Source organism: Gastrolobium bilobum, unplaced genomic scaffold (assembly GCF_033153095.1).
Source record: "Gastrolobium bilobum isolate Gb01-03AN ecotype WA unplaced genomic scaffold, APGP_CSIRO_Gbil_v1 utg17219, whole genome shotgun sequence".
Taxonomy (NCBI): domain Eukaryota; kingdom Viridiplantae; phylum Streptophyta; class Magnoliopsida; order Fabales; family Fabaceae; genus Gastrolobium; species Gastrolobium bilobum.
Window position 1 is genome coordinate 161883 of NW_026897120.1, and position 72089 is coordinate 233971.

The 72089-nt window shown below is 33.9% G+C and overlaps 4 protein-coding genes across 4 annotated transcripts in view; 1 reads left to right on the plus strand and 3 right to left on the minus strand.

The window, feature by feature from the left end:
- Positions 1 to 1461: 1461 nt before the first annotated feature.
- Positions 1462 to 8727, minus strand: LOC133304326 (putative axial regulator YABBY 2). The gene is made up of 6 exons (XM_061504341.1): positions 8495 to 8727; positions 6371 to 6490; positions 5826 to 5934; positions 5204 to 5252; positions 4333 to 4408; positions 1462 to 1842 (listed from the first exon to the last, which is right to left on the minus strand). Exons 1-6 carry the CDS (start codon positions 8564 to 8566, stop codon positions 1738 to 1740), a joined length of 531 nt encoding a protein of 176 aa, XP_061360325.1. The 5' UTR covers positions 8567 to 8727; the 3' UTR covers positions 1462 to 1737.
- Positions 8728 to 37925: 29198 nt separating this feature from the next.
- Positions 37926 to 40848, plus strand: LOC133304335 (protein STRICTOSIDINE SYNTHASE-LIKE 3-like). Its single transcript, XM_061504351.1, has 4 exons — positions 37926 to 38254; positions 38898 to 39179; positions 39933 to 40100; positions 40446 to 40848. The coding sequence occupies exons 1-4, from the start codon at positions 37926 to 37928 to the stop codon at positions 40846 to 40848; spliced, it is 1182 nt and encodes a 393-aa protein (XP_061360335.1).
- Positions 40849 to 41183: 335 nt separating this feature from the next.
- On the minus strand, positions 41184 to 44766 carry LOC133304323 (fasciclin-like arabinogalactan protein 15). The gene is made up of 3 exons (XM_061504334.1): positions 43375 to 44766; positions 41763 to 41883; positions 41184 to 41533 (listed from the first exon to the last, which is right to left on the minus strand). Exons 1-2 carry the CDS (start codon positions 44660 to 44662, stop codon positions 41810 to 41812), a joined length of 1362 nt encoding a protein of 453 aa, XP_061360318.1. The 5' UTR covers positions 44663 to 44766; the 3' UTR covers positions 41184 to 41533; positions 41763 to 41809.
- A 22688-nt stretch (positions 44767 to 67454) lies between these two features.
- Positions 67455 to 72089, minus strand: part of LOC133304320 (E3 ubiquitin-protein ligase RHF2A-like) — a 5246-nt gene continuing 611 nt past the window's right edge. The window contains exons 2-9 of the mRNA XM_061504331.1: positions 72059 to 72089; positions 71917 to 71963; positions 69499 to 69561; positions 69301 to 69409; positions 68832 to 69220; positions 68605 to 68712; positions 68148 to 68508; positions 67455 to 67722 (exon numbers count right to left, since the gene is read on the minus strand). The exon at positions 72059 to 72089 is cut by the window's right edge and continues 125 nt beyond it. Coding sequence (XP_061360315.1) covers positions 68196 to 68508; positions 68605 to 68712; positions 68832 to 69220; positions 69301 to 69409; positions 69499 to 69561; positions 71917 to 71963; positions 72059 to 72089 — 1060 coding nt within the window. The 3' untranslated portion in view covers positions 67455 to 67722; positions 68148 to 68195. The remainder of the gene's footprint in view (positions 67723 to 68147; positions 68509 to 68604; positions 68713 to 68831; positions 69221 to 69300; positions 69410 to 69498; positions 69562 to 71916; positions 71964 to 72058) is intronic.

The window sequence follows — 72089 nt, forward strand, 5'->3', positions numbered from 1 at the left end:
CTACTCAGGTACGCAATAAACAATTATTGTTTTAATTTGTTAATGTCTAAGTTACTTTTTGTGTTATTACCTCCGCCTTCAAACTCGAAAGCAAGTACAAACTTGGAGACGACTACAAGCAACGAGCAACAAGACAAAGCAACCTGGAACCCGAAGCAATCACAATCTGGATTTTTTCGGCATTCATATCTTTTGCACAACACTAAACACTATTTGATAGGTATAAGGGCTTTACTTTCATCCCGACATTCTGACTTTGCGCAATGCTAGGCTGGGGCTTATGTTATGGACCAGTTAAATGGTCCCCACTTCCTATCCCCATTGCATGAAGCACCCCGCTCCCCTACTCTCTCAACTTCCTTCCACTATATATAACCACCCACTATGCATTGCATAACACTACTATGTCACCTGCATAACCATGCATTATGTGCACAACCTCCCCAACCGCTAGTGCACTTCATCTATATATGGTCTCCGTTAGCAAAATAGGTCACAAGTTCTTCATTTATCTCAGTACTCACAAGGCTTGGCACCATAACTATAGCTTTCACACTTGTGCCTAGAGCACACCCTATCCACTAAGCAGGTGACTCACACACACACACCCTTATTTATATTATTGGACTTTGGCTTGGGATACTAGACTCTTCATTGCCAGCTATCACTTCCATTAACTTCGTAGATACAATTACTAGCTTTTTAGTTAGACATTAATTAGGTTCAATTCCGAGACAAAATGTTCTCCTTAAAAAATATGGTGTCTTTTTTCAGTTAATGTTTCTTGTGAATTTGATATTGCTTTAACGAAACTTGTGATTTGCTATGAACTAAGGAATTGATTAAAGGGAAATTAAGGTTTTTCTTCAATATTCACTCCCTTCTATACAATTACTTTTTCTTAAAAGGTTAAAAAACAAACTAAGTTCTGCAAACGTGACAGGCGAAGACATGCATGCAACACCTGCACTGTATGCTGTCCTTTTAAGAAGGCTGCATTGCATTAACTAAACAAGACGGTCTAGGAAGAAGAACAAAAGAATCAATCAAAGAAAGGAAGAAAAAAAAAAACAATTACAGCTATTTGATTTTATTTATTTATGGGGTTGTGGAATCGCAAAGTTCAAATAAACCCAGAGCGCAAAACTCCAAGGAAGAACACCCCCCAAAAAAAGAGGGAAAAAAAGAAGAAGAAGAGGAAAACACATACGAAACATAACGGATAAAAGATTGTCCCTCTTTGTGAAGCACCACATACCCAAAAAGAGCCAAACGGTAAACATCTCAAAGAAGAAAAACATTGTTCAAGTAGTGGTCCTCTAGGGTGTGACATTGTGTGCTTCATTGCTTATCATCAAAAGAATAAATAAGTTGCAATATTCGTCCTTTGATATGTTAACTCGCAATTAATTAATCATCCAAAAGAGAAATATATATATTACTACTAATAAAAAAAGGACGACACATTATTATAATATAGAAGGAACTTATAATGTATACTTAAGTGCCTAAGTTCAACATAATAATGCAATCACTAGAATAGCAATCATTTCTTAACAACCAGAAAAGGGAAACACAAATACTATTAAACATGGGGTGAGAGGGTGAGGTTAATTTTCAGGAGTGTCTCCCATGCAGTTGTTTGACTGGGAAATTTGATCAACCTCATCTTTCATTGATTTAGGTCAAGCACATAAAAAACCAAGATGATAATGGATGTATAAACTTGTATTTATATCAGTAGATTCCGTTAGACTTTTGAGTAGTGTCACCCTGGTCCAACTTTGCTTGTTTGTTTCCATCCAGCTTTAACCCAAAGTGAATGTGAGGGAAATGTGCCCACTGCATACTCATTTAAAAAGAGACAATCAGAAAGGAAAAACAATTGTACCAATGGATATATACTAGTACAACATAACAGTGTATACCATATATAGTCAAGAGGAATATATATAGGATATAACAAGCAGCAAATTGGCTCACAAAAGTTGTGATAGATAATACTCTTCTGGGGCCACTAGGATCGATCTAGTGGTGAGGGATTTAGATAGGTTGTATTAAATTATATGTTCAATTCTCAGTTGTATAAAAAAAGAAGATAATACTCTTCTCGTACAAATTAAGATGTATAAAAAATGAAATTTCGGGCTAAACCATCATGAACAAGGGAAGAATACATATGTATATAAAAACAAGAATATCAAACAATGTATAGTGTTATTTTTTACAAGTTTTGGTTCAAGAAAAGTGATTCGTAAAATTCTGCTAGGACCTATATCTAACTTAAAGAAATATAACAGCCTGCTTTCAACTTTATTAAGATTAGTATTTGAACAATGTTAGGATACTCAATAGTTGTCATTAAAGTGGGTTGGAATTAGGGTAATCCGCTTACAATGGTTTTTAAAAGAAATCATAATAGTAAGTCTAACGTTCTGTTTTAACTGAAAACTTTAAGTTGACAACTTCAAGGGTTTTTTCACTTCATTTATTATTAATGAGACTTCTTTTATGCACATATATGTTTGAACTCACATTTAAATTATCTCTCTCAAGTATGAGTCCACACAAAGAGCCCAAAAATCTAGCTGATTTGCTTATAATAGACTAAGAGAAATCATAACTATAGACATGAATCAAATTATTGACTCTAATTAAGACCATTGTTGGAATTAGAATAACTCAATTACCGAGGTGATTCACTTACATCGAACTTGAAAAGAAATACTATTGACAAATGACAATACATTTGAACTCAACATAAAGTAGTAGACTCATGAGTCCTTCCATTTACGATGTTCACACTCTATCCATTCCTTTTCGATGTAAAACTTCTTTTATACACATATATACTTAAAATTCACACTTAATTTTTATTTCTTTTTTTGATATAAAACACACTTAAATTTTTAACATCTAGTAAAGCGAAAGATCAACCCTAAAAGAATGTCATCATATTCTTCGTACTGCCTTGGCTAAGCCATTATGATCATATTATTTAGGAAGGATAATTTTGTCCAAATCCATTACATAAATCTTACTTGTATTTGTCTTTGTCCTACAGTAATTAGCACTATTTCTAATCTAAATGGTAAACACATATATATACACCTACCTTATACACTTATTACCTTTTAATTTTTTTTTAAAGCAACCTCACTCCTCCTCTCTCTCTCTCTCTCTCTCTCTTTCTCTCTCTCTCTCTCTCTCTCTCTCTCTCTCTCTATATATATATATATATATATATATATATATATATATATATCAAAAGTGACCGGACTAAAGAAAGTGTGTGAATTTAGGTATAAAAGTACTATCATTGTTTTCCTATTGATGATTTCTTAAAATGGTTTTCACAGATCATTTTTTTCACCCATTACTTAAACCTTACTTTGTTTGGGAAAAAAAATTAAGAGAAAGTGTATTGCAAAATGTTTTTTTTTTAATTATTTAAAAAATAATTAGTGGAAGAAAGTTGTGATAAATAAAGTTTTGTTATAATCACATGTTATGCAAGCCCACTTATCTATGCTGGATCACCTCATTCTGTGACCAACATTGTGCGGTTATTGAACACTGATACGTTTAAATGTGTAAGAAAAAGGGGATGCGTAAAGACCACCACCCTATATAATATTAACATGATTGTATATTATTTATGTAATATGTTAGTCAAATTAATATCATTTAGGGAAGGAAAATATTGAATCTTATATGTTAATCATATCGACAGTACTCCTTGTCTCGGTTAAACAAGCTACTAGCTTATACAATGTTGAAATAACAAATAAAGTGGTTTATGGCATACGATTATGCGTCATTTCGCTATAGAATATTATATATGACAATCTTAAATCTTAATACATTAATTCTAATGCTTCTTCCGGATAACTACAAAGCTTAATTTATTTAATAGATATTTTTATTTGTCATTTCGTTTATCACATGGAAACCATGGCTTGATTAATATTTCTCAACTCCACTACACATGCATGTCAGTTTGTATTTATCACCACCGTATTACTTAAATAAGAGCAAACCCCATTATGAGTGGCAGTTGAAGGATATGATTAGTTGCCCTTTATACACCAAAGTTCGATATTAACCTGCAGCCTCGAAGAAGGCGCTAGTTGGTTTAATTGGTAAAGTTTCTACAATAATTGTAGGGATATTGGATTGCCACCTTCACCGAGTTCAGATAAACGACAAAATTATCTCTTATTGTGTAATCCATACATGTGAGGGAAAAAATTAGATATGGAACTTTCATGCATTCATATGCCAGAATGCATATGCAAAAAACGGAAAAATAGTAATAAAGCTTAGACTCACGTTTTTGGCTGCTGTGCTGAATGCTTCCCTGTGGCTGATATCTGGATTACTTGCCTTAATTCTTTGGATTTCCTCCCTGCAACCACAAAACAAAAAGGCTTGTTATCTTTTTCTGTTGAATGAAACCACATGTACATATATAATATACTAGTATCTTACCAATGATTTTTATGAGTAAATTATTAAAAAAAATTAACTGATTGTTGACCACAAATCTTTCATGTAATTAAAATACACCATAAACAACATTTTAAAAAACCATTTATCATGTATATATATATATAAAAAAAAACCATTTATCAACCTGTTGTTCCAGCTTGACTAGTTTCGAATTTCAATTTTAGGTACGCAACTATATTAAAAACTTGATAGGAAAAACTTTAATTTACTACTGTTGTGATCCTGTCCAGCTCGACCAGATTAGTCTAGTAATCAATCAGCTAGGGAAGAAATCTCAAAAAGAAAAAAACCATTTACTATTTCCCAACGATATTCAGGTGGTTTTCAGGTTATATGGTCCAAAATTGTCTAAAATTGTTTTATTTTTAAAAATTCAAGAATTCTTTCTTTTATAATGATGCTTTAAATTTTTTATACCCATTCTCTTTGCTTCTATCGTTTCAAACTTTTAACTTGCTAATGATTTATATACAATTGTATATATAACCGATTATATTAATTGAACTATGAATCAACATTTTCATTATTAGTACTTCTCATATTCAACTAGTTTTTAAAAACATCATGGGACCACAAACTCTACTCATCCACATATATCAATTATAATAGGTAGATATACACCATGTAAGAGTAGAATGGGACATGCCTGGAGGTTGATTCAAAATTGTAAATTCGAAATTGTGATACTTACTTAATGAACCGATTATAAGCAGAAGGAACACGTTGTCTCTTCTCAGGAGCTGTGTTAATCACACGAGATTATTTAGTTCAAAATATTGAACAGATTGCATAGAATATAAATATAAACGCCATAAATCAACAATTTCAAATCACATGATTTTCTAACATCAACCAAAATTAAGTTTAACTGAATAGTACTGTTATAAGCTTATATATTCTAGGGCACAGCATCACTGCAATCAATTAAAGATGGGTCAATTTTGTTACGTAAGGTCACAATCTGGTTGGGGACAATAAAATTGATGAAGAAAAAAAATAGGCCAATATGGGTACCTTTGTACCCCAAAAAAAAATTGGATACTCTGAGAGATGGACGCCCACTCTTATGAAAAACTGAGTATTATGACAAGTGTTTCAATGATGACTTTGTTGTGCTTGCTTTCATTAATTAGCTTCTACAAGTTGTGGAGTAAGTAGTGTGAGTCTTTTTGTCCTTAAGACGAAAAAGTTCAGGCTGGCCTAGCTAGGTAGTATATTGTACCTACCGGGTTGTAACTCATTCAAACTTAGATTCATCATGAAATTATGCCATAAACTAAATACAGAGAACAAAAGTAGAGTGTGTGACTCACGACGAATTGGAGGAACCCTAGGTTGCTCATGGTCTACCGGTAATGCTTTGCATTTTGAAGATGATCCCAGTTCCTTGATACTTGGCTCTTGAACACTTAGGTGCTGTTTCTGTAATTTAATTAGCAACAATAGAAAATTAATTAATAAGATAAACACATATATACATACACGGGAGGAGATCCCTTCGCATGTGTGATTTCACATGATCAAGTCGTGCGAAGGATTCTGAACTACCGAGAGATAAATGAATAGTGATAAGAGATGAAAGAGAAGAAATATTAGAATATAAGGTTGGGAAAAATAACCGTTGATTTGTTTATCAACGGTTAAGAACCCTTCATATGATCAGATAATATGAAATCACACATGAGAGAATCCATTCCCGTACGTATGCACAAACACACACACACAACCAAGCAAAAGGAGAGTAAATTTAAAAAAAAAGAAAAAAAAATAAGTATAATAATTCATTCAGTAATCCATAAGGTCATATATATACAAAAATGTCCAAAAAAAGAAAAGGAACCAAAAGAGACTGAAATACCTGAGGGTCTTGAGGGGGATGTGTTTGAAGTGAAGCTCCCATGTTAACTGATAGCAAATTGGCACAATGCCCACATCTAACCGTCACTATGGTGAGGAAACTGCTGCATGGAACACTAACCTGCCAATACCCATTTGGGATTAATACAAAACAAAACATATAGTACTACTTCAAATTTCACTACCTAGTAGCTACAAATTAATTAGGTAATCTAAATAATAATCCTTCTCTCTCTTGCACAAACACAAGGAAATCAAAGACTCAAACTTCGATCTAATCCTGCAAAACCTCAAACATTCAATCATAATTACATAAATAACAGAAAAGCTGATATATATCTCATTGTTGAATAATTGTTTATTCAACAAATTAATATTATATTACTTATGTATCAATATTGTTTGAGATCAACTGAAGCTATCACATTCCTTATGGAGCGGAGAAAACAAATGGTTGGTGAAGCAGAAGAAAAAGGTTGAAGAAGACAAATAAGGTTGAGAGAGGGAGGTAAGTGCAGTAATCTTTTGTTTCATTATGAGGGAGCTAGGAGTACTTTTTGTATACACTGTTATGAGGTGTGTATACACTGTCCAACTTAGGAAGAGTGAGTGCATCACATTCAATAGGTCTTATAGCAGCAAGGTCTCAGTAACCTGACATAGCTAATTTAAAAGTTAGCACTCTCACAATATATGTTTCCTTGTTGTGGGTGCGCAACACTTTTTGTGCTGACATGCACTACAAGGCAAGATGATAAAAGATAGAAATTGTAGCTCATAGCGAGGAAGAAAGAGAGAGAGAAAGAGAGTGAAAATGACATGACTGGAACGGAAACCATAAAGGCCATGAAGCACCGTTAACCATTACTGCTACCAAACAGATACAGGCTATGAATAAAGAAAAGTGATCATCATGAATATCATCAGATTAAATTTACTGCTCCACCTTTGTACAGTGTTTAAGATCTATCTCCATTTGAGGACGAGAGAAAGAAAGATATATATATATATATATATATATATATATATAATGCTTTCTCAAAAGGAGTAATTTCAACAGAGATATTATTATGAAAGGTGAGAAAGGTAAAGGAAAAAAATAAAAAATAAAGAGAGAGAGAGAGAAGAGAAAGAGCATAGGATTTTCTGGTGCTTCAATGGATTTGTCTATAGAAGTCATAATCTCCACACAAGTTCTTGTAGAAAGAAAGAGAGGACACTGTATCGGTACTTAAAGGAAGCAACAAGTCTGAAATTGTGAAAAATACTTGCTCATCAAAAAAATTGACGCTTCACTGGCAAATCATGATGAACAGAATACCCACCTTCGCCCCTCATCACTCATCAGAGAGAAACTACACTGTGTGCCATCACATGGATTTTTATTTATGAAGATTTAAGTACATAAAGTAAAGAACAAAAACCTGATAAAATAAACTCAAACAGCTAGCTTTAGACTTTATATATATATATAAATATATCATATAGAATATGAGATCATAGGATGCTATATATTCTTTGAAAAAAACTTGATAAATAAATAATAAGATGGGAAAGGACTCCATATATATTAGGAGAACCCTAATACCTTGGAATAGCCCTACATATTCATAACCCTTCAATTTCTTATGTGTATGCATTTTTGTTTATAAACATCATGAAATTGCTTATTCTGGTTCACAAATTTCTTTTCTCACATCTCAAATTAGGATATGCCTTAGTTTCTCAAAGAAAGATTGACAATTGCTGATAGGTGCTGGGTTTCGAGAATTTCCTTTTCTTCTGCTATTACCTCTTACCAAATTAGCTCCAAAGCTGAACTTGTTAGCATAATAAAGGTTATAGAGCAAAACCCAGTTACACTTTCTCATAAAATATAAGATAGGGGTCGAATTCTTGATCTAAGGTAAATTCCAGTCAAGAAATTCACTTCAATAATGGATTCCAACTCCTTGGGGAAGTGACCCTTCTTTAATATTCTTTGCTTTCGTGATCTCGATAAATATAGAAAACCCGTATTTTGACAAATTAGCTGATGAAAAACAAGGTACAATAACAAGCTTTGAAAAATATAAAACAAAGGAGGAAAAAAAAGAAGAAGAAGAAGGAGAATTCAGAACTGTACCGCTAGAGTGGTGTTGCAGAAGTTGCAGTGAACATAACAAACACGTTCGGTTGCCATCATGTCCATTGACATATATATTTTTTTTTTTAACTTGTGTGTGTGTGTGTGTGCTTAGTAGATTTATACGCAGATCACAAGAGAGAATTCCTTGACTGAAACAAAGTGAACAAGCTATAGGTCAAGGATTTACACAGAAGTATATAAGAAAGAGAATCATAAAGGTGAAATATAAAAACAAAGAAAGAAAGAAAAAAACTTTGTTAACTTTTTTTTTTTTTTTTTTGTTAAATGAAGAGAGAGAGAGAGGATGTGTACAAAAATCTCAATGGTTAGGATGGGACTAGTCTGGTCGGGGAAAGGCAGTGAAGTAGAGTGGGGTTAATGGCTACAGAATTACGAAGAAAAGATGGATTATCTATAGAGCGACGGTATTCTAACTATCAACAATTCTCAATATTAATTTATTACTCATCACATTAGAATGTTAAAAAAAATTTAAAGATAGAGAAAAGGTTAATCTAATGGTGATTAGATAGGTAGTAAGTTGGTAGTGAAAGATTTTGATAGTGAGAATATCTCTTCTCTTATATATATATATATATATATATATATATATATATATATATATATATATATATATGGGAAAAACATTTCTCATATATATATATATATATACGGCCACCCCAAAACTTTTGAGATAAATTTATCTCCGGCCACCCCAAAACTACGTCATTTTGATTATTTATTTTCTTATATGTATTGATTCACTTTTGAATGGTTATGATTTTCTTTTTCTCTCTCTTCTTTTATCACCATTGATTCATCTTTGTACGGTTATGATTTAGTAGTCGGAGATAACTGTATCTCCGGCAGCTTGAGAAATTTATATATATAGGAAATTGTTAAGAAATTCTTGAAATGTTTGTGCGCGTGTTTGTGAAACACACAGTAACAGTGAGTGGGGAAAGGAAGGTAAAGGGTCTGGATGTGTTATGATTGAGAAAATGAGTGGGTGGGAATGACCCATCTCTCTAACCTTACTGGCTTCTTTCTGTAGCGGACGAGGGGGGCGAGATATTAATGCTTCGAATGTTTTTAAGAGATCATAAGAGAGAAAAAACCTTATTATATATTATATTATAGGGTTTAGTGTGTGTCATCTAAAAAGATAAAGTTGTGTCTTTTTAGTGATTTACACAGAGTACGACCGGTCATACTCTGTGTAATTCTGAAAAGTTACTTTTTTTCACTTTACACATCAGCGATGTGGCTGGGAAGAGAAAAAAAAAAAGCAATTTTTCCGTTATACATAAAATATGACCGGTCATACTTTGTGTAAAACACCTAAAATGACACAAGCTTATGCCATCCAAAATAATACTTCTTTTCCCTGTATTATAACAAATAAAGGCTCTGATTGATTTCTGTTTTGTAAAACGTAAAACAGTTTTTTAGTTTTCAGAACAAAAAAATTAAAAAACTCGTTTGGTAAAACCTGTTTTGTAAAAAATGTTTTGAAAACTATAACTATTTTTTTGTTTTTAAAATCAAATTTAGAGAACATGTCTAAGTTGTTTTTGTTTTCTGTTTTGATTTTTAACTTTTAAAAAGAAAAAAATATAAAAAATAACTATTTTCATAATTATTTTACAAAAACAGTTTTAAAAAAAAAAAATTAAAACACAGTCAAACAGTCGCAAAGTTTATGGCGATCAGAAAGAAGAGACATGCTTAAAATTTGTGCCATTCAAATGTTATTATAGAGGGTGACAAATGGTTCACTTGTTTTAACCACTTTTTCTTCTTTTTCCAAAAGAATTTAATTAATACTACTTTTTCCAAGTCTATTCTGATTTCTGACCTTCAAATCTGTGTTCAAGAACAAAAACCTAAGATGGAGTACTAAATCTAGCTGTCTAAATCACGTTATTCTAAAGCTCTGAATGTTAATTAAATTATAAGTCAACAAAGTGTGTGTGGAAGCGTTTACTAATACGGTACGGACGTCGAAAGATATAGCAAAGATTGGAAATTAGCTTTTGTCCATTTATGTCGCTCTGGTTGATTATATACTGCGGTGTACTATTTGCAAAGTGATTAGACATCTCACTGTACACATTCATGTATTTCGAACATCTAACACGTGGGATTTATAATTACTTAGTAGTTTAGATTTTTCTTTTTCGGTTTTTTCATAGGAAAATATTATTGTTATGTCAACATAATTTTTTTTTCATGTATACTTATGGATAAATGTGTCTTTTTCTTTTTTTAATGTTGGACCCATCTAAATCCGTATATACAGGAAATGAATATTATCGGCATTAACCTAAGAAAAGTTAACCCCTTTTCATATATATTATAAGAGAGATATTTTAATTTTAGTGTAAGATTAAAAAATTTTACTTTTCATCATTTTTATTCATTTAACAATTATAATTTATTGAGTTATATTAATTAATAATTATTAATTGTAAATAAATTATGATTGTTGAATAAATGCAAAATTAAAATAGAGAATAAAACTTTTTAAATATTATACTGAAGTCAATATATATATTAAAAAAGTATTTCTGCAGTTAATGCGGATAAGTTATCTGGATTTACTATCAAAATGACGTCATTTTGAGATTGAAATATTAAAAAATTATAATTATAAAGACTATAATAATCCTGAAATAAATTAAAATTACAAAATATATACCATGATTTCCATCCCAAAACGACGTCGTATTGAGCTTACTGCAGAAAAAGCGAACCTATATATATATATATATATATATATATATATATATATATATATATATATATATATTAACAAAATTTATGTGAGTCTCGTTAAATTATTTTATTTTATTTTTAACATTGAAATTTATAAATTTTATTCAATAATAAATAAGTACTAAGAGTTTACCAAAAAAAAAAATTGAGTACTAAGAAATTAAAAAATATAATATTTTTTGTTAACCTAGTCAATAGAGAACCTTTGAAACTCTGCATCAGCATTTCAGAAACGAGGGGACGTATAATCCAAGAATAACATATGCTTGTCAATTATGCTATAATTGTGTTATTTTTTTTCTTCCGTAAGAATACGATCGAGGTGTTCCTATGCATTTTGAGTAAGCACTAATCTCCATTTTGCCTTAGCCACAAATAAGTTATAAGGATTGGGTTTTCTGTATACTGCAATAACTTTATTTTTTTTATTCTTTTGAAATTAAAATGAAGCTATAACTTGATGAAACTAAAAACTTGACATATGCCTTGTTCACATTGGCACAAAAAACACTGCATTTCCATCAATACCCGGGTCATGTTTGTACAGTTTCTTTCTTTTAGAAACATCTTTAATTTGAAGCATTTATTGGTGATAAAAAGAAAGTTATGGAGTTAGCATAAAAGTTGAATTTTACAATAAATTTGCTATATTTTTTAGGGGAAGGATATTGTGACAACTAAGTTGTGTTACTACCAAGTGACTACCAATCAATCTCACCGTTAGATCGATTATGTTGATCCAACGATTATATTTATTTTCATCTTTGTATGGTCATGATTCCCCATATTTAAAGTGAAAGCATTAAATATGGGAAATCATAACCATACAAAGGTAAAAATAAATATAAAGTATTAAATTTGGGGAATCATGACCATACAAAGATGGAAATAAATATAATCGTTGGATCAATATAATCGATCTAACGGTAAAATTGATTGGTAGTCACTTGGTAGAAATACAACTTGGTTGTCACAATATCCTTCACCTATTTTTTAAGGCAGATAAATTTAATATGAAAAAGTTTAGTATTCTAGTGACAATATTTAGAAGTAGTTCTTGTTTGTATAGAAAGTGAGTATGGATCGAAGGGATGTAGCAGAACTAATGGAAATATTACCCAAAAGGGACAGGACCAGGACGAGTACTGTATAGCTAATTAGCTAATTATTTTAGGTCCACAATTGTGCTTTGCAATAGATATCACTAATTACAGATGAGAAAAAAATGTATAATTGTGTACCAACATATCCAACTATCATTGTTCCATGTATGTATTCTCATGTTTAAACAATTATGCCATTATTGGTGGGCGTTAGTTGTAATGTGGGTATCCCTGCCTGGTTCAACTTCTATCTCGTATTAACAGCAGTATTAAAAAAAAAATTGCATATGAAAGAAATATTACACATAGAATACTTATAATTAAATTTCTCATGTAATCAGAATTAAGAGGTAGGATCCTTTAACACCGGTGTCAAATTTAAAGTTTGACACCTCATCTGAAAGCCGTTAGATCAAAAAAGATCAACGACTCTGATTTGTAAGTCTGTGACACCATTGATCTTTTTTGATCTAACGGCTTTCAGATGAGGTGTCAAACTTTAAATTTGACACCGGTGTTAAATGATCCTACCTCCAGAATTAATTATTTATCAAATGTGTAATCCTACTGCAAGAGGATTTGTTGTTAATGGATGAACCGATTTACCCATAGTGTCAGTTAATATTGTTTCATTTTAATGAGTTTGACAAAAAAAAAAAAATATTTATACCTTGCTCCATATTCTACACTCTAGGAGTGTAAATGGGTTAGGCCGGCCTACAGGGGCCTACGACCTAGCCTATATTAGGCTAAATTTGGCCTATCGCAAATAATAAAATAGAACAGACCTAGACTTTAAAAAAAATCTATTTAGAAAACAGAACATAGGCTTTTTTGTACATGTCAGACCTATAAGCCTACATGTCGGCCTATATCATATTATTTATGTTAAATAAAATAAATAAAATTATTATTTTAATAATTTTGAATAATAAAGTAATATTATTTTATTTATTTTTTAATTATTGAATGTTTAATAGGCTTAGACAGGCTAACAAGCCTAGGCCAAGGCTTTTATTTTTTAAATACAGGTCAGGCTAGACTTGTAATCTGGGCCTACACAGGCTAAAAAAACAGGTCAGTCCTAAGATTTTTTACACAGACTTGACCTATTTAAGTCAAAGTTTAGCTTAGCCTATTTACATCCCTACTACGCTCCCCAAGTTGTATTCTCCCAAAAATAGTTACTTCCTTCAAAATCTTTCCCTCCCCTAAATTGTACCCTAAGGGGTGTTTAGTACGTGGAAAAATTTAAAATTATTAGGAAATTGACATTAAAGGGGTGTATTGGATTATGATTTTAAAATATTTTTGAGATAAAAAATCTTATAGATTTTAAAAGACATTTTAGAATTGGAGGGACTTTAAATTTAAAAGACTTTTTTAAAAGACTTTTTTTTACAATTAAGATTTCATAAGATTGAATTTTAAAAGATTTTAATAGAATTTATAAGATTTAAAAGGACAATATGGATTTATAAGATTTTAAAAAACTATATGAATTTTTAACAAATATTCAAAATTGCAAGAGTCAATAAAAAAACAAAGAAATGCAATGATATTAATAAATAAAAAAGTGAACTTAATATAATTTTCTCAATCAATAAAATCTAATGTAATTTTTAACAAACATTCAAAGTTACTAAGCAATAACTTTCCACATATCTAAAGCTATATAGTCCTCCACGCATTAGCATATTCTCGTTCCAGCTCTTGGGTTTCACCATCGAGTTAAAAATTATCTTCTTGATTAACTGGTGATACTGAAGATGAAGATGCATCTATTGATTCAATTGGAAATTCATCTGAACAACATTCTTTGCGAAGAAAGTTGTGTAGTGCTACAGATGCTAACACAAGCTCTGCTTGTGTTTCAAATAGAAATGGAGGTGCAGATTTAAAAATTGTGAACCGTGATTTAAAAATGCCAAATATGCTTCCAATTACATTTCTCAATGATGCATGACGAAGATTGAACAATTCATTTGCATTTTGAGGGTCATTGCCATGACTGTAAAATCTTGCAGATGATATTGCACACCTAGAAATGGAGCTAAAAATTGAACTCGATTAGGAAATTCACAATCCACTAAGAAATATTTACCTAATTATATATACAATACATATAAAATTAGTATGAAAACTAAAAAATATATATATTATTATTTAGAAAATAAATACTTACCTTGGAATCATGAGCTGAACCCTCCCATCCACTAAGAACAAACATGAATTCCAAATCAAAGTTACAAGCTACTGATACATTTTGTGAAATTTTTTGTGACGATTATGATAACTGCTTACATCTCGTCCCCTCACCATTGTAGGAATATGTGTACCATCAATTGCTCCAATGCAATCCTAAAATTATTCATATATAACAATAATTATATTAATGAAAAATACATATTATAATAATGATAATTAAAATGTAATAGTTAAGATTAGATAATTATCACATACCTTAAAAAAGGGTAAAACCTTGTGCCATCCCTTAATTTATTGGGCATAGTAGATCCCGGTTTAGCCATCAAATCAGATGCTATTAAATTCAACGCCTTCAAAATCTTGTGAAAATTTTCACTTGCAGCAAATTGTGAGCGGCCAAATGTATTACGAATTACACAATATCAAGTGTTTTGGCCGATAATTTGTAGGAATGATGCAAGCATTTTTTCAACGAAAATAAATCTTGTATCCTTCAAAGGTGTTTTTGTTGGACAAGTGGCTTCAATACTCAAGAGGGAGGGTGAATTGAGTTTTACAAAATCTTTTCGCAAAGTGTCTCCTTTGATATTTTAAAGACTATTTCTTCAATAGAGTGATTTAATAAGGAAAAATCTAAGTGTGAGAGCAAGTGTAGAGATTAACAAAGTAAGCAAGTGAATGGATAAAGACAATCTAAAAATGCAATTTCAATACTTAAGTAAAGAGTTAAAGGTTAGAGAGATTGCAAACTAGATGTATCCTGGTTCGGTCACCACCACCGTGACCTACGTCTAGACTGAAGCCGCTCGATCAATTCTTTTCACTAACTATCAAGCTTGAGGGTGCTTGACAAATCTCTACAACCTTTCAAGACTTCGGGCTCTTGATGCCTCACAATTTTTCACTCCAGATTTTCTTAGGAATTTGGTGACCTCTCTAGTATAGGGTTCACTCCCCTCTCAAATCAAGAAGTAAGATTGAGGTGATTAAAAGTGGCTAAGTACTCTCAAAGTACAGATTGCACAAATTGAAGAACTAATAGATGTATAGCTTCAAAGGAAAGATGAGCTCAAGTGTATGCAATGAGTAAAGTAAGTAAACAATGAGCAATAATAGGCTAGAATGAGTAATAAAGGTTCAATAAATGATCTATGGTCGTGTACAGTTCATTACTGTTGATGTGGGTATTTATAATGACACCTCAATTGAAAACCAGTCGTTTCTAGCCGTTGTAATCCGTACATATCCGGATATTTTTCGGGCTCATATCCGGATATGGATATCCAGATATGGATATCCGGATATTCTCAGTGCAATACCCGGATATTTCATGGCAGCACCCTTTTTGCACGAATTCTGAGTTTCTTGTCTTTCAAAAAGGTTTCTATGACTTGTAATTGGTTAAGGAAACTGTCTTGAAGCGTTTAAATCATGTAGGTACCTTTTTCAAATCAATTTTGGACAAATCAAACCTTTTGTTTTTACATTTCTTTAAAGATGCATTCTTTTGAAACATATGAGTGATGAATGAACTTGAGCTCATGCAATGCTAGAATCTATACACCTTTACATATTTTTCCTAAGTCCTAAATGAATATACCCTTTGAGGTTTTTGGACTTGGATTGATGCTTGCATGCTTTCACATTTGTTTGAGTTTCTTTTGGATGTTGCTTCATCCTTGAGCATTCCTCTTTGTTATCATCAAAACTATGTTGACGTGGAATCATCAAGTGTATGTACGTTGCATCCACATCATCACTTTGATTCATCAGTTTTTTCTTTAAGAATTATGCATAACTTACGTAACACATCTGGATACATTCTATATAATTGTCGAAAGATAGCAAGATCCTCATTCAATGCCTGATGTATATAGTCATATTCTATACTAGTAATTCGTCTTCGAGTCAATGGACGTTCAATATGTTCACCACCCATCATAATAAAAAATTGATTTAACACATGCATCAATGTATAGATTTCCATCATCAACATGTACATGGCTTCATAAAATTCTTCATCTATTTCTGAATCAACTATTTCTTCGTCAACTCTTTCTTCTTCCTCTATGTCATTATTTTCATACATGCTCGATTGTGACATTATATGTATATAAAAAAAATACACGAGACTGCAAACAATTAAAAAAGAAGAAAATAAAATCCCATGTGAATAACTCAAATAATTCAGTAAAAATACAACCAATAAATAGTTCAACCAAATTATAACCCAACTACTACAACCAAAATAGTTCAACCAAGTTATAACCCAAATACTTCAACCAAATTACAACCAAAATAACATAAAAAATGTAGTTCATGAAAGGACAATCTGATCAAAATATTAATCACCCTAGCTTGAAATTTATCCAAGAAAAGCGCTCTTCTAATGACATGCACAAGAACAAGACCTTTTTTGCTTTAGTATTAAGCAAATCAGCTGCCAAGAATCGAGTCTTATCCTCCAAATTTGGAATCTCTTTTATAGCATCCCAAATATTACTTTCTCTTTTTCTATCTCTTTCTCTTTCCTCCATTAGGTTAGATATTTTTTCAAAATTGCTAGCAATAGTCTCAATGCCAATTGAAAGATTTTCTAGAACTTTAGCTTGATTTTTTGACCCAACTGAGGTAGAATTCCCTTCATATTCAAATCTAATTCCCTTCATTTTCTCTGAATCTAAAGAGGAATGTGATGGTGGACTACATTGGTGGGATGATGGAGAATGGTCGAGTGGTTCATAGTGATTTGGTGTTATGAAGGCATCGTTGATAGGAATATACACAAAGTCTTCCATCCTGGAATCCTTAATTTCTTCTCCAAGAATTGTAGCATCGGTATCATTAGTGCCTAATGCAATGAAATCATTCCCAGTAGCAGTTGCACCACTAAAGACAATCTTCGATTCTTCATAATCAACTGCACTCTTTTCACGAAGCTTACCGTGACTTGGATGAGACTGGAAAATAACATATTTTTCTATGTTAATATATTACAAAGAATGTAATGTACTAATTTAGTAAGCTATTAATATACCTTTAAGTAATCTTCCCATACTTCATCACTAGTAGTGAACGTCTTTGTAATTGTGTCCCACCCAAAGCCATAGTTGTTTATGCATAAGAGTCGACATTTTGTTATATTGGTTCTTCACCCACTTTAGCCGACTCAAGTAATGATTATAAGTTTTAGGAAACCTAGTCTTTGCATTAAGATGATGAAGTATCACTCTTTCTACATTCTGTTTGCTAAGTGATCCATTAGCATCACGCAATCCATTGTTGATAGCATCCACCAAGAGGTGCAACAACTCATTTGTGTCATCTATGGTCCAAGATTCATAATTCTCTTTCTCTTTTCCCTTTGCTTTCTTATTTCCTTGTTGTGAATCCCCTATTTACTATAATAAGATTAAAACTAGACAATAATTAAAACAATTTTAAATGAGATTAATATCAACACACTTTAAAAACATGTTTATTCAAATGAGTAAACCAAACTAACGTTAAATAGTTCAATGAACAAACAATAAAAAAAGGATTGAAAAAGCTAATTCCTATCAACATGCTTGTCTTTATTAGATATTCTGGTGTTGTGTCTTCCTTTTTATTGCTCCCGACAACATTTTTAATATTATTTTTCTGGCTTATATGTAAATAATCTTTCCTTCTACACTTGTCTACAAATGTTGTACTGATTTTATGAATATATTAGTTGAAGATTGGAGTAAATTAATTGAGACTAACAAACTATGAATTATTCATACTCATTTTGTTTTGTTTCTTTCTATATTACAAGAATTGAACCTCATGTATTGCCTAACCAGCAATCATAGAAAAGGCGCAGAAAAGATATATTGAAGAATCCTGGTCAAAATATTGATGATCATAGATCAAATAAGCATATAAAAGTGGGCAAGTCAGTATCTGAAAAAACAGGGATCACATCAACAAACAATAAAAAAAAGGATTGAATAAGCTAATTCTTATCAACATGCTTGTCTTTATTAGAGAGTCAAAAAAAGATATATTAAAAAAAATCCTGAAGCACATCATTAAAAAAAAGAATACCAAAAGAATATATATTATCGTATTTTATAAGAATCCTGAAGCACACTATACAAATACGATATTATAAATTTAAGACACCACTAAAAAAACTAAAAAAAATCCTGAAGCATATCATTAAAAAAAGAATACCAAAAGAATATATATTATCGTATTTTATAAAAATCCTGAAGCACACTATTCAAATACGATATATTAAAAATCAGTACAACATTTATTAAAAAAACCTGAATAATAATCATTACTTGGTGGATGCTATATAAAAAACTACAGACGACAAACATGAAAGTTTACTTGAGACTATAGTGATGAAGCATAAAAAACTCTCATTACTTGGTGGATGCTATATAAATTCTTTTGGTACACTATATAAAAAACTATAGACGACAAACATGAAAGTCAAAAAACCTGATACATATATTAGAAGAAATACACAGACGACAAATATATTAAAAAAATAATGAAGCACATCATTAATCATAAAGGAGGAATACAAAAACCTAGTAAATACAAATGACAAACACAATAAAAAAAACCTGATACATATATTAAAAAAATACAGACGATAAATATATTAAAAAAATAATGAAGCACATCCTTAATCATGAAGGGGGAATACAAAAACCTGATAAATACAGATGACAAACACAACAATTAATCAGGAAGGAGGAATACCAAAACCTGAAAAAATATTAGAGTAAAAAAAGAACATACCTTGAATTTGAGAAAAAGGCTAGAGTATACTGTGAGGCACTGCAATAGAGGAATCTCAAAAAATTCTAGTGGTTAGGGTGATATTGTGAGAGAGGCATCATATTTATATTTTTCACTAAAAAGTCTCACGGAATCCACACAATATAAAATCCCTTAAAATAATAGGATTTTTTAATACCACGAGATTATTTTTCCATTGTTTAAAATCCTAATTGAATACCAACGGATTTGGACAGAATCTAAAATAATATTTTAAAATCCTAATCGAATACCACGTGACTTTTTTTCAATCCTTTAAAATCCTAATTGGATATCAACAGATTTTTTTGTCCAAAAATAATCCACTAAAATCCTTTAAAATCTCCATCCAATACACCCCTTAAGTATCTTATTTACCCACGTTTGGTACAAGTAAGTGTCAAAATTTTTCTGGGAAAATTATAATCCCAGGATTTTAAAATACACACAAAAATCCTAACCCATAATACCATCGAACATGTATGGGTATTTCAGAAATCCCACACGGTGGGAACATGTTGACTGATTTTCAGTTAAAAATACCCTCTGTAGTTAGCCTTAGCTTTGCTTTGTGTGAAACAAAATCGATTTGCTCAACTGAAACTTGGCTTTGCTTATCCAGTGTTCACAAAATAGATTTGCTCTGAAACTTAGCTATGGTTTGTGTGGTTCACCAAATTGAGTTGCTTGTAGACGTTTTCCTCTGTGCTTAACACCGCATTTGAGTTGTCTCCACGGTGAGTTCTCTTCCTCGGCACCCTTTCACTCGTATGAGTTATCTCCACGATTTCTCAACCTTATCCCTTTCTTTACCGACTTCATTTTCTTTTATTTTTTCTAGGAATTTTTGTAGTATGTCATTCTTTGCTCTTTCTATATGAAAATGAGGGTGGCTTGTTCCCATTTGTATTTGGTCATTCGAGATTTGAGTCCAATATTTTGTTTTTGTTTTTTGTTTTTTCCCAGAAGGGGAGTTGTTACTTTTTATTTTCCCCAGTCATTCATTTGATCTTCCTTTCAGTGAAAACGAGAAGAGTATCAGAAATCTCGAAACATGAAGATTGGGATTATAGTCATCTTCCCCCAAAAACAATTCCTGAGTTGTAGGATGACATTCTTTGCTCTTTCTATATGAAAATGAGGATGGCTTGTTCCCATTTGTATTTGGTCATTCGAGATTTGAGTCTAAGATTTTTTGTTTTTGTTTTTTTTTTCGGAAGGGAGTTGCGTATAAAGCAGGTTAATACCTTATTCATTACTGCGATGCAATTAGGACTCGCTTTTAGGTCAGTGCCTTATTCACCCCTTACTTCTCTTTCAACTTTGCTCTTCATCACTGTCATAAACACAGAGCTTTTTTTATTTTTTCTCACTACCAGTCCACATGAAGAAGATAAGAACCTTATGGTTTATTTTAAACTCCTTTTTCAACTTAGGGAGCTCCTCCTAAAGGATGCATCCAAGAGTCTACCTATGTCCGTACAATTATAGTGTTGTTGTTTTTGGGGTCCTGCCCCTCCTCACTTACAAAATAAAAAATAAAAAATATATAAGTTTGGACTATTAAAAACTATTATTCCTTTTTTTCATCATGGATGATTAGATGAACTTTTGGTATTGCAGTGTTATAGGCCCACATAATGGGCAACACATGTTCTAGAATATGAGAGTACAAACCAATCTTAATTTAAAATACAAATAATGGATAATAGTCCTTATCTAATTGAGAGCTTGAATCCTACTCTGACTCTTTCATCTTTAGGGAAACTCTCTATATAAATACAGAGGCCAAACCCTTAGATATGTATCTTAAATTTATCCACTCCACTCTTAATCATATATTGACTTGAGCATCAAAGTCTAGGCAGGTGCACCACCACCTCTTGCCCAACGAAGTCATCATCAACATTGATGGCTAAGGTCAAGAAATCACTTCATCAACCGATTTAGATATATCCTATATGTACATAAAGGATGGATTCTTCTACAGATCCTGAGTAATTATGTTGGGAACTATATAATAAGACCCACACATTTAAACTGGATGCTCATGTATTAATGAGAAGGTTAAAGGAAAGTTGTAAGTGTATTATATTGGAATAAAACCACTCCTTATTAGATCCCCGATTAGCGAGGGTATGGATGAGGCAATCCTTTTACGCACTTACCCTTGCATGTTTGGAAAGAGGTTGATTTATAATATTACAGTATTTTGATTTTTTTGATATTGAATAAAATGTTAGTGATAACTAATATAACTTTTATAAATTTAGGATGACTTCTTCTTTAAGCTGAGGACTAATCGTGATAATTCTATGGTGGCTGGGCCAAAGGCATCCACCTACCAATCAGGTAATGTGTTATTCTTAGAGGTTGTTGGTGGTATAAGCAAGATGGGTCGTATACATGATTTGGGTTCAAATGCGGGGAATTACAAGTCTTCATAGATATCTGTCAGCTCGTTTGAAGAAGTCTTTGCATATGAGTATGACTACATGAGAGACCTGGTCACCAGCTTATCCAACTAAACTGAGTAGCTATTGCAAAAATATGAGAACACACAACAAAAAATGATCGTTGTGAAAGATCACACTGACTGATAAATGGCTATTAAGGAAGAGAAACTTTAGATATTGATGGCTCATTTACTTAAGGATATGCATACCTCCACTACCTTTACTATTATAACTTATGCATTAAAGCCACTACGTGAGGATCATGACAACGATGATAGTGATGCCCAGCTGCATTAGGATAGTGTTGCGACTCGGGAAGTGCACCGGTCGTTAAGTAATAAAGTGTACCGGAGTACGAGATCGTTCCCATGAGAATTGATTTTCAAGCAGTAGTTCACTAATTGCAGTTTAGTTGAACAACCAAGATTGAGGTGAAGAGAATTGAAAGTAAAAATAGTTAATAACATTTAAATTTAGAATTAAAAAAATAAAAAAGATGAGTTATTTAATTATCAAGAATGAGCGTAGTTAGGGTTTCGACTTCCCCCAATTTTCTCTTTATGCTATGAATTAAATAGTCAAGAATTTGCTCTTAGAACCACGTGGGTGGGCGTGATGGTTCAGCATCTCGTTCCTTAAGCAAGTGGTTGGGGGTTCGAACCCCAACTCTTGTGAACGAAAAGCATTTCGTGGCCAGCTCTTTACCGCTTTTTGCGCTGACCCGGGGCGAGAGATTAGTCTCATGGCTATCGGCTGTGGGGATACCCGGATGTAATCCAAAAACAAAAATTTGCTCTTAATGTAATGTCAATCAATTCTTTCTAAATTAATTAAGACTCAATTCCTTATTACCCTAATTCTATGTGATCTTGAAAGAATCCTAATTCCCCGGTTGTTCCTCAAGAAAACATGTATTAAGATCAATAATTCAAAGATTGTACAATTACCCTATGTCTATCCATAGATCACAAGGATTATGATGAATTTATCAAATTAGGGTTCATGCATCAACATCCCTATTGCCATACAATTCTCCTAAATCAATCTATAAGGAGCAAACTCATAGAAAGCATTTAAAACAAATAAATTCATTCAAATATAAAAGAGAAGAATTCAGAGATAATTTAATTCATAACATAAAAATTCAATTGGGTTTCATCTTCCCCTAACTACATAAAAACTTAGCCTAGCATATTGAAATAAAAAAAATGGAAAGAAAATAATTCCCCAAAACTTCATTGATGTGATGTTGTCTTGAATCTTCAATACTCCAGAGTAGAATTTTTCTCTTCGATTCGTCCCCAAAAGCTCCCCTTTCTTTGTCACAAGGCCCTTTATTTATAACTATCAAATTATATCTTTTAATTCCCCTTTAAATCTCCATGAAATCTTCGTGCATATTTTAATTAAGATATAGAATCTAATATGGGCCTGAGCGTAACACTCCGTATATATCCGATAATGTTATCATATCATCGTATTAAGCTGCGTTTAATTAAAATTGCGGAATATCTTTTTCTTTTCATTTATGACGTCATTATCAATACCAACTTGCTTAATTAATCATTTAAATAAAACCATGCTTGTATGTAAATTGCAAAAGACGACTAACTGAAATACCTCATTAATTAAAATAACGGATATATGTCTCTAGTCACAGAACTACAACACGTAGACCGGACCAACTAGCAGTTTATACAACTCAAGCTAAAAGTATTAACAATATAGTGGCATGGACAACTCCCATGCTCACCCAAATAAGGCAACAAGGCCCAATAAGTCTCAACATAGCAACAATATAATATAAAGGCGGAAAACATAAGCAACATCCAAATCCAGTCATGCCAGCATATAAACAGTAATATCATCAAATAAGCTCAGGCTTCCTGCCGCCAGAGGCATCAGCCCCCAAATTACCTGAACCTGAAATAAGCGTCCCCAAACGTGGGGTGAGATCTCTAAACAAGAAATCTCAGTAAGACAAGGGGTCCTCAAGGACTCTTCCGCCCCAAGCTCACTTACAAGTATAATATAAGTTCAAAACCACTAATTTCAATGCATGTTCATGTTAAGGCATATATATCATGACAGTATAATCTCTTGCTCAACGAGCTAAATACTATAACTCATTAATCATGTGATGTATGTAAATGCGGTTCAACTGGCCAGGGAACAGGATAGGGATTATGCACGACTGCGACCCATCTAACATAAGAGTCGCAGTCTTATGCCTTACACACCAGAGTCGCTGTCTGATCGTGTAAGTGACAACATCACTTTCATACACTACATGTCTTACACACCATAGTCGCTGTCTGATTGTGCAAGTAGTCAACAATTAACTTAATACATCTCAGGCATATATTAATGCATATTTCATCTTTCATAAAAGCATACCGTGCATATAAACCACCCTCCCATGGAGGTCAGTAGAACAAACAACAGACTAATCCGAGGACACGAAAGCTTACCTTCCAAGCTAGCTATCCAATCCAAGAGTCCACACAAGCTCAAGGCCCACAAACAGCACAATCACAATCTGTTTGTATCATAATTCATCATCAACAACCAAAGCACCTACGCTTATGTATAAAGACAACACTTCTCTTTTACGTTTTACGTCTTAAGGCTTCTCACAAAGCCACAAACCCTTAATCACTTGATTCTGACTTAGTTAATTATTACAGAGGTTCAACTTAGCCAATCTAGGGTCCACAAACCCCAAACATCAGTTCTGGATGAACAGTAAGCTACTGTTTCTCGCCAACCCAGAATATCCGAATATTCGTCGGGGGCATATCCGGATATCAATATCCGGATATCTCTCTTCCAATATCCGGATATTCAGATCCCCATATCCGGATATCAATATCCGAATATTCACAACGAAATATCCGGATATTTCGCGACAGAACCCAGATTCTGCATTTCGCGAAAATCCAAACCAAAGGTCCAACTTTTACCGATTACAGAAGCTTAAACATGCATTTCTAGTGTGTTAAGCATTACCCAACGTTAGGTTATCATCTTTAGCTCATTACATGCAAAGACACCACCTTTAAACATAAAACTCATGATCAAAGATTCAAGAACATACCCAAGGCTTCACAACTCAGAAAAGAAGGCTCTTGGAGCTCACAAACAGTCTCCAAGGTTCTGACTTCATAGAAAAACGAAAATGACACACCACCAAGGTTCTCTCTTTACCAAGGTTGCTCCTTGAAGCCTCACAAGCAAGGAACAAAGCCCTTCAACACTCAACCAAGAGGTCAGCCCTCAAGGTGCTCCAAGACAGTCCCCAAACTTAGAAAATGGCTGACCTTTTCACTCACAAAGCTCACCCTCACCCAACCAAGTGTTTACAAGAAGTAGAGAAGGATCAATGCAAAAGATGACAACTTGGCTCCAGAAATGGAGCAAGAAGGCAAAGGCAGTGTTGAGAAGAAGCTGATCAACCTCCCTTCACGTAGGAAAATAGTGGCACCTAGGGTTTTGTGCCAGTGGGCCATATATATAGCCCACTTAAATGAAATCACACAGTATTATCTTTAATTGCTATGCTTAGCATTTTAATCCTAAACTTTGGATTCTTAACCTACTCAATTTTACAAGAATTATCATATTTTTATTTTATTTTTCGGAGCACCTTTCTGGTACGCGCTTTTCATAGCCAGTATTAGTTTTTGATACCAGCTCTCATTATTTTAACTTGAAAGTTGTTTTTCAAGTCCTACATATTATTCAAGGAATATTCATGCACTTATTATAATTTTTCGGGATACTTTATCAGTACGCATTTATACCGACTAGCAGAACCGGTATCTGCGCTTTTCGTCAGAAAAGAGATTTTCAGCATTATTACTCACTTACAATAATTATTAAAGCCTCATAATAATTATTAGGGTCAATTATGGAATTATCTCATAATTATCTAATTAATTTCATTAATTAGCGGTGCGGGTTCTTACACTGAGCTTGACGTATCAGCGCGTTTAGCGCTCATCAGAGCGCTTAAGCTTTCTTCATAGGTTAATTCTATCTACCTGAGAGCGGTTTAGAGCCCAGTAGCCCTTTAAAGCATGCTCTACGCGAGTAAATTTGTTGTTCCTAGCACGTTTTGGCGCTTTGTAGCGTGTTAAAGCGCGCTCCTCCAGTGGATTTTGACTGTTTTGCTTCATTAGCGTGCTTTAACGCGATGTAGAGCTGTTAAGCGCGCTTCATTAGCCTCTGAATTGCTTGAAACTTGCTTTCTTTGGATTTTCTTTTGTATTCAAACATCTCCTTTAATTCCTTTGCTCCATTAAGCATTCTTTTATGTCGAAATACCTTCAAAATAAGCAAGATTACAACATGTTAGCTAGAAATCCAATCTTTATGATTTTATAATGTAAAACCCTAATTTCCATGCAACTCACTATGTAATTCTTGTATAAATTAGCCTAAAAATATGGTAAACCAAGGGTTTATCAGATAGTTTATAGGAGATATGTTTTCTTCTCTGGTTTTCATGTGTGAACATTACTTGTTATTTCATATATTTGTTATTTTCCATGAATTCATGTTAAGACTTATTGAATTATAGTGGTTTGATTTAATTTGGTACTTAATTTTCATTTCAGTATTAACTACTTCATATTTTCTATTATTTGGATTTATTGTAGGAATATTGGATGATAATTAATATCAGGTTTAGATAAAAATAAATAAATACATTTTGAATGTAATTTATTTTAGAAAATTTCAAATGTTAGTGAAATATTTTGCAATGAAAATATCCTTCTCCATTAGAGAGAGAAAAAAAATCAGAAAAATAATGGTTCTAACTCATACAGAAATATTTGTCCCTAACAAAGGAAAAACAAATGTCACGGACAAGGACGGAAAACATTCGTCATGAACTGGGAAAGAAAATATTTATCACTAATAGAGACAAAAAATATGTCACTAATAGATATGGATTAATAGAGACAGATAACTTTTGTTACTAATAGAGATGAATTACTTGTATTATGCGTAAAGTAGAGACAAAAAAATATATTTCAGGGACGAATTTATCCACCTATATTAAGGAGCTTAATATTTTTGTCTCCGATAGTGATAGAATGTTTATCATCTATAATAAAAATGGATATGTTTCGTTCAAAATTTCATTTATAATAAGGATTGATTCATCGTTCCATTCCTGACTTGCCAGGCGAATTATTATTCATCCTTAATGTAACATCCCTTAACATTAACTCTTATAAGGGATATTACATGATTTCTTTAAATTTTAATATTGACGATAAGAAAATTAAAGAGGAAACTTAAACAAACATGTACTATATACATATCATTGAGTCAAGTACATACTGGAAATATTTTACGCTGGTCCTACATCCTACTATGTATTACATAACTTTATTTGTATCTTACATCACATAATTATACAATACATGAGTCTTATCCTAATCTAGTCTATAGGTGTAGGACTCCACACTTTCAGCATAGAATATTGCAGCAGCTCCTTGATTTCTTACTACAATATAGAATTCCATACGATCATCGTAAGAGTAAAGATTGATACTCCATCCTTCACCTGACAAGCTTAGGCTAGGCATTATGATTTTCTTGAAAGGTTAGCAACACAAATAAAACATGAGAAAATTTCTCAGTAATATTGAGGTTCCTTTTTTAACTATAACCATTTCCAGCTGTAGTAACAGAAAATATCATTCTCTTAATTAATAGAAAAATGAAACAGCAGTAGAATAATAATAAACACTACACTGTATAATATTTAACTGAAGCTATTTAATACCCAATTTATGTAATACCTATAATATCTACTTTTTAATATTTATTTACTACTATGTTATTTTATTTTTATTATATGGTTTTTTTAATATTTAATTACTTATTTGTTTATTATTACTATTATTATTTATTATTATTATTATTATTATTAACATATATATATATATGGGTTTTAAAAGAGTTATGTTGTAGGAAAAATGATTGTGTAATGTTATAGAGATTCGTTTTGCGTGCCATAATTTTTTTTCTTTTTTCTTAAAAAAGTGTTGTGTGTGTAGAAAAATTTGTTGTGTCATATTAAATGACAAATGCAAATCCCTATATATATATATATGCTAATCAGCGCTTCATTGTGCGCTTTCTTCCTTGGAGGGTTCACGCTGCAAGGGCAACCCATGCGCTGCAAGCGTGAACGTTTTTTTTTTTTTAAGTATTACATTTCTCCTCTTCTAATTAAAATTTTGTCCTCAAAATTTTGACATATCTATTAAGAAAAATTATGGATAATTCTGTCGTAATTCTTCTTCTTTTTCCCACGTCACTTCATGTGGTGAAAGTCCTGCCTATAATACTTTGATTAATGGAATCACTTTATTTCTCAGTTGCTTTATATTTTTATCAAGGATTTGAATTGGTCTGGTTTTAATAGTCAGATTCTCTTTAACTTGTACTGAGTCTATATTAAGAACATAAGAGAGATCTGGGACATATTTTCTAAGCTGAGAAACATGAAAGACATTGTGTAGATTGGAAAGATGAGGTGGAAGAGAAAATTGGTAAGCAACTTGCCCTATTTTTCGGAGTATTTGAAACAGACCAATATACCTAGGACTCAATTTCCTAACTTTGAGGGTTCTGCCTATACTTGTGGTAGGAGAAATTTTAAGAAAGACATGTTCTCCCTCTTCAAAAGATAAAAGTTTTCGCCTGTTATCAGGATAATTTTTCTGTCTGCTTTGTGCCTTTTCAAGGTTTTCCTTTATCATCTGAATTTGTCTCGAGATTTCTTGGACTAATTTCGGTCCCAATAACTGTTTTTCCCCTTTTTCATACCAACACACGGGAGATCTACACTTTCTTCCATAGAGTGCCTCATATGGAGCCATTCCAATACTAGAGTGATAACTATTATTATAAGAAAACTCTATTAATGGCAGGTATCTACTCCAACTACCTCCTTGTTCGAGGATGCAAGCTCTCAGCATATCCTCTAAAGTTTGAATGGTTCTCTCAGTTTGACCATCAGTTTGAGGATGATACGTTGTACTAAGTCTCAACTTAGTTCCAAAGGCTTGCTGTGAGCATCCCCAAAATCTAGAAGTAAATCTAGGGTCTTTATCTGACATAATACTTAGAGGTACACCATGAAGTTTGACAATTTCTTTTATATATAGTTGGGCTAATCTCTCAATAGAATATTGAGCCCTAATTGGTAGAAAATGAGCATATTTGGTTAATCGATCAATGATTACCCAGATTGCATCATACCCCTCTTAGGTTCTTGGTAAACCCATCACAAAATTAGTAGCTATACCTCCCATTTCCACTCTGGTATGTCTAATGGTTGAAGTAATCTTGAAGGCTTTTGATGTTCAATTTTTACTTTTTGACAAACTAGACATTTTGAAACATACTCAGCAATATCCTTTTTCATTCCTTGCCACCAAAATATCTTTTTCAAATCTTGATATATTTTGGTGGAACCAGGGTGAATTGGGAACTTACTACTATGTGCCTCATTCAAAACTTCTCTTATTAATTCTTCCTTCTTAGGTACAACAATTCTTCCTTGAAATTTTACCAAACCAATCTCCCTCTTTAGTAAATCCTTCCTGCTCTAAATTTTTTTCTAATTTGGAATCCTCCTGTTGAGCTTCTCTAATTTTATCTACTAACTCATTTTCAATCTCTATTTCACTAATACCTAAACTTCGAGGCAACACAGTTACAGATGATCTCATGTCCCGAAATTTTTCTAATAACTCCATTTCTTTGATCATTAAATATGACACATGAAGAGATTTTCTGCTTAAGGCATCAGCCACCACATTTGCTTTTCCTGGATGGTATTTGAGTTCAAAATCATAATCTTTCAAAAATTCCACCCATCTTCTTTGCCACATATTCAACTCTTTTTGATCAAACAAATATTTAAGACTCTTGTGATCACTAAAAACTTCAAATTTGACTCCATACAAATAATGCCTCCAAATCTTAAGGGCAAAAACTACTGCAGCTAATTCTAAATCATGAGTTAGATAATTTTCCTCATAAGGTCTCAATTGTCTTGATGCATAAGCTACAACTTTCCTTTCTTGCATTAATACACATCCTAAACCCTTTCTAGATGCATCACTGTAAACCTCAAATTTTCCTAAAGGATCAGGGATTATTAAAATTGGTGCAGATGTTAGCTTATTCTTCAAATCTTGAAAACAATCTTCACATTCTTGTGTCCAAACAAAAGGGATTCCCTTTCTAGTCAACCTAGTTAAAGGTAATACTAATTGTGAAAATCTCTTAATAAATCTTCTATAATATCCCACCAATCCAAAGAAACTCCTGATCTCAGTGATAGTCTTAGGTCTCTCCCAGTGTATTACGGCCTCAATTTTACTAGGATCAACTGTCACTCTTTCTTTTGAAATAACATGCCCTAAGAACTTAACTTCTTCCATCCAGAATTCACATTTTGAAAGTTTGGCATACAATTGCTTATCTTTCAAAATTTGTAATATTATCCTTAAATGCTCCTGATGCTCCTTTTTATTCCTGGAATATATTAAAATATCATCTATAAACACCACTACAAATTGATCTAGGTAAGGTCTAAAAATTCTATTCATATAATCCATAAATACTGCTGGAGCATTTGTCAATCCAAAAGGCATCACTAGATACTCATAATGTCCATACCTAGTCCTAAAGGCTGTTTTTGGAATATCTTCAGTCTTAATCCTAATATGGTGATATCCTGACCTCAAATCTATTTTAGAAAACATCGTGGCTCCTCTCAACTGGTCTAGAAGGCCATCTATCCTAGGCAAAGGGTATTTATTTTTAATGGTGACTTTATTTAATTGCCTATAATCCACACACAATCTCATACTTCCATCCTTTTTCTTGACAAAGAGCACTGGTGCTCCCCAAGGTGACACACTTGGTCTGATGAACTGTTTTGATAAAAGTTCCTCTAATTGTTTTTTTAGTTCAACAAGCTCTACAGGAGACATCCTATAGGGTGCAATAGAAATTGGCCCTACTCCAGGTATTAGGTCAATGGAGAATTCAATTTCTCTGTTTGGGGGTAAACCTGGAATTTCATCCGGAAAAACCTCTGAGTATTCAGAGACAATAGGGATATTGGTTGCATCAGGTTTAGCCTTTGCTTTTGAAAGATTAAAGAGAACATATCCTTGTGCTTCATCTAACAAACTCTTCCTAAGTTGGGAAGTTGACAAGAATAAAGATTCACTGGGAAATTCTGACTCTTTTGTGAAAATTATATTTTTATTATGACAATCAATGACCACACAATTCGCAGACAACCAATTCATACCAAGAATCACATCTATATCAGTCATAGGCAAACAAACTAAATCTATCTCAAACAATTTTCCTTCGAGTTGAAAATGACAATTTCTATATACTTGAGAAGTGGTTATCCTTTCTCCAGTAGGAAGAAAGATTTCAAGATAATAACGTAAAATGGAAATTGGTAATTTTAACGTTTGAGCAGAAGATAAGGATATGAAATAATGAGTAGCCCCAGAATCAAACAGTATAGTTATAAGAGAATCTTGTATTATACCAGTACCTTGAACCAAATTTGAAGCTTGAGTCGCTTACCACTAATAGTGAAAACTCTTCCTCTTGTTGCAGATTGGGTTGATGAATTCTAACCTTGATTTCTGAGGACTCTGCCTCAACATATGTCCAGGCTTTCCACACTTAAAGCATACATCTCTTCCTGCTAAGTACTCTCCAGTATGATTCTTTTTACATTTTGGAAATACCTGAATCTGAGGATTCATCTGACCTGTATTCTTCCTTCCTCTGTTGTTAGCAAAGTTATTTCCTAAGTTTTGTGCCCGTGAAAACCTCCCTCTATTGTTGTCATCGTTCTTTCTCCGACTTGAAACTCTATCTTTCTCTCTTCCCTCCTCAGCTTCCTTCATGCTTGCTTTAATGTCTCTGCACCTGTTTATTAACGATGAAAAATTTCTGATTTGATGTCCTACTATCATACTTTTTAGTTCAGGTTTTAATCCAGATTCAAATTTAGTTGTCACTTGTCAACCATTCTTCATTAGGTTGGTTTTGTATATAATTAGAATATCTCGATAGTTCTTCAAATTTTGCCACATATTCCCCAACAGTCATATTTTCTTGTTTCAGTTCAAGGAATTCTATTTCTTTTCTGTTTCTTACACTTTGAGGAAAGTATTTTTCCAAAAAGGCATCTTTAAAGATTGTCCAAGTAATCTTTGTTCCTTGGCTTTGGAAATATCTTTTGGTATTTGTCCACCAATGTTCTGCTTCACCAATCAATAAGTATGTGGCAAAGTTTGCACGATGAGTATTAGGACAGTCCATTACCAGGAATATTTTCTCAAGTTCTTTCATCCATTCCATGGCTGCCTCATGGTTATAATCTCCACGAAAAGTGGAAGGTTTATTCTTACGGAATTCAGTGAGTCCTTTATAATCAGAATTAAGTCCTCCCTGAGTATTTGCAGTTCTAGGTCCACTTTCACTTTCAGAATTATGGGCGTGATTTCTGGTTACACGGTCCTCCCTCAACTCCTGAATAATTTGCTGATTAGTTACATTCTGTTCTCTCAGAGCTTCTGCCACTCGGGTAAAAGCATCTATTACTGGGTTAACTTCTGGTTCAGAAGTTGAAGATATCTGCCTTGTATCTGTCATAGATCTACATATATTAGTTTATGATAGTGAGTTGATCAGGCTCATTAAAATAATTCAAAATATGCATAATCTTTGACAATATATCCAACAACTATAATAGTTTAGGTCCTTTATTTACCTGAATTGCGCTCTGATACCATAAAATGTAACATCCCTTAATATTAACTCTTATAAGGGATATTACATGATTTCTTTAAATTTTAATATTGACGATAAGAAAATTAAAAAGGAAACTTAAACAAATATCTACTAACATCACTTTATACATATCATTGAGTCAAGTACATACTGGAAATATTTTACACTGGTCCTACATCCTACTATATATTACATCACTTTATTTGTATCTTACATCACATAATTATACAATACATGGGTCTTATCCTAATCTAGTCTATAGGTGTAGGTCTCCACACTTTCAGCATAGAATATTGCAGCAGCTCCTTGATTTCCTACTATAATATAGAATTCCATACGATCATCGTAAGAGTACAGATTGATACTCCATCCTTCACCTGACAAGCTTAGGCTAGGCATTATGATTTTCTGAAAAGGTTAGCAACACAAATAAAACATGAGAAAATTTCTCAGTAATATTGAGGTTCCTTTTTTTTTTTAACTATAACCATTTCCAGCTGTAGTAACAAAAAATATCATTCTCTCAATTAATAGAAAAATGAAACAGCAGTAGAATAATAATAAACACTACACTGTATAATATTTAACTGAAGCTATTTAAATACCTAATTTATGTGGGTCTCCTGCATGTGAAAAGTTCTGTATGGCGGAGCTCAAACCATGATAAGGCGTCCCTTACCCTTTAACTATCTAATCCCAAATTTTATGAATCAGTTCACAGCAGTATCTTACAGTTAAAATTACACATTCTTTTAATATTTATTTGGTACCAAATAACTCGTCAATCAGTAATCAACTATTTAAAAAAAATAAGATCTTAGGACTAATTAATAATAAAGCTAAAGATATGAGTAAAATCAAGTAGAAAGGAAATTCAAGAAAGGAATTTGACAAAATAATAGTACCGTTAAAATTTTCAAAAGAATAGTGAAAAGAGAAAATGAGAGAAAGTTTTTATCTCTCAATATTACCTTTCTTCCTTCTTTTTCTTTTTTTCCTTCTCTTCTCTTTCGCTACTGTCTCTCCCTTTCTACCTCTGATACTCTATTTTTCCCTTCGTCAGTTAACAACCCCACTTTCATATATATATATATATATATATATATATATATATATATATATATATAGGCAATCAAATTGACTCCTTTTTGACTTAGCTCATCATTACATATATTTAGATTCTAATCAAATTAACTAACTTCTTTCAAATCTAACTATCCTTTAACAAAAGCATTCATTAAGAATCTTATTACATCTATCTCATCTTCCACGTTGCCTCTTCTAGATTAGTCCTTATTGTACTTTTATTTTATTTTATTTGGTGTATATAAGGATAACTATAATATTGTTATAGTTTTATAATAAAGTAATATTGGTATTATATATCACGTAATCTTTTATTGCATATAATAGATGACTTATATATATACAATGTTATACTTTTTTGTGTTATTTACTTTTAGTTAAATTATTATAATACAAATAACAATATTGTTTATTGAATACTTATAATATTTACTTTTTAATATTTATTTACTACTATGTTATTTTATTTTATTTTATTTTTATTATATTGTTTTTTTTGTTTTTTTATTATTTTATTTATTTATTTTAATATTTAATTACTTATTTCTTTATTATTACTATTATTTATTATTATTATTATTAACATATATATGTAAACATATATATATGCTAATCAGCGCTTCATTGTGCGCTTTCTTCCTTGGAGGATTCACGTTGCAAGCGCAGCCCATGCGTTGCAAACGTGAGCGTTTTTTTTTTTTTGTACTTTTTTTTTTAAATATTACAGTTAATGTCGTCGCTAATCTATTTAGTGACGGGAAAATTTCCTTTAGTAACAAAATTCTTCCATCCTAATTAAATTTTTAGTAATAATATTAATTAGAGAAATATTAATTTTAGCTTTTAGGTAAGATGCTTGTTTAAAATATAATAATTAAAATTTTCTGGCGAATAAAATACAATTGATATTAATGTATAATTGTTAATGGTGGCAAAACAGACTCGGCTCGGCGGGTCAACCCGCCCAACCCGTCAAACGGGGTAGGGCGGACTGAGTTATTCAACCCATCTGAAAAGCGGGGCGGGACGGGCTCATTTTTTGGCGGGTTTATGGCGGGCATAGGTGGGTCAAGGCGGGTCAGAGTAAAATAGGCTCGGGCAAGCGGACCAACCCGCCAAACGGGGCGGGGCGGGCTGAGTTTTTTAGCCCACTTTCAAAAGCGGGGCGGGCTGGCTCATTTTTTGGCGGGTTGATGGCGGGGTGGGGCGGGGCTGGCCGCCCACTTTGCCACCTCTACCTGCGATGCACGAACACGGACACGGGACACGACACGCCGACACGTTAATTCTAAAAAATGTCATATTTTGATATGTTGGGACATGTTTTGATATTAAATAAAAATTTTAATATATATAATATAATTTATATTTAATACATATAAGAGTACATAATAAGTCATATAATAAGTCATATAATCAATCAAATATTTAAATTTCATAACATAAATATAAATATAAATAATTTTTCGTACTTTGTTAATTTTTCATGTCAAATTTCATAACAGAAAAAAATTAATTTATAAATTATTTCTTTTATATTTAGTTAACAAAATAAAATTAAGATTTAAAAATTAAAAAAAAAAAAACGTGTCCGAGTATTGACCGCGTGTCCGAAAAAGTTGACCGCGTGTCGGAAAAACGTGTCAGAACGTGTCCTAGAGTTGATCGCGTGTCCCCAAATGTTGACCGCATGTCTCACACAAATTTTCAGAAAAAGACCATGTCCGTGCTATATAGTTGATGACATGGAAAAAAGGGAGAAAAAAAAAATGGAACGTGATAATGAGAATGATGAGTTACATAAAAATAAAAAAAATTATATGCAACTAACATTCATCATTGAAGACATCAGATTCTATTGAGCATAGAAGATGTCATTAGTTTTTGTTTTTTGTTTTTTAAAAAAAAGAACTGGATAGAACTTGTCATGAATTGCAATACTGGTTTCAACTTGTCATGAATTGTATTACTGGTGTCTCCAATAAAGTTATTCTGGATGATAGTTGAATTGATCCCATTGTTCCCTCTTGTGGGCTTAGGCAATGGAATGAATCCCCTCTCCTTCTATATTTTCATCTTTGCCTTGAAGAATTTTTATTTTTTATTAGTGATAAATGTGCCAAAGGTTACTTTGCGCGACATGATCGAGAGTAGCAAACACCGTACCTACTTATTATACCTATTTCGTGCTGATGACGAATCCTGATTGCTAAATCTAGAATGTATTTTGCTAAAAAAAACGTTATATCTCATGAATTCAGGAATGACCAGAATCAGATTCTTGGTATTATTAACCATAGGGGCAGTAATGGGAAATGCTTGGGGTGTGTGATTTCAAGACTAAATATACCTAAAGAATTTTTGATAGTATTGTGGACAAAGTGCACTAGAGGGTCAAAGATTTGAGGGAATATTTTTGTACTCAACTAGAAGGATGACCCTCATTTATTTATTCTATCCTTTCTGTCATCCCTTCTTACCACATCTCTGTGTCTCTTCTTCCAATGAGAATAAGTTACTTCATTGATGGGGTGAATAGAAACTTCCTCCGGAAGGGAGCAAATGATTCCCATAAACTTTCCCTTGTAAGGTAAGGTGGGATAAGGTTACTAAAAGCAAATCTTGGGGAGGACTTGGGATTATGGTGTCTCCTTTCTCACTTGCCATTTGCCAAGTTTGGATAGGATGTCCTTAACCAAGAGAAGTGCCTTTAAGTAGAAGCTCTCTCTAGGAGGTATATCTATCCTCTGAAGAGAATATTAGTTTGGGCATTGGGATTGCTCCCATAACTTGAAGGCTATTGTATTAGGGGCAATCCCAAAATCATTCAAATTGGGTTGCTTGTCATGAAGATTCTATTTTCTTATCGTTTGACATTTGGGCTGGTTAAGCCAGGTCTTTAAGAAGACTTATTCATGGCCCATTTATCTTATGGGTATAGTAGGAAATAGGTATAGTGCTATCAAACTTTGTCATTGAATATAAAAAGAAGATAAATATAAAATTTACATAAAAAATACATGCAGATGATGATATAAAAAAAACTTCATCCAAGACTGTAATTAATGCTCCTTTGGTCTCCCCACTGCGAAGTAGTAGTGCCTTGGCTATTTCCTTTGGATCTTGATGCATGTGAAAATATATATATACATTGATCATGTGAAAAATCATAATCATACAAAGGTGGATAAATAGTAATAAAGAAAGAAAGAAAAAAATATTGAAATATATAGTTACAAAATTATAAACATTGATTTACCTTTGTATGATTATGATGTTCCCACATAATCATGTCATTTTTTTTTCACATGAAATGATCAATTTCCATCTCCTTTAGGTTGGATGCGACCCTGAAATCAACAACACTTTTTGGTTAATTTCAAGATAGACGACTTGCCGAAGAATTTTAATATATTTTTGGAAAATATATTTTTTATCATGCAACTCATGAAAAAGTAGGTGGAACCTACTAAGAAAAAGAGAGAGGAAAGAAAAAAAACAAGTCTCACCCTTTTTTTGTCGTAAAATTATCTCATATAATATGATAAACATATTTCCGTGAAACAATTTTAAACAATTTTAATTTAATGCCGTAACGAAGATACAGATAAAAATTTGATTACATAATGATGGCATAGCAAAGTTATAATAAAATTCAACTAAGTTTGCCAAACTTTTCTCATAATCGGGAGCATGATCAAGAAAGTAAAACCCTTGTCTATTGATTCAGATTCATTCATCTATTTGTTGATTCGTTCTTGTAGCACCCTGCAACTGCAAGAACTCTCAGTCACGTGTAGATGGTAATGGTTGCACTTACCAATCCTTACTCTGTCTTATCTTCGAGTCCAAACTCCACCTCATCTACTTACATGACCGTTGACCTTAAATGCACCGAAAGCTACCTCTCGAGTATCACCAACAATATGAGCATTACCAAATCATGATTTTGGGATTTCAAACGTAAATTAAAACACACACGTTATAAGTGGCTCACCTACCCACCTTTCAAACTCGAGACTAAATAATCCAAAGCTTAGTTTTTTGTGCTTAACATTTTAATGTTCACAGACCCTTCTCCTCAAACTTTGAGGTTTGAAGTCTTCCTTTACTCTCTCCTTATTTATGCCATATATGACGCTGTTTGGAGGACTTTCCATTGTGTTCCTCACGTTTGCTCTGTACTGTGGGTTAGACCCCTTCGAGCACAGCCCCATAGCGGGCTTTCCTGATTTTAAGGTGCACAAAGTCGACTTGCCCTCATGGTCTGAGGTTCCTACAGAACGAGACAAAGACAATTTGTTGCAAAAATCGGAGCTCATGTTTGTGAACCAAGTACAAGGACCAGAAAGCATTGCCTTTGATCCTCTTGGTCGTGGCCCTTACACTGGTGTCGCTGATGGAAGGATTTTGTTTTGGAATGGACAATCTTGGACTGATTTTGCATACACCTCCCCCAACAGGTCACACTTCTCTTCATTTTCCTCCCTTTACCAACTTAACTGCTAAATACTTTATGATTTAATTTGTGCTATGAATATAGTTATATCTTAATAGTGCAAGCTTAGTAGGAGATTTATATGGCTAAAACTTACTATGTTCTAGTACCAACTTAGTGCTAAGATTATGCTCATTTGTCACCACTCAAGACATCTTCAGTATTAATGTACTACACGTAGTTCCAGGCTATGACTAGTAGAAATGAAAAATGAAACGGATGGAAGATAAAATCTAATTATGATTATAGCATTATTATAAGGTTTGCTTTTTCTGCAGTAAGTTATCTGTAGTAAGCCTAATACGATGTCGTTTTGAGGCGAAAATCATGGTGTTTTTGTAATTTTAATTTATTTCAGGATTATTATAGTCTTTATAATTACGATTATTTAATTTTTCAATCTCAAAACGACGTCGTTTTGAGAGTAAATACAGATAATTTATCTGCCGTAATTGCAGAAATATTATTCTGCTATTATAATGGGAAATGTTTGAATGTGAGAAAACTAATGATTATTTCGTGTTGACTTCTGACTTCATCTGTATTGTAGCTATATACATATGCAACATCACATGATGATATTTAGTGTATATTTTTTCTCAACACAGGTCAGAACTATGTAATCCTAAGGCATCTGCATCACCACCTAGTTATGTCGAGACTGAGCACATCTGTGGAAGGCCTTTGGGACTCAGATTTGACAAGAAAACTGGTGATTTATACATCGCAGATGCATATTTTGGGCTGATGAAGGTGGGGCCTCAGGGTGGTTTAGCAACATCTCTTGCAACTGAGGCTGAAGGGGTGGCCTTGAGATTTACTAATGATGTAGACATTGATACAGAGGGGAACATTTATTTTACAGATAGCAGCACTAAATATCAAAGAAGGTAGGCTTAAGTCATTCATCTTTTACATGTTGATACTGCACCTCTTAATATTGTCATCATTTTGAATGTATGAGAAGTTATAAACTAAAGCTGGGGTTGCCACTTACTTACTTTGGAATGTTAAGCCTCCTTATTTTGCTATGCTGTGTACTCTTAGAATGAAGGGAAATTTATTACAACCTGTTAATACAATGGTGACATGCGGGTTGGTTGGTGACTGCCATAAAGACAACTGAAATGAAACCAATGTCTAGAGTGAGTGAGTTATATGGTTCTTTCTCTTTCCACAAGAGATGCAGTGAAGAAAAATGGTACGTTGTTTGTGTAAAATGTATGTTGTTGGAATGGTATGGGGAACCCAAAATCCTTTGAATGACACTTTAACTAATGGGCTAAACAAACCAATGTGAGACTTCCCCCTCACACTTGAATTTTATTTCCAACAAATGTGTTATAGTGGCCAATATTTCAACTGGAACAAGTACTTGAGCAGATATAGTGACTCCCGTGGTGCAGTTCTGATTTAGTAATAACTCCTATATCTCTAGCGTTTGTGCTTAAACAAGCTCTTTGTTTGCATGGCATTCTTGGTTGATGGGAATAAACCTATTATTCATCAAAATAGTGCAGTCATTAGGCCTCTGGTATATAAAAAAATTGTCTTAAAAGATCTTTAGCTTAGAATTCTGGAATACTGATCTTGTATTCTTATCCTGGCTTGGTTTGTTGGTTCTGACATAATTCTGCATGCAGGAATTTCATTCAGCTGGTATTCTCTGGTGAGGGTAGTGGCAGGGTTTTGAAATACAACCGTGTCACTAAGGAAACCACTGTTCTTGTGAGGAACGTTCAATTTCCAAATGGCATTTCCTTAAGCAAAGATGGTTCCTTTTTGGTCTTTTCTGAAGGGGCTGTTGGAAGGTGGGTAGAATAATCACATAACCCTTTTCTATTTTATTTTATTTTTAATGTATTTAAGTCCCTTTGCGGAGAGTCTTTTCTACATGTGAGCCAAGTGTAGTGCAAGAGTCTGCTTGATGAAGGATCTCATTGCCCGAATTCTTATTTACCTATGGTCCAACACTACTAGATCTTTCTACTTTGGAAACTATACTAATTCGGTTTATTGTTTTGGCTATTGTTGTTGGCAAATATCAATTAAACAATGCCAGTAAATCTTTCTAGTTTGGCTACAAGCCCTTTTCTGGAACTCATGCTAATGTTGTTCATAAAACTACTCTCTTGATAATGTATCTTATTCTATAGGTTACGCAAGTACTGGCTAAAAGGAGATAAAGCTGGGACTTCAGAGATCTTAGCAATCCTACCTGGTTTCCCCGACAATGTGAGAGTCAACGGAAATGGTGACTTTTGGGTGGCTATCCATTGTAGAAGGTATATGTACAGTTACCTTAATGCTCTCTACCCAAAGATGAGAAAAGTTATACTCAAGCTACCTATTCCAACAAGGATTCAATACCTGATTCAAATTGGAGGCAGGTTTCATGCAGTAGTTGTTAAGTATAGCCCTGAAGGTAAACTTCTGCAGATATTGGAGGACAGTGAGGGAAAAGTTGTTAAAGCAGTTAGTGAAGTGGAGGAAAAGGATGGTAAACTCTGGATGGGAAGTGTTCTGATGCCTCTTATTGCGGTTTACAACTTGACATGAAGCCAAAAAAAAAATTAGATTCTGCCCATAGCAGCCACTCAAGGCAAGTCACTTCCTTCTTGTTATAATCCTCATAAATCTTATTTATGCTCATTCAAAGCTTGGGGTCTCTTTAACTACTCTTTCTTCTTGACAAGCAGTTATTTAATACGATGAAAATAACTACAGTATTTCATTTTGTAGGATAAGAAAAACATGCAAGGGCTACTTACTGGCACAAACATATAAAGGACATTCTACTGAAAAAGAAAGAAAGGGTAAACTGAACCTGAGAAAAAGTTTAGTTGCCTGGCCAGGGATGTCATAGTTCAGTAAAGAATCATTTTATTATGATGTTTACATTTCTTAAGCAAAATTACTTATTGAATTGGCACATGTCCAGCAGAAAGGTTCCATACCTGGTTACACAACCTTTCGATTCTACCAGCACAACCACCTTTGAAATTGGAGTAGCAATAGTAATTGAATCTAAATACATATATGCACTATACTGTTATGACGAGTAGACTAGAGAAGCTATTGCGCTTTTGTCCAGGACCAAACGCATGCAAAGAAAACAATGGAGAAAAGAAAAAGAGCAAAACAAAAATGTGGCAAAATCACACCCATAGTAGCTGGCTATCATCCATTCAAGTAAGATGGCCTTCATATTTGACTTTTTACATCTTTTGAGGTTTCTGTGCATCTGCATCAAAGCATGCGCAAGCAGTATGTAAATACATATAGAAGGAAATCAAGCTAAAAATTCAGTATAATAGCAATTAGGCAAATAATAAACAAGAGAAACAGATAAGTTGTCATGCACAAATACAAAAAAAATACATTATTATTTATGCAGTCATTTACTCCACTAAATGAAATCCGATTAATTAGCTAGTGATCCAGTAAGATGACATAAGAAATTATAATCTTACTTTTCTTCAGGAATCTTTCTAGCCAAAAATAAACGATGTGGGCTTCTTCATTGACAAGAGGCGAATTTAGAATGCTGTCCAAAGGTTTCAAGCATCGAGCACGCTGCTTCCAGCAATTTTCCTGCAAGTGACATTCATATAATCAGTTATAAAGTATCACTGAAATATTTAAAAAAAGAAAGAAAGCACCAACCAAACCTTAGATAAACATCTGGTTTATGTAGATTAGCATGTGGTGAAAAGAAATATATGTAAATTCCAAATAGAAAAAAGAATCATTTTACTAGATGACATACATTTTGATATTCTAAGGTTGGAGACAACGATGGTTGAGCTCTCAAGCTTTTTGCTCAAGAGGAAATATATAAATTAATAAATAGTCCACACATGGAAATTAACATAAGATTATTCTAGTTGGAGATTGAATAGCCGGGCAAGCTAATTTTGTCGATCATTACACTTACCATTTGGTTGGCCTATTTTTATCCACACAAAGTAGCAATCTTTGAAGTACTCAATTTTCATGAGAAATACTGAACGTTTTAGGAAGCTAAATTTTATAACTAGGAGAATATCGCATAAATATTTATTTCTGGTTACTATATGCAAGATAATGGATTAACCTCAACCGGTGAGAAGAAAATAAAAAAACATACCACAAATTTCATTATGAGCACCAGCTATATTTTATTGAGTAAACACCCTTTTTGGTCCCTGGCAATATCTACGAAATCCTTTTTAGTCCCTGGCAATAAAAAAGGACCAAATTGGTCTCTATCAGTATGTAAAAAGGGCCACGTTAATGACGGAGGAGTTGATACAAGGACTAATGTGGCCCTTTTTTCATAATTTTAGGGACCAATTTGGTCTTTTTTTATTGCCAGGGACTAAAAAGGATTTCGTAGATATTGCCAGGGACCAAAAAGGGTGTTTACTCTATTTTATTACTCTAAAAAGGTCACATCAAAAGCAATTCAGGAAATTCTCATACCATTCACCCACCCCTTCCCTCCCTCTTCCCCAAATAACATAAAAAAACCCTGGTTTTCTCTCCCTTTTCCTTGTGTAAACCCAGACAATACTAAAGAACCTCAACTTATTTTCAGAAACTTCACTTGACACATGAAAATTTCCAATAGAAAGTGTAAGGCAAAAAAACAAAAAAAATGGCACAATATTGATAGTCATAACAAGCAAAATAACATAATACTTGGATCATAATGTGAAGCAATTCATATTCTCTAGAAATAATAATCCTCATTCATCAACGTCAACAACTCACTCCTGTCCTGGTACTTAACATTTACAAATATAGACATATTCCAAACGCCCAATTGAAGAGACTACTGCATATCTATTACTCAACACACTTCATATCATTTTCTGCCCCCAAAAAGAAGCCAAGGTCACATTGAACACACTCTTAACTCTTCCTCTTACTATCTGAACCCAAAAATAAAAAACAAAGATGTAATGTAATTCCTATTAACAGAAAATCAACCCAGCCAAACACATCACTATCATCTCCTCAACTTTTTTCTTGGAGAAAAAAATAAAAAAATAAAAAAAAACACAAATAACAAAAGCAAGAGTGAAGAAAAGAGCAACGAACCTCTTCTGTGCTTGACCACGACTTTAGCGGGTTGACCCGTCCTGGTAACGGGTTTGACCCGATCTGCTACCTCTTCCTCCAGAGGAAACAGAACCCCATCAATTCCCTGCACCGAGATCCGCCCATCCGTATAGATATCCGGGTCGAACAAATAAGCCGACCCGTCTCCCTGCCCGAATTTAACGGACCCATCAGCCTCCTGAGCCACCACCTTATGCGGCAACCGCAAGGTATCATACCGAACCTTCCCGAACCTTCGAACCGCATTATACATGCTCTCTTCGGTCTGGTACTCCGGTATCAGATGGTAGTACATTATCTGTTCCGGCGCACCCGGTTCGCTCAACTGGTCCGTCGTTAACTTCGCCATAGCCTCGTCGTTCGGAGCTAGAACGGTCAGCAAGTAACCCTCCGATACCAACCGACCCATCTCGGTGGCCAACGACGTCAGATTCACCAGAATATCAGCCATTTCGTTGTATCCACCGTAATGGAGCAGCGTCTGGATGAAATCCTTCACCTGCGCCTCGCCGTTGAAGTGGTGGTGTGGCCCGCCTGGTCCTGGAGCCGGCGCCGGAGCCAGCGATGGACCTGGAGCCATCGCGTCGTAGATCGGAAGCGCCGGAGGCGCACCGAGTTTCGCCGGCGGTGATGGTTTTTTTAGTTTGTTCGTTCTCGGGTCAACCTCCGGCGCACCCTCCGGTTTGACGGCGGTGATTGAGCGGAGGCTCCTCCGGCGGTTGAAGTCGTCCTCGACGGCGCGAGGGACCAGGAGGCGGTCGATTCCGTGGATGATTCCGTCGGGTCGGGTCGTGACATCCGGGTGGGTCACCTTGGCCCGGTGGACGGTCCATTCTGCGGTGGTGGTGACGTTGTTAACGAGGTGGTGGTTAGAGAGTGTGAGGTGTCGGGTTGACCCGGGAGGGTTTTGGGATCCGATTCGGGTGGGGATGATGTGGAACAAGAGCAATGTTTGGAGGGAGTTAAGGTTACCGGGTTCGAGAAGGAAGCGCTTGAAATCAGGGTCGAGATTGCGTTCAAGGGCTTCATTCGTTGGGGCGAAGATGGTGATGTTGTGGGTAGCGACGGTGTCTTCTAGTGTTTGCAAAAGCATGGCCTTTTCAACGAGCTCAGTGAGTTCCGTGTAATGCGAGTCCAGAAGAGCCACTAGAATTGAATTGGAGTTAATCTGACCCGTCTGTGACGAAGAAGATGAAGAGACCCGCAATTTGGAACTTGAGAAGAGGAAAAGAAGAAGAAGAAGAACGCCATAGATGTGGCAATCCATGGCGACTTCAGAGATACAGAGAATGCCGTGAAATGGAATCAACACTTGACTTGAGAGTACTTCATACAGCACACATGTCTTGTGTTGTGTCCAATTACTTTTTTTTTTTTTTTTTTTTTCATGTGGGGTTCCCTTTTGTTTTGTTTTTGTTTGCTGGGTATATAAGAAGCGATATATTTTTTTTATGTAGTAGAAAAAAAGTTATCTCATATTATAGAAATATATAAGTATAAGTGGAAATTACAGATAAAAGAAGAGAGAAAAAAGAGCTTTTATTTGTGTAAAAAAATTATTTATCTTATATAAAATGAGATAACATAACTTATATAGTGATATAACAAATATAATAATAAACACACAGTTACACTTATTGCTCTATTTTTGCAATTTTTATTATTATTTAACTATAATTGATTTTTCTTTTTTTATACATTTACATTCTGACACGAAATGCCAAACACAGGTGTTTTTTTTTTTCTACTATTAACATAGCTGATTGTGTCGGTTGCATTGGGTGACGTGTTTGGATTCGAGAGAAAGGGGAAAATGAGAGACAGTGTAAGAATGGGGTCCAGTTGCCAGCTGTTGGGCAGCTACACAAAGCTGGAACATAAACATTAAACGGTGGTTGGAAAATTAGCTGTGGGTAAGCTCTGTTTAATTAGCAATATATTGTGTAGAGAAGCTGAATGATGTTGCGGATCTTTGCATGATAATAAGCATTTAAGATTATGCCATTCATTGTTGCACCGAAGCAAACCGAGAAGATTCTGCTACTCTTTAATTGATATTGGGGGCGCCCACTTGGCATTGGTGGGTTCTCTTTCCAAATCATTCATTGTCATATGCTTATTTTCCTGAAATAATTGTTGTTACCTATTTGTCCCTTCATTTCATCTCACATTCTACATACATGACACATGAAAATAATAGAGTATAAATTTATTTTCCAAAATAATAATAATAATAATAGAGTGTAAATTTATAAAAGTTTTGGTGAGATAATTACAATAAGACAATGGAGACTGTGTAAATATAAAATTATATATATAAATTTATATTAGGAGAATTATTTAATTAAAAAATACTTCTTAGACGTACTTAAAAGTATATTATCTTACGTTTAAATAAAAATATTTGCACAAATATAATGTGATGTGTACTTAAGTTTGTGTGGGTATTCTATTTATTTTCTACTGTCATGATTATTTTTTTGATACGAGTTCACTCTATGGGTATCCTTGTCAGCTTCAACTCCTTGAATCGGCTATGAGACTATCTTGAATTGGAGTTTAGTCAAAGTTAAAACTCTTCGCCCCTCTCCAAAGATGTATTTAGTGAGAATCAAACTCAGATTCTCTCCTCATCTACTCGGCATGTGTTGTCAACTGAACTATACACATTAGGTTAAGTCTACATCTTTTAAAGTGTAGTAGAAAGAGTTAAAAATAATAATACATGTGTTTTATCTAAGAAAATTGTGATTGTTATTGGATATGAGAATCCATGGTACTTATGGAGAAAATTAATCGCAAATGGTGGTTGGTAAATTATTGTGTTTAAGAGGGGTTAAAAGTCCAATTCGAAAGTGTGTATGCACACTGGGAATAGAAAATGTTAAAGTTTAAAAAGTGTGTACCTTTAAGATTTAAACTTTTATTAATAGAGAGAATTTGTCATTCATGGATAAAGCTCATATATGATAAAGTTTGTGGGATCCATTGTGAGTCCAGAACAACTTATACTATTTGTTTAACCCAGATTAGAGAATTGAGTATTAAGAGTGATAGTATAGTAAAACGAAGTCTCTATATTAATAATTAGAGGTGTTAAATGATGGATTTCACCATGTATTATAAGAGAAAAGGAATAGTGTTTCACATACAATACTCTTCTTCTTTTTTTGGTAAATCACCTACAATACTCTAAGTGTGTATGCAACAGTTAAAGATTTTGCAAAAGCTCTAACATCTTTATCTTAGGGTTTGAATTGTGCAAATATAGGTAAATGTTAAGAAGATTCTATAGTGCATGTAATTGATTAGGTGATTACTACACATGAGTGGGTGTTGTTCATGGGAATAATCACAATGTAGGTAATGAAAGGTGATTGTAACTTATATAAGAGCGGGAAATGAATCACATAAAAAAACCACATCATCAATCCAAAATATTGTTATTTTAGAGAAATATGATATTATAAATGTGACCTTGACAGAAAACTCAATTCACAAAATATAATAGAAGAATAATAACACAAACTATATTAGATTTATTCCTCTGAACATCTCTAGGATACATTTTTTTTAACAGAATACAGAATTACATAAGCATGCATTCGAGAGGCATGTTCTCTCCTTGTTCCCTTAACTTTCTGACTTAGTTCCTATCCTACAATTACAGTTTTCTACTTTTATTTATGGGAAAAGGTGTGTCATTTTAAATGACACATCTTGTGTCCTTTCACTCTCACAAAGAGGTGGGACTTATACTTTTAAAACTGTCGCCTCTCTCTCTCCAATGATCTATCTTTTTCTCTCACTTTAAATGACACAACTTTGTGTCCTTTAAAATGATACACATTTTTTCCTTTATTTATAGATCCATAATTACTATAACCACTATGCAGCAGTTTCTGCATCCACTACTAAGCGGTAAGTTGATAATTGTCTTCCCATCTCTCTATGACAGTTATGACAACAATTGAGAGGATTTATTTTCCCTATACTTTCTCCTAAAATAAACCTTAATAGTAGAAGTTTTCTGATGTCCAACAATACTCCCCCCTGAAACTTTCACCTTGTCCTCAAGGTGAAACTCCAACAAACTGTGTTATGAGAATTGTTGGATTTTCCCAAGAATTCTCAATGTCAGGCAAGTCCTACCATTTGATTAGCACCTCAGTGTTACTGGGTGATTTAGTCTGCATTGTAACACTTTTCTAGTTGAACCTGTAGCTCTTATTCATCATTTAGTATTGGTGGTAATGGCTGAGGAATAACATTTGGGGAAAAAGTTTTCTTCAATAATGAAACATGGAATACATGATGAATTCTGCAGTTGGCTGGCAACTTTAACTTGTAAGAATCCTCTCCTATTTTCTCCAACAGCTTGTAAGGTTCATAAAACCTTGGAGTAAGTTTTTCATTCAACTTCTTAGCCAAGGATTTTAAACTATAAGGTTGCAACTTGAGATAGACTTGATTCCATGGTTCGAATTGCTTATCTCATTTGTGCTGATCAACTTGGACACACATTTTGTTTTGGGCTTGGAGTAAATGATGCTGCAAATCATGTAAAATCTTGTCTCTTTCTGTCAATATCTTTCCCACATTGTCTACATCAACTTGATTAGGGTTGGAGGTTCCATTACAAATCCTTAAAAGGTGTCATTTTAGTAGTTGTTATAATTGGTGTCATACTAATATTCAGCCCAATGAAGCCAAATTGGCCATTGTTTTAGTTTAGGGTTGCAAAAGCATTGAAGATAAGTCTCAAGACAGCTATTAACCACCTCGGTTTGGCCATTTGATTGAGGATGATAGGTTGAACTAAATTTGAGATGAGTCTCCGCTTGTTTAAAAATTTCAGCTCAGAGTTGACTCATAAAAACCCTGTCACGATCAGATACAATAGAGTTTGGAAATCCATTTTTTCAGCCACTTGCTTAGTTATTTAAGGACTACATAAAAGGATGAAGTGGGCATATTTCATTAGTCTATCAACAACAACAAATATAGTATCCGAATTATAAGCCTTGGGTAGGACGCCTATGAAATCCATGGAGATAGCACTCCAGACCTGTGTTAGAATAAGCAAAGGTTGTAGTAAACCTACTGGAGAGTGTTTGAAATTTATTTTGTTGACAAACATCACAAGTTGCTACATAGTCCTGTATATCTTTTTTCATTTTTTCCAAATAAAAGTCCAACTATTCTTTTATATGTGCAAAAAAATCCAAAATAACCCCCTACTATAAAATCTTGAAATTCTTTGAGAATGAGATTAACCTATCTAGAGGATTTAGGTATAACTAACATGCCTTTATATAATAACCTCCCTCCGTGTAAATGAAAGCCTATCTGAACATCTGAATCAATGAAAAATTATTGGAGCATAGTTTTGTATTTGTCATGTTGCTGCAACTCTCTTTGTAATTCATCTGCATCAAGAAACGCAACATTTGTATTGGAAATCAATGTCATGCACCGAGACAAAGCATTTGCAACTCTATTTTCTCTTCCTGGCGTATACTGAACTTCAAAATTAAATCCAATGAGTTTGGTGGTCTATTTTTGCTGTTCTTCACCCAACAATTTTTTATAATTGAGAAACTTTAATCTTCATTGATCAATTTTGATGATAAAATGTCTTCCTCTTAGATATGGCCTCTATTTTTGAACTGCTAAAACTACAGCAATCAACTCATTTTCATAAGCTGACTTCAATTGGGCTTGATTAGATAATGCTTGACTCATGAAAGTAATTGGTCTACCCTCCTGCATTACAATTGCCCTAATCCCTTTTCCAGAGGCATCTGCCTCAATAACAAAAGTTTTCTCAAAATTAGGGAAACTAAGATTGGTACCCTTGTCATTATCTATTTGAGTTCTTCAAAAGCAGTTTAATCAGTTTTATCTGATTTGAAGTTGTCTTTCTTGAGTAAAGCAGTTAGAGGATAAGTTGTTTTACTATAATTTCGTACAAACTTACTGTAATAATCAGTTAAAACTAGAAAGCCTATCAACCCTTTAATATCTGAAGGAAGTGGCCATGCAGTCATAGCTTGAAACTTTTTAGGATCTTCCTTGACCCCTTCTGTTGAAATTATATACCTAAGATACTCAAAGTGCTCCCTGCCAAATACACATTTATTCCTATTCACAAATAGCTATTGTTTGTGTAACAATTGCAGCACTTGTTTAACATTAACCAGATGCAGTGATTTGTTAAGATTGTATTTTAAAATATCATTAAAGAAAACCAATACAAACTTTCAAAGGTACAGTTTTAACACTTCATTCATTAGAGATTGAAAAGTTGAAGGAACATTTGATAGGCCATCCTCATAATGTCCTTTATGGGTTCGACAAGCTATTTTAGGTATGTCAGACTCATTCATTCTAATCTAATGGTAACCAGTTTTAAAGTCCAATTTGTAAAAATCTGAGAATAACCAAGTTCATCTAACAACTAATCAATAACTGGAATGAGAAATTTATGGGGAACTATTATTTTATTTAAATCCCTATAATCCACAAAAAATCTCCATCTCCCATCTTTTTTCCTTACTAAAATAACTGGACTTGAAAAAGGGGCTTACACTTGGTCTAGTGATACCAGTATCTAACATGTCAGCAACTATTTTCTCTATTTCATTTTTCTGGTAATATAGGTACCTGTATGGATGCAAATTTGGGGTTGTTACGCTTTCCTTCAGAATGATTGCATGATCTTGTCTTTTATGAGGAGGTAAGCTTTCAAGTTCACAAAATATATCATTAAATTCTATGAAAATAGCCTCCAACTCCAACCAAGTGGGTATTGAGTTTAAGTAGGTAAAAGGCTTAATTAAATGAATTAAAGTTACTTTTTGACAAAAAGTGCAATTAGTGAAAGTTTTGATATAAAAATACGTATAGGCAAAATTACCCAGAACTTAAAAATAAGTTGGGGAATATTACTGTAAAAATATTCTGAGTTAATAGGACCAGTTTAGAAGAGAGTTAAGATAACAGGATAGATAAGTTTTTACGCAGTTGAAAGTTATTTAACTAAGGTTAAGTATATAACTTAGAAAAATTTCAGAAATTGTCTCATCTTCTTTGTGGAGGCAGAGAGGAACTCGAAGCCATTGGAGAAAATCTAAGATTTGCAACTTCCTTATTTCTCCAAGAAATCAAATGAAGTAAAGACCAAAGTTGCTTAGCATTGTGAGCAGAACATAAACTATAATCCCTTTTCCATTAAAATTAAGAGGAAAATGAGGGAAAAAGTGACGACCCATTATTAATTAGGTGTCTTGGAGCGGTCCATTGCTTGAAGTGAGGCTTGTAATTCCTTCCTTGCATGATTCTAGGTGAGTTCATGTTAAAATCCAAGCATTTCAACGGTTTCTATTATAATAGGTGTTTTAGGTTGAGTTTATGAATATGAGACTTGAATGTGGGTAATTTGAGCATATTTGAGGCTTAGGTCCTTTGGAGAAAAGTGTTTAGATGATGATTTTAATGGTGAAAATGTATTTGGAAGATCATTTTTTCCACCTTCATTAAATTTCAAAAATTATGCCTAGGTTGTGTGATTTCTTGCATTCCAAGTAACGTGATTGGTTGGAGTATTTGATATTGATTTTGATGTGTTCACTTGAATCCAGGATTGAGCCTTGTGGACCTTCTTTGATGAATCAACTATTGGCGGAATCAATGGATCTTGACTTAGATACTTGACTTATTCAAGTATAGGTGAGTTCGTACCAAGTGGTTGTTTGAATTGTCTATGTGATTAATGAATATTGATGTATTCATGAATGCCTATGATTGATGGCATTGCACCTTTAAGTAGGTGTTTATATTTGTGAGGTTGTGTCTTTAAGGAAAGTTTGCATACTTGGTGGTGAGACAAAAGTTGGTTGGAAGCTTCGACCAAGTAAGCCTTCAAACCTTGGGATTTATCCATTTATTGTTCCACCAAGCCCTGATAGGGTGTGGTTATTATTGGTGTATGTAATTACAATAGAGTAGTTTAATACATTGATATATGTATGTGTATGCACTGAGTGTGGCATAGGAAGGTGTTTTCCTATGTTTTGTTTGTTGCATGACGATGCGTAATTCATACTTAGTAGTTTAGCTAGCCAGTAGGACTATTTGCATTTGAGAATCCTTAGAATGACGACAGTACCAGAGGGATGTCTTATGCAGATATTTTACACACTGCATGGATATGTATATATTGTATTATTTGTTATTATTGTTTTTACACTTGAAGAGAACCTTGGGGTGGAGGAATCCTCCAAGGATCCTTGGTTTACTGAAATATTTATCTCAGCCCGTGTTGTGGGGATCCCCTTTCAGGTACAGGCACGACTATCATTGTTGTTTATGTTTTGTATATTATGGACTTCCATATAGCATGTTATTTTGGATGACTGTAGCATCATATGTTTATGTAGTCTTTTTTGAGCATATGTATTGTCGATGCATGGAGGAGGGACTTAGCCTATAATCATAGTTATTGGATACCTTTCATATTGTTGATGCATGTAAAGGACTTTGATTATATGTTTTATATTTGCTAAGTTCCTAGTTAAGTAATTATTAGAATGTTGTATATTCTGAATTGATTCCTCGATGGAAGGACTTGTATGCTTATTTGGTAAATTAAGATTGTATATGTAATAATTTAAACTGTCTATCAGGTTGAAATAGTTATAGTGGAAACTTATCCCCAAATGTCCGAAAAACAGACGAAATATTATCCGTTTTATTTTGATGATGTTGGTAGGATATTACCACCCTTGTGTAATTAACTACCACCATTCGATAATTGGAGTCATGCTATTTATGGGAACACCATGGCAATCTCTTATGAATTTTGTATGATATATTATGCTAGTTTAATTATTCCACACTTTATTCAATTATAATTACGGTTTTGATTTGTTTATAAACACGAAAAAAAAATTAAGCTATAAACGTACGTTTTAAGAAAAGAAAAAATTAAGCCATATTTAATTCAACTTCTGTGATTATAACTACGCTTAATATCATACATAATGATAACAAATCGGTTCTAGAATGGGGTGTTAGACTACTGTTGTTTGTTGAGCTATAAAATAATCCTCTCCATATCCTTTCAAAGCTTTATACATGCTTTTGAGATAAGCTGGAGACTTGATAAAGATGGTTCTCCTTTAATTATGATCTATGCTCCATTAAACCTCAATTTCAATGTAAGTTCTTTTAAATTATCTTTTATTTCTCCTAACTCCCATAACCAATCCAAGCCAAGAACAATGTCAGCCCCTGCTAAATCAAACAAAAATAAATCTTGGTGTATCTGCAACTCTTGCATATTGATGACCACTATCTTACATACTCTTTGACAATTTATATTCATCACCTATTTCTACTTGGTATAAGGATGTCTTAGTCACAAGTAGATTCAATTTCTTTGCTACAATTTTCGCTATAAAATTATTGGATGCACCACAATCAATCAAAATCGCAACCTCTCTTCAAGCCATTGTTCTCCATGATTTCAAGGTTTGACTTCAAGTAATACTGTGAACACCCAATTTTGTCCCAAATTTTTAAAAATGACAAAAAATAAAAAAATAGAAAGAGGGTTGTTCATTTTTGACACTATCACACTGTTTCGGGTAGCAGTTTTCAAAGAGATATTTCTCTCAATTGAACCGTTGGATCATCCTCAAATTTGGTCGACATATTCCTCTCATATGATACTTCAATATGACCGAACTGATTTTTAAGCTAAACCCTCTAGTGTGAGATATTGTTGTCGAAAAATGGCTATCCACATTGAAGAAAATTAGCTTTCTTAAGAAGTCTCACATTGCCCACTTCTCTTTCCTTCCTCCCCCCTTCCCTCTATATAAAGAGCTCATTCCCCTTCCTTCCAACACACACTCTTAGAGGGAACCAAATAAAAAACACAAAATAAAAGACACTTGAGATTGGTTTAAAACTAAATTAGTGTCATAGTAAAAAATTTAGTTACTAATTTTCTCTACTTTTTTCCTTTTTAAAGAATTTGGGGTGGTTTTCCACAACTTGGCTCCATACACCAAGTCTTGATCATTTTTTAGGTAAGTCAATTTACCTCCTCCTTTAGTTAATAATTTTTTTTGTATGCTTTTATATTCTTTATCTGTTAGAAATTTTCTTATAATTGTCTATTTATTTTATGCTTTTCGTGCTTTATTTAAAGTTTTCTTATATAGCTTAGAAATTATATTATGGATTGATTTGGGCGTGACGCCTTGTTAATCTCATAGCTTTTTTTGGGTCATTTTGGCTGAGACAGCTTGATGACCCTAGTCTATTTCAAATTTATTATTTTGTATTATTTTATTTTATTTATAATTATGAATTAATTTTGGCGTGAGCGTAATGCCTTGTTAATCTCCTAACTTTTTGAATCATTTTGGTTATGACAACTTGATAACCCAAACTTATTTAAATTAAATATATTAAATTTCAATTTGTTTTACCTCTAGGGTTATTTAACTTTTTTTTATAAAAAATTTGCTTTTATTTTAAAAGGGATTAACTGAGTTGTGACAGCTTGTTAACCTGCAATTATCATCTCAGATTATCTTAGTTGTGACAACTTGTTAATCTGAAACCTTCAAATCTAAAACTTCTAAATGAAATATTCATTATTAAAAAAAAAATCAAACAAATCACAAATATTTCTAAAGAATGACGTAGCTTTGAATTCTTCACTGCACTGGAAGATACGTCGGAGCAGAAGTTTTTTTTCCGTCAAGCTAAAATAAAGTTTTATAAATTATTTCTTTTCTTCTTAAATAATTATATTTATTTTAAGGGATAAAGAAAATATTTTTATAAGCTATTAATAATTCGTACAATTAATATAAGGTAACCATTTTTTTAATGGATGTATCAGGGGTGCAATGGGATTAAGTTTTCACCCTTTCCTGCACATAATTAGACTCCCGAACTTTGATCTATAATTTTAAAAACCAGTTTTGCTTAAATAAAAGGTTTTCCAATTTTTCCAAAGTAAATAAAATTGGTGGTGACTCCATTGTTTTAATTTTTTAATTTCGGGTCGTTACAAATACCCATCATGCTTTGGAGGGATAGTTGTACAATTTGATCTTCAGATTTAATTTCTTCCTTATACTCTTCTCGTGGTGTCTTGTCTTGTTCATCTAATCCATCTCCCATGATCAACAAGTGCAATTGACGATATTTGCGAACATGACCTATATGAAACTTTTCATCGCAATTCAAACACAACCCTTTTGACCTCTTCTCTTGTATTTCATCCCAAGACAGCCGCCTAAGACCTTCCCATTGTTACTTCATATACTTTTGTGTTGGATATATGCTCTTTTGGTCACTAAAGTCCTATTGGACTTCAGTGACACTTGAGCCCATGAGGCTTAGGGTTGAGTTATGTCTAAGACCTAAGCGTATATATTCATAGTTTTCTCCTCTTGTGCCTCCAAGGTGAACAGATCATCAGAAACAAACCAAAGAGGCAGACGTTCATCATCTGAACGAGTGCCCACACACTTCCCCTTCCTCCTCGAGAGATAGTTTGGAAGATCTGCCACAGTCCAGCTTCAAGGAGGTTGTTCGTGCTGCGGCGCTGAGGTGAGCTGTTCGTGAAGAGGAATCCTACAAGGGAAGATTCTACACGAGACCTGCGCACCGAGAGGTAATTGTGAAACAAGGATGATTCGGTAAGCATACCAATGTACTAGGTCCTAAACCGCTTCCGCATAAATCTAAGATTTCCTACAATTGATATCAGAGCTTCTGGCTGTACATTGGTATGTGAATCTAGTTTCACTATTCATGTAATTAGTTTTGCTTCTTGAAATGTGGCACCTAGGGTTCTAGGATTATGGTATGAATCTAGCATGTGTATTTTACAATTCATTTTCATAAAAGTTTAAATTTTAATCGGTAAAAATGCTTTAATCCATGGTTAGGGTCTCTCGTGTATTTCTCGAATTGTAACAAGGAGGCTAATCCCATATGATTAGGTTTCCTCCTTGCTGTTTTTGTTTATTTTTGGAATTTCTGTGTATTTTTTCAATATTTTGTAAAAGTTCAAGATCGAGAAATCGTGAGGAAGATGCGCAGTCAGCACTGTTGGAGACTTTTCGAGGACTTGACGATCTAGGAATGGGGCAATCTATATATGGTTGGAAAGAAGACAGAAAGACGAACGCAACGGTGGGTGGATCGCCGCCATCAGAGCCTTCACGCTCCTCCACAAGCGGCTGAGAGTGGCCGCCACTCTCCGGCAAAGAATGGGAGAGTGAGGGAGCGTCCAGCCACCTTTTTGGGTGGTTCCGGCGGCGGTGCACTCGTCTCTACGTGGCGGTCCTTCCCCTGGAGTTTCAGCCTGATTTGACTTCAGGTGACGGCGCGACAGACCTGACGGCTAGGGTTCCTCTTTCGCGTCCTAGGGTTTCTCGCCAAAGGATTGGGTCTTTGGGCTTTTGGGCCCATGAAACCCTAAAGGGGCTTGAGACAGATACTATGGGCTAGGCGAAAGTCGAATTCCAAAGTTGTATTATTTAATTTAATTTAATTTAATTTTGTTTAAAATAGGAAGGCCATGGATTAAAGTAATTATGATTTATTATTTAATGCTTTTATTGATTGGTATAAATTATATGATTGATAACATGCTTTATTGCGATAACATGCCATATAGAATAGGTGGTGCCATATTGTTGCATAACTTGTATGATTGCATGAGCATAATAGCTATTATGTCTTCAGCGACTAGTATGATAGTTATTATGGGATTATTTTGATTTTAAATCATCCTAAGAAATTAATTAATAATTATTATGATTTTTATTAAAAATCTAGATTAATAATTGAATTAATTAATTTTGGATAATTAACATCAAGACAAATAATCGTTATGGAAATTATTTTGATTTCAAATTATCCTCGTAAATGATAATTATTATGATTGTTGCAATCTAGATTAATAATTAAGTCAGCTATTTGGATGATTTAAATCTAGAAAAATAATTAGAGAAAATTTCCTAAGAGAATTCTTTTATTTTGCGAGTAATTTGTGGGTTTTCTGAAATGGTCATGGAATAACACACGCTGCATACAACCTTCATGTATCATGATTGTTTGGAGCACACGCTGACGTAAAGTGACCGGATTTCAGGACCTTAATGCTTTCAAAATTATGTTAAGCTTACTGCACGTTTATCGGCGCTCTTACTTATATAGTTTTTGAAATCAAACAAATGATACTCTCAATTAAATAATTCTTGGAAATTAGAAAATGTTTCTTATGTTAAATGGAAGAAGATTTAAATTAAGAGATTAATTTAACCTTCAAACGCATTATAGGACCATTAATAAAATAATCATGTGAAGTCCCATCGAATAAGCATGATTGGATTTTATTAGATTGGACTTAAATATCTATGGGAGGAGATTTAAATTAAGAAATTAATTTAACCTCCAGGCGCATTGTGGGCCTATCAATAAAATAATCATGTTAAGCCCCAACGGATAAGCATGATTGGATTTTATTGGGCCTTAATAATTTCAAAATTTTAATAAAGTATTGTACGGCCCATCGTCGATAATACTAAGTTATTAAAGATAATTTTGAAATTAAACAATGAATTCGACTGGGCTTATGAAAATTCTCAAATAAAAATGTTGAATGGGTGAAGGTTTTAAAAATTAATTAATTTTAAAACCTGCGGGCTCCATTTGTGGGTTTATTAGTGAAATGGTTATCGCTGAAGCCCCATCGGATAAGGATAATCAGATTTCACTAGATTAAATCTTAATAATTTCAAAATTTTAGTAAAGTATTGTACGGCCCATCGTCGGCAATGCTTAGACACTAAGGATAATTTTGAAATTAAACAATGGTTAATTACATTCGACTTTGGTAAAATTGTTAACCCTCCCATCGAGGCTCTGGCAATGGCACTGAAGGCCCAAATAACAATTTTGGTTTTTACAAGTGTCTTGCCCATCGTAAGCCTGGTAAAGATAAACTGAAGGGTTGTTAACAATAAACAAGAGTAGTTATGAGAATCTACTCGCAATTCGTTTGTTTATTGCATTATTTGTTTGTAATTGTGTGCTTTATATGTTTTTCAGAAAATATCTTAGAAATGATTTTGAGTCGAAAACCTCTAGATGGTACCAACTATGAATAAGTGAAAAGCAAATTTTTTTGATATTGTTCTAAAACATGGAAGCTAAAATTTGTTCTGACAATGCGAGGGCCATAGCAACCTGCAGAGGATGCGTCTTAGGAAACTAAGATGCATTTCTCAGATTAGGAAAGGGCAGATATGGTAGTTCGCTGCTATATTATTGTCAGTCTTTCCAAATACTTGCAGAAGCAAGTGTACATGATTAAGAGTGGAGTAGAAATGCTTCAGACTCTTAATGACATGTTTGCTGCGTCTAGCAGCTCTGCTAGACAGAATGCATTCGGTGCAGGTTTTGCTAAGAGTCTTGTTAAATCCAAAGGGAAACCCAAGGGTGGTAACAAGAACAAAATGACTTGGTTATCAGTTGTCAAACCAGTTGCTATGAAGAAGCCGCAAGGCAAGTTCTTCAAGTGCAGACTGAAGGGATACTGAAAGAAAAATTGCCCAGAGGTGATGAAAAGAACCTGACATGGGCATATCAAGGCCTGATCAGTGAATGAATTATTGATTCAGGAATCACTGATTATGTTTGTTACTCTTTGTAGTAGTTCAAACATGGCATACCTGTTAGCAATGGACATAGATATTTTAAGCTTGAAAATGGGAACTTGTGTCTGCATTTGCAGTAGGACAAGTTATTTATAAGACTATGGTTTTGGGTGACTGTTTATTTGTTCCAGATTTCAAGAGGAATTCAATTTTTGTTAGTTGTTTTGGTTAAAACATGGGTTGACAATGCAATTGATTCCTCAGTTACATTTCGAAGTCCATCTTCGTCTTGTTTGTTCTGGTACATTGTTCTGGTACATTGTTTCGAAGTTCGTCTTGTTATGTTGAATGGAAAGGATGATGAACAAGGATTTTCACCAAATGAAACATAACTTTGGCCTTTGTGATTGAGTCACATTATCTCAAGTAGAAAATATGTTTTAGTTAAAAGAGGGACTGAAAGTTCAATAATCTTTTAACTAACAGCTACATGTTAGTCCTATTTGGAAGGTAAAGTGGCCAAGCAATCCTACAAGGGCCAAGAAGGTTTGCGCAACTATTCAACTGGAACTGGTACATACTAAAGTATGTGGACCACTTAGCGTTCAGACCAAAAGAGGTGATGAGTACTTCATTATATGAATGTTTACTCTGGATTTGGACAGATGAACCAAGTGCGCTATAAGTCTAAAGCTGTTGGAAATTTCCAAGAGGTTTAGTATGAGGCAGAAAAGCATGCAGGTGTTCAAATCAAAAACACTTTGGTCTGACTAAAGTGTTGGCTACCTGTCTGGTAAGTTCAGGTCTTACCTGATTTAAGAGGGGATAGTTTTTGTAACTGTCAACTCTAAGAACGCATTAGTTGAATGAAGTTGCAGTATGCAAAAATCAAACATTTCTAGACTTGGTGAAGATCATGTTCAGTTATTCATCTTTGTCAATGTTGTTCAAGGGAGATGTCTAAGAGAAGGAAATGTACCTTCTTAACTTGATTCCGTCAAAGTTTGTTGTAAAGACACCTAAAGAATTATGGAAGGGGTGCAAGCCCATATCAAACCATATTCGGATTTAGGGTGATACGGCACACGTCCTACAACAACAGTCCAATGAGATGGAATCTTGTATGGAAGAGTGCATATCTTTTGGCTACCCTAAGAGAACTAGGGATGATTTCTTATTTAGTCTTAAGGACAAGATAATCTAAGTGAGCACTCACATGATTTTCTTAAAGGAGGACTAGATAAGAAATTATAAGCTCTTAAGTTAGGTTATTCTTGATGAGATTTATCTCAGATCAAGAATTTCAGAATCTGTAGAAGCTTCATCCACTGTTCCCTTGATTGTTCAAGAGGGGATATATATATCTCTAAGTGAACAAACAAGAGAACCATGATTGGAAATTCAACATGATAATATATAAGTGAAACTAGTATAAATATTAGTATCACAGGTAAAGGAACAATATCAAGGATAAGCGGATCCTCAGGAAATTGAAGATCCATCATTTGACCCACTCTTTGTTTTACCTATAAATACACAAGGTCTAGTGCAGTACATTCGTAGTGGGAGAGAACCTTGTTAACTCTCAAGTTGTTTCTTGTTGAGTGACATTGATCCTACTAGTTACGATAATGCACTAGAAGGTGTTGTTGATCAAGTGTTGCTCAAGCTATGAACAATGAGATGAAATACTTGTATTTCAACTCCGTTCGGTCCTAGTAAAGACACCAAGAGGGGTAAAACCCACAAGGTGCATGTGGACATAAAAGGCAAAGAGAGGATGGACAGAAAGGTGAAAACCTTCAAAGCTAGCTTGGAGGCATTTTTTGCCAGACGCCATGCTTGAGTCTATCCAGATTCTCTTAGTTGCTATAAGTCTCAATTATGAGATTTCATTTTGGGAGTTGGATGTCAGGATATCTACATACAACAACCAAAAAGGTTTATAGCAAATGAGTAGGAACACACGGTATGCAAGTTGTGAAAGTCTATTTCATAGACTTAAGCAAGCATCCAGGTCTTTAAACATCAATTTTGATCAGGTTATCAAAATTTTGATTTTGAGAGAACCTTGATGAATGATGTGTATTTGTATGTAAAGGATACAACGGAAGACAGTAGCTTTTCTGGTACTTTATGTAGATGATATGCTCCTTATTAGAAACAATGTGGAGGTAATATCAAGCATAAAGAGTTGGCTAAGTTAGTGTTTTGGTATGGAAGTACTGGGGAAGCCAATTATATTCTTGGTATAAAACTCTTATGAGGCCGGAAGAATAAGTTGTTGGCATCACCTCAGGCTACTTACATTGACAAAACTCGTGCCAAAATTCAACATGAGAATTCTAAGAGAAGAATTATAATTCTCAGATGTGGAATTCATCTTCCTAAGGAGTGACCAAAGACTTCTAAGAAGGAAGAATACATGAGCAAGATATCTTATGCTTTGGCAAAGGTAGACTCACGCATATCATGTTCGGCGTTAAACCAAACATCTGTCACGCGGTGGGAGTAGTGAGATAGTACCATTTTGAACCTAGAGGAATACTAGATTATTGTTAAGCATGTACTCAAGTATCTTTGGAGAACGAGAGATTATATGCTGGTATATTCTAGTGGGAGTCTTGAAAAGCTGAGTTTCAAAAATTCAGTTATTTCAAGTGGATATTGACTCAAGAAAATCAACCTCGAGCTATGAGTTTTTCACTAAACTCAGATAGCATTAGAGGTGGATCTTGCAGACCCAGTTACTAAGAGTTTGCCTGAATTTGTGTTCGAGAGGCATGTTACTTCTTTGGGTCTTAGGAGGATCCCAGACTTGCATTAAGCAAGTGAGAGTTATTGGTTTTATTGTGCTCTTGGAATAAGACGATGAAACAATAAAATCATTTTCTGAATTTCATAAATAAGGTTTTATTTATTTATTTTGCGCACTATTTACAAACATAAAGGTCCGGATCAAATTGTGGAGTATATGATCATATGGATACGTTCATGGAGGACATGATCATAGGATCTCACAATTGATGAATGGAGTCACAGCCGTTAAATAAAGTTGGGCACTTTATTCAGGCTGCAATATTTTATGAAATGATTTTGTCCGAATCATTGTAAAATATTGGTGTGAATTAACATTCACATTGAAAGGATCAATGAGAGATTTGATTAAGGTTGTTTTTCTGTCATAAGGTATCAAATCTCCAGTTAACTATAGTTATGTGATTGCTCTTAATCCTGAGTTTATTATAAATAGGTAATCAAATAGTTTTCATTCTTTGATTTACCAACGGGTGAGGTTCGATCTATTGACGGCCAATAACTCGGTATTTTGAGAGTGAGATTATTTGATTATCGGTATTTATGAGATAAACAACATGGAATTTGTAGGATATGTCCCCTTGATAGGTTTCGGTACTTGGATATTAAAGACACTGGCCAGTGCATGTAATCCATTAGAGAAACTATCATAGTCAAGGGAATAAATAATTGATTGAGTTACAGAAAACTTGTCAATCAATTATAGACATTCTACAAAGGGGCAATGCATATTCATGTTATAAAGGTCATTAATCTTGGAGTTCACGTTCGGGCTTTTAGTGGAGTAGCGCCGAATTAGATAATCTTTCAAAGATTATCAGGAGCCTTGATCAATGACAAATGGTAGGTCCCCAGGCTAGCTCGAGACAAGGGATGGGGTATATTATCAGATGATGATAGCTTATGGGCTACATGACCTTGGGTTTACGAACTCAAGTTTGTATCTTAAAGAGCAAGTGGGAGATTGTTGGATATATGCTCTTTTGGTCACTAAAGTCCTATTGGGCTTCAGTGACACTTGAGCCCATGAGGCTTAGGGTTGAGTTATGTCTAAGACCTAAGCGTATATATTCATAGTTTTCTCCTCTTGTGCCTCCAAGGTAAACAGATCATCAGAAACAAACCAAAGAGGCAGACGTTCATCATCTGAACGAGTGCCCACACACTTCCCCTTCCTCCTCGAGAGATAGTTTGGAAGATCTGCCACAGTCCAGCTTCAAGGAGGTTGTTCGTGTTGCGGCGCTGAGGTGAGCTGTTCGTGAAGAGGAATCCTACCAGGGAAGATTCTACACGAGACCTGCGCACCGAGAGGTAATTGTGAAACAAGGATGATTCAGTAAGTATACCAATGTACTAGGTCCTAAACCGCTTCCGCATAAATCTAAGATTTCCTACATTTTGGTCATCTTACTTGTGGAAGGATTTTTGTTTTGTAGATTTGAGTTAATGTTACAGGAACCACTGCCCTCCTTTGATGTTTCTACAGAAATATGAGCTTTGGTTTGTTGAGTTATGGAAGTTGGGTTAATGACTCGTATTTGTTGAGTTGAACGTTATTGGTAGCCACTTTTGTTCTATATGCCTGATCCACTTTTTGATTGCACATTGTTTTTCTCATCCAATAATTGAGCTTGTGTCATCATTTCCATTAGTGCGTCGATTATGTGTAATTTCACTTTTGCCTTGATGTCCTCCTTTAAGCCTGTCAGCCACATTCCTTTGAGAATATTGTCATTAGCTTTCCTAATTGAACCTGAAAGTCGTTCAAACTCATCCCTATATTCAGTGACGGAACATGTTTAGTGCAAACTCAGTAGAATCTCATACTGATTTGCAGCAATCGTGGGTTGGAAGCGGTGTAGTAAATCTCATCGAAATTGATCCCAAGTTGGTTGCACTGCTCATCCTTCCCACATTGGTACCAATTAAGGCAACTACTTTTTTTTCCTTAAATGCAAAAGGCTCCACCTTTTAATCATTGAGCAAACAAATACATGCCATTATTAATCATAACCATATAATGCAGCCTAGAAGTTGACCATATTAAAGCATCATGTTAGAGGCTTAACTGCGAAGTAAGTAATGAAACCAAAAGATTCAGATTAGAAGAGTTTTTTAAAAAAAAATCATTTGAATATACTTTATGTTTTTAATAAAATATAAGGATAATATTTAAAAGATAAATAAGTTAATATTGCAATCACGTAAAATATAATAACATAAATACAAAATAAAAGTTTCTAAAAAAGTAAAGAAAATAAATGGTAAAAAAAAATTTAACAAGGATCAAGTCATCCAAATTAATACGCAAAAAACTTTCAAAGTCACCAACAATCATTGGTTCAAGAAATAAGAAGTTTGTTCCCTTTAATTATAGGTCTCCCGTTTAAGTTCTAGAAATCAAAAAAATAATTTTGAAAGAGTCATACGTCATTGATATATATATATATATATATATATATATATATATATATATATATGTTTCTGCAGTTATTGCGGATAAGTTATTTGTATTTATTCATAAAACGACGTCGTTTTGATGTTGAAATATTAAAAAAATTATAATTATAAAGACTATTATAATCTTGAAATAAATTAAAATTACAAAAATACCTTAATTTTCGTCTCAAAATAACGTCATTTTGAACTTAATGCAGATAACTTATCTATGTTTACTGCAGAAAAAACAAACTCATATATATATATATATATATATATATATATATATATATATGAATGTTTGTTAAAAACATAGCATAATATCATTAATTGCCATGGTGTGTTTTTTAATATAAGTGTTAGTTTGCATTGTTTACCTCTCAACATTTTCTACTAACTGAAAGTTGATGCCCCATAACACGTGGTCAAAACCTCAATTAATTAGATATGATTTCAAGTTAAGTATCAATGGAAATATTGGAAAGGTGCGCGCAAATCTTTTTTATAGCGAGGCTTAACTATAGTCTGTAGGCTTAACTTTTAGTGGCGGTTACATCAACCATGATTCCCTAGCGCAAGTTAAGACATAACGAATATACTAGAGGACATATGCCACACAATTTTTCTTTTATTTAGTTATTTCTAATTCACTTGCTTAATTAAATAAATATTTTTTATTGATAAAATTTTATAAATATTAATCATATTATGTATCAGATTTTATAAAGGAATTTATCTTTATATATTAAATTAAAGTACAATCTATTAAAAATAACTTAAGCCCATGATATTACATAAACTAAATGATTGCGAGGGGGATTGTGCACGTTTTTTTTGTATAAACAGTATACAATTGGAGTGCGGTTGAAGAATCCATTGAGGGAGGTTAACAATGATTTGGGTCACAACTGTGATAAATGAGTTTAGTTCTGTGAGGTTGGAGGGCAAAGCTAAGATACTCTTGCTTTCCACCATGGCTTAGGTGTGTGCCCCTGGCGCGTGAATTAGCTACACTATCTGACAAACGTCGAAAATTGTCGGTGGCTCTAATTATAAAACACTCACATTAAAATTTATTTTAAAATTTTTAGTAGTTGATATTTATTAGTAGTAACTTCGTGGTTGTAAGTGGGTTGGCAATATATCTACGTTATTAAATTCCAACAGATCAATGACTCAATCTGGGTATTGAATTAAGGGAAAATTTCAAAATATTTCGGATAACTTTTCTCGTAATTATTTATTTTTTTTCCAAAATTTTAAATTATTTATCTTCCTAACTTAAAGTTTTTTTATTATTTACCCCCTAAGTGAAGGGATAAGTGATAAAAAAAACTTTACATAAGGGAATAAGTGATAAAAAAAATTAAATAAAAGTGTAAATGATTCAAAAAATTTATAAGTGATAATTAAAAAAATTCATAAGGGAATTTTTTAGTTTTCCTTTGAACTAATGGTTCACTTATTCAACCTATGAATTAGTGATTAAATTTAAATTAAATTTATATAAAAATATGTAATAAATATAAATAGTTTGACAATCAAAGTAATGTAATTTAGGAATATTTATTAACCGATCCAAATCGATTTAAACTGCAATGATCAAATCGAAAAGCAGATAATTGAATTAACCAAAAATTAAAAATTAGCGTATTTTAATTATATTGGATTGGATCGATTTTTGGTTTGATTGGTAAAAACTGATCCTATACAAACCGATCGAATATATTATGTTTTATTATTTTTGAAAAATAGTGACTTTGAATCTTGTTATTTTATAGACTTGAAATCTTGTAGGTTATTGATAGCAAACTATTTTATTTTAGTTTTTATTGTCTATTAATCTATTTTAACTCTTCTTGAATTTTAAGACTTGTTTTAGTGATTTATAACTTTGAAAGACTTTATTTCGATATAGCTAGTGAATTGTATGGTTAAAATTTTAAACTTTTCAAAAAATCGAAATCAATCCAATACACACAGCGAACACCCTAATTTACTCTCCTTTTCAGTTCCGGATTCAATCGGTTGAACTGGGCTGGTCGGACAGATTTTTTTAAACTATATAGACTTGACCTTGCTATAATGCGTGTTTAAATTTGATTCATTATTATTGTAAAGTTTTTATACTATCATATAATAATATGTTAAAATATCATGAATGGAATGGTCAAATTCATTTAATCATTTAGCAATAAATGATTGAAAGAGCAAAAAATTATGTTAACAACACATCAAAATTAAATCCATATAATATATTGTCAAAAATTGGTGTGCCAGTATTTGTTTTTCTTCGTAAGGTTACATATTGGAGGCCTCAAATTCGTCTTGATGTGGATACATAATGACTTTAGGAAGAAAAATGACTTTATAAAATGTAGCATATCTCCACGAGAATAATATGGTCTGGCTTTCGTTTAGAAAATATGATTAGAAGACCACTATGCGGAACAATTTTGCATAAATCGGTACCGACTTCTCAAGATTTAGTGTCTTTATTACCAACCACTTTTGGCTTAGTGACTGTATCAACAGCCACCTATGATTTCTTTTGGATTATAGAATGTATATTAAGTTTCAGATCGATCCTTTTTATTGACCCAAATAATTGATGGAAGAATTCTTTGGGTCCCCAGAGGATTGACGGTGCAGACTCCTTGATTTCATTGCAGATAGTTTTTTGTTTTTTCCCAGTACACGGGTCTTGAGCAGATAACTCAACAACATAAGGGTTTTTTTATTGTGCAGATTGCTGCTGATCTTGGAGGAGCCCCCTACCAGGAGCCTCTAATAAGTTTAAGAACGTCAATATTCCAATTTATATGATACGCCTCACGTTCTTCAACCTTACTCATGACAAGAAACTAGTTGCAAACAAGAGCAATGAAATCTACTATTACGTTATTTTGTTTATCAGACATCGCATGAATGGATGTGCCGGGTACATCTCATAATTCAGATTTATACTTTCAGATTTATATTCATAAATCTAATGTGTAAGTTTGAGACATTGGTTAAAATCGCGCATTTCTTCCACACAAAATAATAAAAATCATGCATTACGATCACACGGCAAAACTTAGGTAGTATACATCCACAGAGGAAAGTATTGGCACGGGTGCCACCACCCCCTTCACCTCGCTACTAGTTCCTAGATATGACTTCTTTAAAAGTCCGAAATTTAAAAAAAATGAGTCATTTCAACCGTTAATGAAATGGGCTTGCAATTTCTCATGTTCATGAGAAATTCAAATTTTCTTACAGAGAAAGAAAAGGGTGGGATCCACCTTTAAGAAAAAAATAAAAAATAAAAAAATGAATGACACAGACATCGAAGTGAGAGTGATAGAAGAAAAGACTTCTCGTGCAATACGAGAAGAGAAGTCTTTTTCCCTAATGAAATAATCAAGAAAGCAAATTTTAATAAATCCACAATTTCTTATGAATGTGCATTTAATATCAACCATAAATTTCCCCCGCAATGAATGCTTAATCTCTTAAGTAAGCATTGACCGTCCACCAAGAGCTACTGTATTTGCCAAGACCTCGTCCAACAAAGCAGCCCTTGTTCGTAAAAAACTCTTTCGCAAGAAATCCTTAACAAGCTGCAAAAAGCAACATCTCATCTCCCCAAATTGCGTTAAAGAACCACAATTGTTCAATTAAGATATATTCTATATTCCTAGAAAACAAAATACAAGATCATAAACAGGAATCTATCAAAATAATCGAATAAAACAGGAAGCATAACTCGCAGTAGTGGACCAGTGACAACAACTTGCAAAAACACAGGAAGGGTGGCTTGCTGCAGTAATGACTACTAGTTGGGTAGGGTGCACACTAATAGTTCGCATAACAACCAAATACAATTTTCAGGAAATGACTTTATGCTCCAATTAATGGAAAGTTTAAAAACAGTGCTGAAAACTTGCAGATCATAGGAAGGGCGGCATGCTGCAGCGGGGTAGTAACGAGTCTAACAACTACTAGTAGTGTAGAGTGCACATTCTTTATGGTGTTCGCATAACAATCAAACAGAATTTTCAGTAAATGATTTTATGCCCTAATCAATGGATAAGCTTAAAAAAAGTGATTCATCTCGAGAAGTAGAAGAAACACGGTACTTTATGAAAGATTATCTGAGGAATATCTATAAATAAGTTTACAAGTTTAATATACAATCATATATAGGTTTCCTAAGTTTCAAACAAGAGAGACCACAGCTGCCTTTTTAAGTTCTTTATTTCCAATATCACAATATTTGGTCATCTTCTGCAGGTCAATGGATTATCACTTGCCTGGCCTGCGCCAACCAATAGGCAATGCACCACATCCACGGAATTTCATATCCCCCAATGGGCAATTCTATTTCTACCTGATACCAGAAGAAACATCTATCAGAAAACCATTCTAAACAACTCTCAATCTGGTAAACAAATAGAACACATGCAAGCAATGTAATGGTAAAATTGGAACCAATAAGACAGAGACAGAGAGAGAGAGAGAGTTTCCAAATCCACAAAATGGATTAGCAAAATATCTGCCATGCTTTCTCAAACAACAACAAAAATTTCAACAGCAAAATCTTATGGGGAATATACTGCACATACATATTCGTAGATTCATGCACACAATGACTAAAAATAGAGAAAGCCAACAAAGAAAAACAAACTATCTACGAAGAAAATGTGGAACAGTTATTGTATTACAAAAGGAAATTGTTCTGATGAGTTGGTAATCAGGACATGTCGAATCTCCACATTAAATAACTCACAGAATTCAGCAAAATTAAGATTTTACCTTTTAGACAAAATAAATCTCAGAGTTCATGCAATTCCTTCTATATGCTTAATTTGAGCTAGAACCTGCAGTACAGGATGTTTTGGTGTTATTGTCTCTTAAAAGACTGTTCCCTTCAGTGTCCGTTAAATGCTGATCATTTGATCCCTGAACTGAATCATCCTCTGCATTACTTGAAGCAGAATTGCTATTGTTTCTATCACTGTCCTTGGTCTCCAGGCGTTCCATCATTCGAGACACAGTTGCAATCCCTGCATTAACTTCTCGCCTAACTTCAGAACCAAGATCAGACATAGAAGTGTTACGAGAGAACCATCTCTCCTTCCACCCTTTTGTGCTCTTGGAAATTGACTCTTTGTATCTGAAAGATGGGGGAAAACATTTCACGTCACAATGGAAAAACTCTTCAATTGTATGACAGCCACATGCTATATAGAATATTCAGTTTATCCACTACCTAGTTGACACAGCATTTAGTTTAGATTTCAGAGAATCTGAAAATGACTGGAATTCTGATGGCCCTGCTCTGTCTTGACTACTCGGAGAAGACTGATTGGGAGATCTCCTGTTTGAAGTTTTAAGATCTAACAGTTAAGAACATCTGAAGCCAGACAACTATGCAATTATGAACTTAAAAAACATTTGAAAATGATCCAAAAATTCACAACGAAAAATGAAGATTACCTATTGTTGTAAGATGATCCCTGATGATCAGTAGCTAGGGCAATAGACCCAGATCCAGAAGCAGACACCTGGTCAGCTTGAATGGGAGGAACTAAAGTCAGCTGTGGTGATTCTTCTCCAGTTGCAGGCGTTGAAGATACAGTGGCAACAGCAATTGCAGGAGTTGGTTCACCATCCCCCCTCTGAGTTGGAGAGGAAGAAGCAGGAGCCATCGGAGGTGAATTAGGATGAGTCGAAAATACCAGAAAATGTGGGCGACCTTGAGCTGATGACCTGTTCCTCTGGCCTTCCCTTCTAGCAATGTGACGTGCTCGCCCCATTGCTGCAGCTGCAGCTAAGTGTTGGATTATACGCTCTTCAAGATCGGCATCATTTGCTCCAACTGGCAACTGCATGAGAACACAAAAATCACATAATGCATGATAACAGTACAAATATGCTTCCCAACTAGCATAAGTAGACTACAAACATGTTGTAACTCAAAATCCCCCAGAGTTGGGTGATGAAATATTGTGGCATTTCTTGATGGGTTGAACCTAAAGTTCCTCTCTCTTTCCACTGCCTCAAGCAATTCCTGGCTGCAAAAACAAACCAAAAGTGCATAAATAATGTCAGGAGCTGAAGAACAAAATAAACAAGTATAAAGATCATTGAGAAAACTACAAACCTCGTTGGATCTTTGAGACTGATAGATTGCCAACACATGGGGCACTGGGAGCTTCTCTGACACCTACAAGATAAAAAATAGAATTCAGGACAAACTCAAACCCTCCAAACATTGCCAAATGCTTCAAACAAACATGGGTCCAAAATTCTATTCAAATGTTAAACTGCAGAACAAGGAAGAAATATGAAAATATGTATATTCCCAACAGGGGCATTTTAGCAATGAAATATCCATATCTACAGACTTAAAAAATCAGATATCAATACTCAATAGTAAAAAGTATGCCTAACTTTAACTCATCAGACACAGACTGGAACACTGTCCAAAACATTTCTTTTATTTTGACTTGGACAGCAATGAATTCAACGAAACCCAAGTGCCAGAGCAAGTTTACACGGAAAAGGAACCACATGTGCAACAATTGTGTAAGGTTTGAAATTTTGATTCTGGAATGATACTAAGAAGTTCCTGTTATTCCCGGGACATTGTTGAAATCAGTTACCCAAATGTTAGGAAAACATATTCATTACGCTCTAAACAACACAATGTAAACTTATATTATGAAAGTTTACGCCCTACTGGTCCATGGTAGGGATGACAAAAATGAGACAACACATCGGGTTGGCTCGTAACCCGCAAAAAATGAACCAAGTTGGGTTGGCAAGAATGAGCTGACAATCCGAGCCAGCTCCCGCGGGTTGAGGGTTTACATTTTTAATTAAAAAAAAAATACAAAAAACTAATATCAAAACTCAAGCCGTCACTTTCTTTCGTTTCTCACCACTGCAAACCATTGCAAGGGATAATAACAAAGGTTTAGAGAACAAGAACAAAAAAAAGAACAAAAAATGGTGGTTAATATGACGAGGAGGTGGCGGCGGCCCAGGAAATACGAGGTGAGGCTGGTTGTAAAGAGCCTCCAGGATGCGATCTGCTGCGGGACTCTATACAGAAAGGTTCCAAATTGACAGTTGAGGGTCCCAAGTTGACTCTTGGCTCTTTGCGACGGACTTCAGTCGCCAGAAACTTCACCAAGGAAGCAGACATCGAGGTTGACGGTGACGGCGTCGTCGTTCACTAGGACAAGGAGTTTCAGTGCGTCTGCAATCTCAACGCCTAGAAGCACAATGTATTCCACACATTTTCTTGAAATTGTTTTTTGGAATTTCCCCTCTGGTAGGAACTTTTGTGCAGTAGTTGACTCTTTTGTCATTGTGATTTTTGTAAAAAAAAAAATTCATGGGTTAATTGGCTTATTTGAAATATTTTGTTTCAGTTTGACGGGTTGATTGGTAACGGCATTGTGTGGATTCATTCTTATTTGTCTAAAAATAATTTGGATTCATTCTCTATTGCAAGGATTGAATCAAAGGTCAAAGAGCAAGGTTCCTGTTCTTGGAATGGCGTTATTGAATATTGCAGAATTTGCATCTTCAATTAGGGTTTAGGGTGCGTTGCATCTTCAAGCAAAGGTTATCCTTTACCGGAATCTCCAAGGATAAGCACGTGCATTGCGATTTCGCTATAAAACTCTGCTTCTCTCTGTCGTTTTTCTCCGAAGATGGTCTTGTTCAATAATTTAGTCTGGGTCTGGTAGTCGCGGTTCAAATTCAGATTTAATTTAGTTTTTCGAGCTAACCCTAACACGGATCAGGTTGGGTTTTCTGGCTCGTTTTTTTTTTCGAGCCAACCCTAACCTGGCTCTTTTTTTTCGGGTTACACATGTGTTGAGCCGAGTAAGTCGGGTTGGCCTGTTTTGCCAACCCTAGTTTATGGTTTATAAAGTTTGTTGGGCACGACACTTGATATTTTGAGAAACTTGAATAACGAGATGAAAACAGGTTACAGAGCCTTAGACAATGATGATATAATGACTTCACGGACAACTACTGTTTGGTTGGGGCTATTGACATAAGCCCTAAGAACTATTGGCAATGGCCTACTCGAGCACCGGGTCTTTCACACCTTTATATCCGTGTTTTTGATTTACTAAAAGCAAGACCAGTGAAAATAGGACCACGAATGACTCCTTCTAACTTCCAAGAACATCATTCTCATGTCTAAATTTTTTATATTTCCTCTTTCAGCCGGTAGTAGTAATAGCTTATTTGGGCTTTAGCCTATCTTTAGGTACCACTCATACAAGGCCTGTTTTCCTTCGAAATCAGGACAGAAACATATTTATAAATAATCTATCAAGGACCCCATCTTTCTTTGCCACTGAAGCAGATCGGAAAATAGAAAACCATATGAGATTATTACTTGAGGAGACCACAATGGTCTCCAAGAAAAACCGCAGAAGCTATAAGAGTTGCAGTGTGATGCAATGATGAGTAAGCAAAACATCCATCGTGCACCATCAAAATTAATCCCAAGATTGACTCAAAAGATTCAATAGATGAAGCCAAATGGAAATACCATTCCAGAATGCATTGAAGATGAAACTCGTGCTTGCAACTTGTCACCTGCAGGAAGAGTATGAGCAGCTTGTTCAAAAGAGTGGACACACAATCATCACATACCATAACAGCCAGCTAAATTAACACCTAAAGAGTCATACCGTGGAAGGATCACTATCACAGAAGGCTTCA

What these genes read in the sequence shown, in the direction of transcription:
- LOC133304326 (XM_061504341.1), bottom strand. Translation starts at nt 8,566, where the DNA reads ATGTCAATGGACATGATGGCAACCGAACGTGTTTGTTATGTTCACTGC. An exon ending in ATCCCCCTCAAGACCCTCAG is followed by an intron (nt 5,935 to 6,370) that starts GTATTTCAGTCT and finishes ATTAAATTACAG; the next exon opens with AAACAGCACCTAAGTGTTCA. An exon ending in TCAGCACAGCAGCCAAAAAC is followed by an intron (nt 1,843 to 4,332) that starts GTGAGTCTAAGC and finishes ATGAGTATGCAG; the next exon opens with TGGGCACATTTCCCTCACAT.
- LOC133304335 (XM_061504351.1), top strand. Translation starts at nt 37,926, where the DNA reads ATGACGCTGTTTGGAGGACTTTCCATTGTGTTCCTCACGTTTGCTCTG. An exon ending in GCATACACCTCCCCCAACAG is followed by an intron (nt 38,255 to 38,897) that starts GTCACACTTCTC and finishes TTCTCAACACAG; the next exon opens with GTCAGAACTATGTAATCCTA. An exon ending in TCTGAAGGGGCTGTTGGAAG is followed by an intron (nt 40,101 to 40,445) that starts GTGGGTAGAATA and finishes CTTATTCTATAG; the next exon opens with GTTACGCAAGTACTGGCTAA.
- LOC133304323 (XM_061504334.1), bottom strand. Translation starts at nt 44,662, where the DNA reads ATGGATTGCCACATCTATGGCGTTCTTCTTCTTCTTCTTTTCCTCTTC. An exon ending in CGTGGTCAAGCACAGAAGAG is followed by an intron (nt 41,884 to 43,374) that starts GTTCGTTGCTCT and finishes TGTCACTTGCAG; the next exon opens with GAAAATTGCTGGAAGCAGCG.